This window comes from Akebia trifoliata, chromosome 12, assembly GCF_017979445.1.
Source record: "Akebia trifoliata isolate Shusen 1 chromosome 12, ASM1797944v1, whole genome shotgun sequence".
NCBI lineage: Eukaryota > Viridiplantae > Streptophyta > Magnoliopsida > Ranunculales > Lardizabalaceae > Akebia > Akebia trifoliata.
In genome coordinates this window covers 14,506,557-14,578,645 of record NC_141386.1, presented here as the reverse complement: position 1 = coordinate 14,578,645, position 72,089 = coordinate 14,506,557, and the positions used below count along the sequence as shown (strand labels likewise).

At 38.9% G+C, this 72,089-nt stretch overlaps 1 protein-coding gene across 2 annotated transcripts; it reads left to right on the top strand.

Annotated features, from left to right (window-relative positions):
• The first annotated feature begins 16,519 nt into the window (after positions 1 to 16,519).
• Positions 16,520 to 58,302, top strand: PRMT10 (protein arginine methyltransferase 10). 2 transcript variants are annotated; one of them, XM_086419353.1, is made up of 9 exons: positions 16,520 to 16,930; positions 17,175 to 17,367; positions 17,487 to 17,592; positions 33,794 to 33,848; positions 34,008 to 34,214; positions 53,636 to 53,821; positions 53,929 to 54,012; positions 54,642 to 54,854; positions 58,025 to 58,302. In XM_086419353.1, the coding sequence occupies exons 1-8, from the start codon at positions 16,730 to 16,732 to the stop codon at positions 54,816 to 54,818; spliced, it is 1,209 nt and encodes a 402-aa protein (XP_086275479.1). In that variant the 5' UTR covers positions 16,520 to 16,729; the 3' UTR covers positions 54,819 to 54,854; positions 58,025 to 58,302. The 2 variants fall into 2 exon arrangements, with proteins under 2 accessions (XP_086275479.1, XP_086275480.1); XM_086419354.1 differs by lacking the exon at positions 33,794 to 33,848 and having other exon boundaries at positions 16,534 to 16,930; positions 34,025 to 34,214.
• The last annotated feature ends 13,787 nt before the right edge of the window (positions 58,303 to 72,089 follow it).

Here is a 72,089-nt window from a genome sequence, read left to right as displayed (position 1 = left end):
TCCGAAAAGAAGATGCAGAAAAAGATTGCTCGACTGATATCTGCCCTTGCCCAGTCCGGAAGTAGTGATGGTAATGAAGTGGTTAGGCTTCGAGCTGAGGTTGATGAGTTGAGGGATCGGCTTGCCCAGTGTCCTTATTTTGAGGACTTTGCGGCATACTTGGTGAGTCGTGATGCTTCAGATGCCGAGAAAGTGATGGTGAGTCAGGCTGCCCGGATCCGTGTTTTGGAGGAACGCCTTGACTCCTTTTTCATTTCTCACCATGACATTTGATTGACTGCGTTGTATTCGCTTTTTTTTTTTTTGTTTTTCTCTTCCTTATACGAATAATGCAAAATGTTGAAGGATTAATGCAAAGAAAATAGGTTTTTCTACTTACTTGGCCTCAGGTATATCTATTGTTCTTGAAAACTCGAGGTTTTGTTGAATACATCCTAGATTTGTCGTCATTGGCAAAAATAGTAGTTTTGAAATATAATTTTGTGAAATGTTTTTATCAAATGAGTACGATAAATTCAGAGTTTGTAAAATCTTTGGTTGTGACGATTTTGGTGTTTTTGCCCAGCACGGGTGATGCAGATGTCAATTATTCTTTTGGTTCCTTTAGAATCATTCCCAGTGCCCTGGTATCGGAAGGTCGTTATCCGTTTGGGGTCTCGGAGTTTTGGATGGATTTTGCCGTTCACAGTTTATACTCTTGCGGGCCAGGAGTTTTTGTTTTTGTTTTTTTTTATTTTTTGTTTTTTTTTATTTTTGTTTACCCTTATTGCCCCCGGTGCCAGTTACGATTTTCACCAGACCCGGTTTCCACATTTTTGCGCATCGACGTCCTTTTTGGGATTTTCATCGTGCCGGTGGCTTTGATCTTGCCATAGTCTGATTCTTTTACTCATAGCGCCCTTTCGGGTTTTCACTATGCCCTTTCAGACTATGCTTGTATCTTTAGATTTTTACATTACAATTCTGCTCGAAGTCTCTGTGTCTCTGTGGCTTGGTGACTCAAGTTGAGCTGCGAGATCGACGATTCTACTCTTGTAGTGGCACTCTTTCTCGAGTAGTAGATCTGGATTCCCCTCTCGAGTTTGCTGACGACTATTCGTGGTTTGGCAACTCAAGTTGAGCTGCAAGATCGGCTACTCTACACTTTAGGTACTATTTTTTTCGAATATCCGACCTGGATTCCCCTCTCGAGTCTTCCAACGACTAATAAGACTTTGGAGGTCCGGACCAAGTCGCAAGATCATTGATGCTGCCATTGTCGTTGGGTTGCCCTAGAACATTCCCTGATCAAAAAGGACTTTTGTTGGGACGAAACGTTGGCTTAGGCTAATGGTAGTGGAAGGTTAAAAAGATTAAGGTCTGGATGGATTTAGAGTGTTTTAGACATGGGGTTTGTCTATTTTTGTTTCGAAAAAGTGATCTGCGTCTCCTCCCAGCGTCTCTCGAACTTGTTTAGGCTGGAGATTTGGGTCGAGCTCAGATCAAGTGTCCGAGTTTTTTGACTTTTTTGATTTTTTTGTATATTTTTAGCCGTTCACAGTTTATCCTCATGCGGGCCAGGAGTTTTTGTTTTTGTTTTTTTTTTTGATTTTTTTTTTCTTTGTTTTTTTCCTTGTAGTTGTTGACTTACCCCAGTCTTAAGTTAGAAAATGAACGTGATGGCTCAAAAAGGGTTGACTAAGGTTAGATTTGTTGGTTTAGAATAGCAAAGATGGCCTTTCGTCATCTCAGGGTCAATTTTTTAGGCGTAGTATTTTTTGACAGTGTCAGCATTGATCGGTTGCGGGAAGACTTGTCCGTCCATCTCCGTAAGGATCAGAGCTCCTCCCGTCATCACCTTCTTCACGATGAATGGTCCCTCATAGTTCGGTCTGAATTTTCCTCTGGCGTCCTCTTGGATCGGCAGAATCTTCTTCAATACAAGGTCTCCTGGCGAGAAATCCCTAGGCTTGATTTTCTTGTTGTAGGCACGAGCTATTCGTCTCTGATAAATTTGCCCATGGCAGATGGCTGCTAGCCGCTTTTCTTCGATTAGATTTAACTGGTCGAACCGAGCTTGAATCCATTCGGTTTCATCTAATTCTGCTTCTTTTAAAATTCGGAGGGAGGGAATCTTAACTTCTACGGGTAAGACTGCTTCCATTCTGTAGACCAATGAATATGGAGTTGCCCCAATCGAGGTTCTGAACGAAGTTCGATAGGCATGGAGTGCAAAAGGCAACATGTCGTGCCAGTCTTTGTATGTAATTGCCATCTTCTCGATAATTTTCTTAATATTCTTGTTGGCTGCCTCGACTGCTCCGTTCATTTTAGGTCTGTATGGTACAGAGTTGTGATGAGTGATCTGGAAATCTTCGCACATCTTGACCATATCCCTGTTCTTGAAGTTCTTAGCATTATCAGTCACTAACCCGCTGGGAAGCCCATATCTGCAGACAATGTTGTTCTTGACAAACTTCAGGACATTGCTTTTGGTGACGTTGGCGTATGAAGCAGCTTCTACCCATTTGGTGAAGTAATCGATAGTCACTAGGATGAAGCGATGTCCATTTGCAGCTTTTGGTGAGATTGGCCCGATGACATCCATTCCCCAAAGGGAGAAAGGCTAAGGCGTAGTCATGTTATGCAGCTCTGAAGGCGGAGCATTGATTTTGTTGGCGTAGATTTGGCATAGATGGCATTTGCGAACATGCTGATAACAGTCACTTTCCATTATCGACCAATAGTACCCCATCCGCATGATCTTCTTTGCTAGCATATGGCCATTCATGTGAGGTCCACAGACTCCACCATGTACAGTCTCGATTAATCGCTTTGCTTCGGCTTCTGCAACGCATCGGAGTAAGACCTCGTGGTGTGACTTTTTGTACAGGATGCCATTGCTGATAAAAAATTGCCCTGCCAATCTCTGAATGGTTCTGCGATCGTTAGGCGTTGCATCTGAGGGAAGGGTTCGATCTTCGAGATATGCTTTGAGGTCTGAGTACCAAGACTTTTCTTCAGGTTCTTCTACTTCGACGAGTAGACAATAGGCTGGCTCGTCCTGAATTCCAATCTCAATCGGGTCGATGACCAGATCTTCTGAAATACTAATCATGGAAGCAAGGGTAGCTAGTGCATCGGCGAACTGGTTCTTAGCTCTAGGCATGTAGGTGAATGAGATTCTGTCGAAGTGTGAGCTTAGTTCCTCTAGATACTCGTGGTAAGGGACCAGTCTCTGTTATCGAGTTTTCCATTCTCCAGTCGTCTGATAGACCACCAGGCTTGAATCTCCGAAAACATCAATCTCGTCTACCTCGAGATCTAATGCTGCTTTTAACCCTGCTATGCATGCTTCGTATTCGGCTTCGTTGTTAGAGCATTGAAATTTCAATCTGATTGCGATCGGTACATGGGACCCGTCTGGTTTAATCAAGACTGCCCCTATTCCATTTCCTTTCTGATTAGCTGCTCCGTCGAAGTACATTTTCCAACCAGGTTCTTCGTCATCATCGTTTTCAATCTCGGCAAATAGTATGGCTTCATCCGGGAAGTTTGTCTTTAACGGCTCATAATCAGGCAACGGGTGCTCGGCGAGGTGGTCAGCGATGGCTTGCCCTTTGATGGCTTTTTGGGTGACATAGGTGATGTCGAATTCTGATAACAATAACTGCCATTTCGTTGTGCGGCCTGTTAGTGCTGGTTTTTCGAATAGGTACTTTAGGGGGTCCATCCTGGCGATAAGCATAGTCGAGTAGCTGAGCAAAAAATGACGTAGTCGTTGAGATGCCCAAACCAATGCACAGCAAGTCTTTTCGAGTGTCGAGTATTTTGCTTCGTAATCAGTGAATTTCTTGCTGAGATAGTAGATGGCATGTTCCTTCCGTCCTGATTCATCATGTTGCCCTAGCACACACCCCATAGATGTTTCTTGCACTGAGATGTACATCAGCAGAGGTCGTCCTGGCGTAGGGGGGACTAAGACTGGTGGATTGAGCAGATATTGCTTGATTTTGTCGAATGCTTCTTGACAGTCTTTGTTCCACTTCTTTGGCGTATCTTTCCTTAATAGCTTGAAGACTGGCTCACAGATAGGCGTGAGCTGAGCAATGAAACGACTAATGTATTGTATTCTTCCCAGAAAGCCCCGAATGTCTTTTTCTGTACCGGGTGCCTTCATTTCCAGGATATATTTAGTCTTTGCCGAATCTATTTCAATGCCCCTTCTGCTGACAACGAATCCCAGTAGCTTGCCCGATGTTGCCCCGAACACGCATTTTGCCGGATTTAGCCTTAAGCTATACTTCCTCAGCCTGTCGAACAACTTCTTTAAATTGATCAGATGATTTTCCTCAATGCCAGACTTAGCGATCATGTCATCTACGTAGACCTCCATTTCTTTATGGATCATGTCATGGAATAATGCAGTCATCGCCCGTTGGTAAGTTGCCCCCGCGTTCTTTAACCCGAACGGCATGACTTTGTAGTGAAAAGTACCCCATGGTGTGATGAACGCTGTCTTTTCTTGGTCTTCTTCTGCCATTTTTATCTGGTTATAGCCTGAGAAGCCATCCATGAATGAGAACATGCCGTGCCCTGCTGTACTATCGACTAGAGTGTCGATGTGTGGAAGTGAAAAATCATCCTTAGGACTGGCCTTGTTCAAGTCTCGATAGTCGACACACATGCGTACTTTTCCGTCCTTCTTGGGTACTGGTACAATGTTAGCTAGCCATTCCGGGTATGTGGAGACTGCAAGAAACCCTGCTTCGAATTGCTTCATGACCTCATCCTTGACCTTGAGGGTCCATTCAGGCTTCAGCCTTCTCAGTTTTTGCTTGATCGACTTACTTCCGGAAGCAATGGGTAGCTTGTGTACAACGAGATCTGTATCTAACCCCGGCATATCTCTGTATGACCATGCGAAGACGTCCTGATAATTTCGTAGGAACTCGACCATTTCTTTTTTCTGTTGTGACGTTAGTAAAGCTCCAATCTTGACAATTCGTGGGTCCTCTTCGGTACCGAGATTAATTGAGTCTGTATCCTCGATGTTTGGCTGAACACCTCTTTCGTGGCGTTCTACCAAGTCTTTGATTTCTTTTGGTGGGTATTCCATTTCGTCCTCAGACTCTTCTTCTATCCCCATGAGGTCGAAGTCGAGTTCAAGATCGAAATCATACTCGTCCATTTCAAATTCTGTTTTATCTGAGTACTCATTTGATGGAGACAGATCCCTTGAAAACTCTTTTTTTGGTTTTTGAAAAATATCTATTTTTTTGTAATTTTGAAAGCTTTTTTATTTTTTTGATTTTTGAAAAAATTTTGATTTTTTTGCCTTTTGAGAAGTATTTATTTTTTTGTGATTTTCTGGATACCTGAAATAAGAAGAACAATCATGCAAACTTGTTAATAAAGATAGGGAGCCCCCAAAATAGTTTTTACCCGAGGACGAGGGCTCATTATGATCCTCGGGCAAATTGATGTCGCCTAATGGCATTTTTTTTTAGGCCTCGACAGCCTCAAGAGTTAATGGGAATTCTTCTCAGTTGTGCAATGTCTCCCCTTCTCTGAAGGGGCGGATGAGATGAGCAAGTGATTCGTTGAATGATTTGGTTGGTGGTTCGGAGATGACCGATCTCCGATTGATTGTTGTCAGATTGGGGCATAGTCCCTCCCAAACTTGGTGGGATGATGACTGATGCCCAGTCGATACCTGATGGATATGGTGAGTTGTTCTCTTGGTTGGTAATGGCCTTCGCTTTAGTGGGTTTTGGAGCAGTCTCTGATGGACTTTCATCGGAATCCCCATTGAATAAAACATCAATGCCTTTTCAAAGGATGATTGGGACTCTACGATTGAATCTTCTTGAACGTGCAGTGGTGCGATGTTTACCATTTTTGGCCTCTTTAAGGATGGCAGTTCTGATAAGTCGTCAGGTCTGATATGGGACTTTGGGAAGCTGACACTAATGTGAGGGACTCGGCCCAGATTCCAGATGTTCGGTTCACGATTTTGCTTTCTGGCTAGCCGAAGTTCTTTTTTCTTGTCATTCATTTCTGCAATATCCCTCTTTGTGGGTCTAAACCCTAGCCCAAAGTAAGGAATATGCTTCCTGGCTTCGACCGGTGTAGCTCTTCCTCTTCCTCCCGGCCCCAACCCTTGCTTGGGTCGGTATCCCGATCTTTTCATGACCCGACCAACCATAAGGTTTGCTCTTGATAGCTTTGCCCTTACCTTTTCCTTCCCCTTCTCGATGTGATTGACAGCCGCGAATTGGTACGAATGGTAGAGTGTTTTATCCTTCGTCATCTCTATATCAATGAATGGCACATCTGGAGCTCTCCCAGCTGGAATAAGGTTCTCCGCCAATACCGATATCATCCTCTGCCCCATGATAAATTTGACTCTTTGGTGCAACGAGGAAGGTACAGCTCCGGCAATGTGGATCCAAGGTCTGCCCAGTAACAGGTTGAATGTCGTTGGTATTTCCATGACTTCAAATGTTATTTCAAAGGTGCAAGGACCTATTGTGATAGGTAAATCCACCTCTCCCAGGGAATCCCTTCTCGAACTGTCGAAGCCTCGGACAACCTTATTATTGGGTTTCACATATGACCAGTCAGCGTTGAGTTTCCGGAATGTTTCAAGTGGACAGACGTTAAGCGCTGAGCCATTATCAATCAATACTCTGGCGACCATCATGCCCTTGCATATGACCATGACGTTCAGTGGTTCGACATGCCCCGTCCCCTCAGGCGTGAATTCATTCTCTGTGAAAATAATAGGATTGGGGGCCATGATCTGGCCGACTGTTTGTTCCAACTGTGATGGTGTCGTGGTTGAAGGTACATGTGATTTTCTCAGAACTCTCAGCAGTGCCTCCTGATGTTCTTCTGATTTTTGCATTAGTCCCAGGATACTAATCTGAGCTGGCTGTTTGTTCAACCTGTCCACTGCATTATGCTCACTCTTGAGGATGAGCTTAACGAAGTCTGCAGCTTCCTTGTCGGTGACCTTCACCTTTTCTTCTGTCTTCTCCTCTTTATATAGCTTACCCTTCCCCTTTGCTTTTCTTTTTTCTTCATCTGTCCCCTCTTCCCTTGTCTCTTCGGTTTCTGTCCCGATGTTTTCCCCATTTTCTGGCAAATTTTGGCATTTTCCTGCCCTTGTCATATGGTCGATATCTGCCACTACTGTTTTTTTCATTGTTTCGACCCCCGTGGTGGTGGTGATAGTGGTCTCATAGCTCCAGGGAACTGCCTGTTTGGAGCTATAGGGGAACGGTTTAGGTGAGCGTATGATTATGGGGGGTGGATCGGGTTTCATGTTGAGGATGAGGGGTGGCGGTGATGGTTTGGAGGCAGTGGTGGTGTATGGAATGACAAGTGGTGGACGTGGGGATGGAGCGTATGGTACGTGAAGGGGGGTCGAGTTGATCCTTGAGAATATGGTGGTGTGCATGGTATAATAAGGGGAGGTCGAGTTGAACTTTGATGGTTGGATGATCCGCAAGGTATGGCTAGAGGTGGTTGAGTAGCAGCGTTTTGATGAGTGGGATGGATGGTAAGGTCGGCCATTCTGAGAGGCAATTGTGGATTTGGAGGTGGATTGTTTGTGTAGTGGTTGACTGTGTTAACTGACGATATCTTTGGCTCCTGGGTTAAGTGGACCCTAATTTTTGCCCCTACTGGTGCTATCAGATCAGAAGGTTTGAAGTTGAGCTCTCCGCAGATGACATTTACCCTATGCCCACTCCCTTCTCCATTGTGAGTGGGTAGAGGGTTTTGATTGACATTTTGTTGCTGGGGCAGGTTGGCAGGCCCATCCAGGATGAGGGCCTTTTTATTAATTAGGTTTTGTACCTGATGCTTGAGCTGCCAGCATTGGTCCGTAGAGTGCCCTAGTGCACCCATGTGGAATTCGCAGAATAAATTGGGGTTGTATCCTGGTCCTTTGGCAGCCTCCGGATTTGGTGGGCGTTTTGTAAGATACTCACCCCTGAGTAAGAGTGGCAGTAGTTCTGATAATGTCATGGGTAACCTGGTAAACACTCTATTCACTCTGTTGGGTCGTGCCTACTGGTTCTGCCCGTATAGTGGTGCTTGCTGTGCAACGGGTGGAGGGTTTGCCCTGAATTGATCTTGAGGGGGAGGATTCCATGTTGGCGATGCTGGTGCCCATGAAGTTGTCGGCGTTGGTGGTTTTGGTGCCGGTGAGGGAATGAAGAGGGGTCGGTTCGGCTGTACGTTATTGACCTGAGTCTCTTCCCTCTTCTTTCCTGGAGGTACTGGCTTTCTCTGAAAGGGATTCCCGTTGCTGCCCCTAGACTCGTGAAATCGAAGATCAGACCGGTTCGGATTCCGTCCTCGACCCTATCTGCCACTTGTACTAGATTCGAGAATGTGCCTGTGGTGTGTCCCACCAGATGAGTGTAGAAGGCATGCCCTAGTGTTGAGATGAACGTAGTATTCATCTCTTGCTCTGTCATTGCGGGTCTTACTTGTGAGGTAGATTCTGGCCATCTCTGGGCATATTCCTTCACTGTCTCCCTCTACTTCTTTGTCATTTTGGCCATGTCATTTCGATCTAGCCCTACATCAGTATTGAACCGGTAATTTTGCCAGAACATTTCGGCTAAGTCTTGCCAGTTCTTAATGAGTGAGTGATCTAGTCCAGAAAACCATTTGAGCGCCGGTCCGGTTAAGCTCCTTTGAAACAACTGTACCAACAACCTATCATCCTCGCCGTACTGGCACATGGAACCACAATACAACTTCAGATGCGACAGCGGACACCCTACTCCGTTATATTTTTCAAACTCCGGGCATTTGAACTTGGTCGGTAGTTGAGCATTAGGGTAGAAGCACAAATCCTTGAATCGGGTTCCGCTCATAGTGTTGAGGCCCTTCATCCTCCTCATCTCTTCCTGTAGAGATTCGATCTGCTGAGCCAGTTTTTCGTCTGTTACGCTTTTGGCTTCCGTAGCTCTGTATTCGCATTCATCGTCGGGAATGACTACTGGGGGCGGTCGATTCTGTGGAATATAGAGCGGGGGCCCTTGGTATTCGGGTACTGCAGGTGGCATGGTAGTCTAGGGTCCCTGCGGAGGTTATTCAGGTAACTCTTGATTCGACCCGGATGCGTGCTGCTGTATCGTTTGCGCTTATAGGATGCTGGCGTTGGCTAACACAGTACTGACTATTTTTTCTTGTCTTTCGATTATCTTTAGTAGTGCTGTTATCTGCGGGTCGATACCTGATGCTTCGGTCATTGGAGGTTGTGTTGGCTTGGAAGAACTCATGGTGACGGTAGATGACCAGAGAAAATAGGGAGGCACTTCTGGCTGCTTGTATTTCTTTCGTTTGGCCACCTGTGGGTACAGACAACCAAGTGTTACTATCTTATTTACAAAAATGAGGATGCATGATGTTTTATTAGATCAGGTAAAGTTGTTTATTATGAGTTTTGACGAAAAAGTAATTTCTCGGCGCAGAGCCGGTATCAACATGGAGTTGGTAAAATGTTTTATAAAAGAATTACATTAGCACGGAGCTGGCATCGACGCGGAGTCGGTAACATGTTTTTTTTTTTAACGGAATTAACTCAGTGCGGAGCTGGCATCGACACAGAGTCGGCATCAACACGGAGTTGGCATCAGCACGGAGCCGGCATCGACACGGAGTCGGAAAAAACATTTTGAAAAACGATTTCATCAGCACGGAGCTGGCATCGACACGGAGTCGGGAAGATATTTTGAAAAGGTAATTTCCTCAGCACGGAGCTGGCATCGACACGGAGTCGGGAAAACATTTTGAAAGCGAAATTATCTCAACACGGAGCTGGCATCGACACGGAGTCGGGAAGACATTTTGAAAAAGTAATTTCATCAGCACGGAGCTGGCATCGACGTGGAGTCGGGAATATTATATATTAAAGGTGAAATTATCTCAGCACGGAGCTGGCATCGACACGGAGTCGGCATCAACACGGAGCTGGCATCAGCACGGAGCTGGCATCGACACGGAGTCGGGAAAACATTTTGAAAAGTAATTTCATCAGCCTGGAGCTGGCATCGACACGGAGTCGGGAAACTATTTTGAAAAGTAATTTATGAGATTAATCGAGTTGGAACAACCCATGTTTTTGGTAGCTTCCAATTCAGTTCTCTGAAATCACCGTCGGCCAGACAGATCTCCAAGGAAGAGGCGGCGCACAATGGCAATCTTAAATCACCTTGTTCCCTGAATAGACGTAATCTATCCTCCTCGTATCAACAAGGTAAGATCTTTCTAGGCACCGACTTTGATCAAGAACTGCAATTGGTGCCTTTTGAAATCTGTGTTTTTTTTTTTTTTGAATTCCCTTGGATTTGATTGATTGGTTGTTATCTTTGCTAGATCGTGAACTTGATTCGAAATTGGATCTAGATCCGGGTCTTAGGCCTAGTCAAAACGGATCTAGGTTGTGGTCCTAATTGAAAAGGATTTGGATCTGGGTCGTGGACCCAGTTAGTATGGATATGGATCTGGGTTGTGAACCCAGTTGAAAGTGGATCTGGGTCGTGAACCCAGTTGGATTGGATCTGGGTCGTGAACCCAGTTGGCAATGGATTTGGGTCATGGACCCAGTTGGATTGGATCTGGGTCGTGAACCCAGTTGGAAATGGGTCTGGGTCATGGACCTAGTTGAGAATGGATCTGGGTCGCAACCGAGTTGAAAATGGATCTGGGTCACAAACCAGTTGGATAAATCTGGGTCGTGGACCCCGTTGGATTGGATCTGGGTCGCAACCCAGTTGGATTGGGCCTAAGTCGTGGACCCAGTTGAAAATGGATCTGGGTCGCAACCCAGTTGGATAAATCTGGGTCGTGGACCCAGTTGGATTGGATCTGGGTCGCAACCCAGTTGGATAGATTCGGGTCGTCGACCCTGGTCCAAATGGGTACAAGTGGGGGCCCGGTTCACAAGATTGTTTTGAGTTGGAAAATTCGCAAATTCTATCCTTCCCTTTTTTCTTTGTTTTTTTTTTTTTTGCTTTTTTTTTTTTGCTTTGTATATTTTTCTTTCGAAAACATTAATTGATAAAACCCACCTTACTTAATTTGCCCCCAAAACCTAGGATTCTCCTAGGGGTACCATTACCGTTTGATTGATTGTGAGTGGGACCCTTCGAACATGGACTGTCGAGTCAACGTCGAGTTCACTCTGGTCCGTGTTAGTGGCACGGATGTAATTCTTGTTCTGTCATCCGTGTTTTGGGCACGGATGAGACATTTATAGTTTCAACCGTGCTCAAAACACGGGTAAAGTAGTCACTGTTTCAACCGTGTTCCCAACACGGATGATGCTCATTTTTGTCCATCCGTGTCACAGACACGGACCAGAAAGAAATCCAGTTTCTGGAAATTCACAGAACTGTTTTCTTTGCCCTTGTTTTTCCATGTCTCCCTGTTTTAAGTCCCTTGCTCACTATTTTTCTTTTCTTTTTTGAACATGATGCAACAAGCATTCCCTCTCCTTTACCTAAGGGGAGATGAGAAAGAAACAAAGATAAATCCTACGGTCTACGTGTGCCTCTTTGGGCTTACAACTTGGGCTTCGAGGCCTGAATACATCAAACACGTACAACTTTGCCTTGGGGGTCGATGTAACATTACAATTTTGTGTCCTAGCTCATCTAGCCGGGCATATGCATGAGTTTAATAGGTGGCTTCACGGCTACCCGATCTTCAAACCTCGATGCATACCGTAATACACACGTCGTTGGTTGGTGATCGGGTTTGATGTGTTCGTTCCCGACACTTGAAATAACGATCTCAAGCCGTAGAACTACTAAGCATCGGGGCTATGTACATGGGGGGTAGGGTGGCTTGGAAGTGAGGCTATGCTCGCAAGTGCACATGTGCATTCTTTTTTCATTTCTTTTCATCGACCCCCTTACAAATATGTAACAAAAGGAACGAAAGTAAATAGATATTACAATCTTGATCAAGCAAAGAAAACAACTAACACATAAGCAACCAACAAATAATGTTAGTGAATAATAAAAATAAAAATCTATTTTTTTTTTTTTAACAACCGATTTGTCACGAGGGATGAACCAAAGTCCCCAGCGGAGTCACCAGCTGTAGCTACGTGATTTTCGTCATTACGACGGCCACAACTATTAAAGATTGGAGTCGCCACCATTCAAGTTGGAAGTGGGTGTGAATGGTCACCCGAGGTACATTTTTCAAAAAATGGTATTTTTGGCATTTTAGTGACTCACAATGGTCAAACCTTGAGATTTGGGTAAGCGGCTCGATTGGAGAAAAGGGAAGGTGTTAGGCACCCTTTTCTCCCCGCCACGTGGCGGTAACCTCTACACAACTCGGCTACTTTGATTTTTAAAAGAAAGTGAAAATTGTACCACGTGGGTGCATTTATTTCCTAAGTAGGGATTTAATTTTGGCTTGATCATAGGGTCATTTCATTAATGAAAATGACCCTTATGAACCTTAGCCTTGGGGTCCAATCATCAAAAGGGGTAAAATAAAATAGAAGAAGGGGGTGTTAGAAGAGGGAAGAGTAGAAGGTTAGAGAGAGAGAGGGGGGTTTAAGACCCACCTTGTAGCTTCAAGGTTCTCCTTTCTTTTCTTTCCTTCCTTCTTCTTCTATGCTTCTTAAACCCTTAGTGTAATATGAGAATGGAATTTCCTTTTTTAGAAGATAGTATGAGAGAGTGATAGAGAGGAGTAGAGAAAATATTTTTCTTGTGAGACTTTGTGTAACCCTTTTTGGGATGAGAGGAGAGGTATTTATAGGTGTTTGGAGGAGGTTTGGGGGTATAATGGGGTGAAGGGTTGAGAGGATAGAGAATGACATGATTTTTAGAAGATGGGGGTATGAAATTTGAAGTGAATTTAGGGGTAATTTTGTAAAATGAGAATGGATTGTATTTTAACCCAAATGGTTTGGATCCATTTGGGTAGAGTGTTGGGTGGGATGAGATGAGTGATGATTGATGAGAGGAGTGGGGGTGTAAGAGAGTTGTTTAGAGAATGAGTGTTAGGTTGATGAAAAGGGTAAGATGGAGGGATGGGTAGTGTAAGAGATTGGTTGGTTGATTTTTGGGATAATAAAAGAGATGATGCCATGTGGCAATCATGATGAGAGAGTGAGGAATGAGATTGGTTGATTGGTTGATGGGGGTTATTTTGATTAGAGAGAGAGAAATGGGTTAGTTGATTGATGATGAATGAAGTATGGGTTGAGTTGATTTTATTAGAGTGTTTTAAGGAAGATGATGGGTAGAGGTATGGGTGGTGATGTGGGTGGTTGATGATGTTAGATAATGGTGATGGATTAGGGTATGGGTGGAGGTGTGGGTGGTTGATGATGTTAGATGATGGTAATAAGTTAGGTTAGGGTAGGGTATGGGTTGAGGTCATTTTGGAGAGAGGTGAGATTGGTTAGATGAGTTGTTTAGAGAATGGTGATGGGAGTGGGTGATTGGATGAGGAGGTGAAGGGTTGTGATGACACGTGTCATCTTTTATGTTGAGGGGTTGATTGGTTGATGTGGGTAATGGGTTGTTATGGGTTGGATAGTGAATTGCGTATGGCCGTGGTTTATGGGCTTTTACCTGTATTGGGCTTGGGTTTCGAAGGGTTGTGGATTGTTTTTGGTTGGCTTTTGATAAGGTAGGTTGGCTTTAGGGTTTAGATGATGTAGGATTGATTTTTAGCTTGGGGGTAAGGTGAAAATTTTTTAAAAAAGTTAATGGTTTGTGGGCCTCGAGTGGGTTTAAGGTGTTTGCGGATTTGGAGATGGAACAGTGAAGGTTGGGTGAAAGGTAGGCATCCCAAGTCTCACATTTTTATTTTTTGATTTTTTTGATTTTTTTGAACTCATGGATTTAATCAAAATGCCACGTGTTGGCGAATCGGGCTTTTGGGCCCATTGGGGAATTTATCGATTTTTGTATGTAAGCGGGAAGCGACGATGTTGAACATCTGTAGGATGGGTCACAACCCTTCTTGTGGGTCCTCGAGACCACGGGGTGGTCTTAGGAGCATTGATTTAACCAAAGTTACCACTTTTGATGTTTTGGGCCCTAGGGACCTATTGGCCCATTTTGTTGGAAAATCGGTATTTTGCATGGAGTGGGGTAGATGGGAGTGTGCCGAATCCTTTTGGTGGACCTACTAACCCATTGAGAGGTGTTAGAGGCTTTGGATTTTGGCAAAAACGTCATGTTCCGATGATTCGGGCCATCGAGGCCCTTTTGCCAATTCTTTATTGGAGCCTTGCTATTTTTGGGCCCTTTCGAGTGAGGGCCCGTTCAAATCGAGGTGTCTACACGTTGATTACCTCATCTTTCTCGTGTCCAATCTAATTTAAAACATCTGTTATTACGGTTGTAATCATTATGGGTTTGACTAGTGTCATGTACAGCTAAGCTTTAATATCGTTCTTTGGATTTGTAGCATTAGATGTGAGGAGTGAAATGGATTTGGAATCGTAAGTGTATCCGAGTCCTGAATTATATGAGTTGCGCCTTGTAGCGTGTATCTCTTGTTGGTCATCTCGACCTCTGTTTACTTGATAAATGAGTTTTACTTATTAAAAAAAAATGCTTTGCATTGTTTGAGCATTATTGCTCAATTAGGTAAATCTGATCTAGTTTCGTTAATCTTACTAAGGTATTCTTCTATCTATTAATAACTATTGTTAGGGACGGCATACAGAAGCTTTTCATAGCTATTGCATTCAAGGGCTTTTATGCTTTCTTGGTTCTGTTTTGTGAGTTGAGCTTGAAATGCTACAAATGTGGGTTCTCTATACTCACTAATTTCATTAGCTTGTTAGAACAGTGAATGAACCATGAGAAATCATAATACTCTGTTAAGGTTGTAGAACTCCCACACCTGGATTGTATCTTTTACCTTGTTAAGCATTTCATATAGTAGGGGAAAAAAGAGAAAATCTTATGTATTAATAATGGCCGTTTGAGCAGAGTTCGAGGTTTATTTTAGTCAAGGAAACTAGCCCATCATCAGATTTTCAGACTAGGGACCTTAATTGAGATCCATCCATAAATTCGAAGCTTCTTAACAACACTTACATAATTCTTCAAACCTTTCCAAATATTTTGAAACTTTCGGCAAATAAGGAGTCACCTTATTAATTCATTGCCGATAAATCAATTTAAAAAAAAAAACTCTAATCGACTAAATTTGCCTGAACTTGAAACATTTAACTCGTTAATGCATCTATTATATTACTTAAAACATCGTTTTAATAATCCTCATTTTTTTGCAATCTTTTTTATAAAAATCTTTCCCAAATTATATTGAACGTCATCAGAAATTGGGAAAGTTACACTTTTATTTATTTATTTTTATTTCAATAATTTGAATCCATCTCAATTATTCATGAATGTAACGTTTTATAATTGGATTAGGATCTGGTGACCCATGAAAAAAACACATGATCAAAACCATTTAAATATAAAATCCAATGGTTGAAATTTATCCTCAAGATAAGTGTCTTTGTTATGTGTGTTAGTGAGATACTTATAAACCTTAAGTGTTGGATTTCACATTTAAATGATCAGGATCATATGTTCCCTCATGAGTCATTCGAAAGTGTAACTAGAAATCCATCTCTAGTATAAGGGATTTCTATGTGTTCCCTTAGGACACTTGTTAACAAAATCCTTAAATTAGAGAGATTCTATTGCCACACCAACTTTTGCTAAGGATGTTCTTAGTAAAAGTGGGCGTGGCAATAGAAACTCTCATTTATACGCATTCAAACGAAAGGTACCCTTCAAATTGATCTTGAACATTTGGTTGTTTATTTTTGTTTCATTGTACAAGTAGAATTTTGTTTTTTAGACTATGAAGGATATAATTGTCATTTGACAGTAATAATTTCTCTTCTCTTCTCTTATGAATCCTAGCCAAACAGGAGAAACTTGATTTTTTCTCTTCTTTTCTCTTTCAATCCAAACAGGGTGAAGAGAAACTTCCCTTCCCTTCCCTTCCCTTCCCTTCCCTTCCCTTCCCTCAATCCAAACACAGCCTTAATGAATTATAATGATAAAAAAGTAGAAAAGGAATATCTAAACATTATGCTGAAGATGATAAACATACAAAAACCTAAAATTTTTGCTCAAGATTTAAATGCTCTACAATAAAATAAAACCTTGATTTTTACACCAAACACAAATGCATTACAAGGATGAACAATTGAAAAATAACCTACCTTTGAGTTCCTTTGATGAGGAAGTTGAAGTGGAGGATGTTTCAGCCAAAAATTAGGATGGCTTGTGTGTGAGATGACGAGTCTAACTGATGAAAACTTCTTTCGTTAGTGCATATACCAAGTTGGTATGCTAACACATTCGTTTTAAATTCTACGGGTGCAAATGCTAAGTGGGTGTAGATGTCTCTTTCCCAAATTTTATTGACTTTTTGCCCATTTTATTCCAAAGCTTTCGCTCGCCGAATTGTTTCCAAACCTCGACTCTTTATTATGGATACAAGCCGAGGGAGGAAAGTCGAGCCCAAGTTCAACAATAGACTCGGGTTGGGCCCACTCAAGTTGAGCCTTTATTACCACCCTCTTTCGTAAGTACTCCCTTCCCATTTCCCAATCCCACGCTCCCGCCCTCAGTAGTTAGACCCTGCATTAGTGGTAGTCAGCCCTAAAAAGAATCCAAGCATCTACTAACGTACGCACACCACACCAAAGTGTGACATGGGAAGCTCTGTCAATGGCGTTGGTGGCGGCCGCGAGTCTAGTAGTAATAATGGTGGTGTCGACAAAGGCGTCGATTTCGCAAACTATTTCTGCACATACTCCTTTCTCTATCACCAGAAAGAGATGCTCTGTGATCGAGTCCGTATGGACGCTTATTTCAACTCCATCTTCCAGAACAAAGAACACTTTCATGGAAAGGTGAACCTCAAATCTCTCTCTCTCTAAAAAAAAAAAAATCCTTCTTGTAGGCCTGGTAGTAGGATCACATTAATTCTGGATTTTTTTTTTTCAAGAAATCGACGAATTCATGGTTTATTTTCGGGTTTTTTAGGAGTAAATCCAACATTTTTATCGTAATTTTTATTTATAAACGTAAGTGTGTGTGTGGTAGAATAAACGAATTAGGTTGAAACTGATTTTGGGGAATCCACAAAAAAAAAAGACTGTTTTGGATGTAGGAACAGGGAGTGGCATTCTCGCAATATGGTCTGCGCAAGCGGGGGCGAAGAAGGTTTATGCTGTCGAAGCTACTAAAATGTCTGAACATGCTCGCGAACTCGTCAAAGCAAACAACCTTGAAAACGTGGTTGAAGTAATTGAGGGTTCTGTGGAGGATATTACCCTTCCAGAGAAAGGTTAGTAGTAGTACATTGCTGGTTTCAAGGCCTTAAACATTGTTTTACGAAATTTATTTTCTGGGTTTGTTTTGGTTTTGTGGTATGGCATCTATAACGAGAGATTAATATATGGGCAGTTGATGTAATTATCTCGGAGTGGATGGGGTATTTTCTTCTTCGCGAATCTATGTTTGATTCGGTGATCTGTGCCCGTGATCGCTGGTTAAAGCCAACTGGAGCAATGTAAGTTTTTTGTGTTGTTTATTCTTGATAGCTTTGTGAACTTTGTTTTTATTTACAGTTGGAAAAGAAAGTATTTGATGCAGGATGGTGATGCCTAACTTAAAATGATGTGTATGAGACCAAGATTAAATCAAATAAACAATTCAAACATAAATCTCAGTTCATGCAATCATATATGATAAAGAAAGTCTAACAGGTAATTGAAATCCAAATCCTAAAAGCAATCAGAATCCCACAAATAAAATCCCTTGAGTGTTAGAAGATTGAACTTCTGCTAGCTTAGGGCTTCAATCCAATATTGAATGAGATTTCCTATTTCAGTTCCAAAGACCAAATCAACAATAAAAGTCAGCAACTCATTAGGGTCAAACATAAAAAGAAATAGAACCAGATTGAGCTATGGTTTTCGGGCTTCTTTATGGTGTAGGTTAGGGAGTTGGAAAATAAGATAGGTTAGGAAAATTGAGAAATAATTTCAGCAGGGTGTCTAGGGTTGATAATCGGAATAGGATATGCATTATGGGAGGTTTAAAATGGTTTGCAAACAGGACTGGCAGGGTTGTAGCAGGCTGAAATAAGGGTTGAATGATTTGGTTATGGGTTGGAAAATGTGGCTGCAGGCCTGCAGTGCTATTTAGCATATCTGAAATTTTCTGCTTTAGTATGATTTCTTAAAAAGGTAGTTTGGGTTCGGTTTTGGAGGATTAATGGGGCTGTAGCAATGGTGCAACTCTGTTAAAAGCTGATGTAATAGTTTTTACAGCAGCTTCTGTGTAGGGATGGGTTTTAGAAAAGAGTTCTAGGGTTCAAACTCAGATCGTTTGGGCGGGGTGATGGGGGCAGCAAGGTGTAATTTTAAGATAGACATAAAAATAAAGAAAATAGAAGAAGCAGATGGGGAAGAGAGAGAGATAGAGAAGAGATAGGAGGTCTCTTACCTTGGAATCACACCGAAGGTCGTTGATTGAGTTCTTGGCTTCACACCAAGACAATCATGGCTTCACACCATGGAGAGTTCTCTTAAGAGAAACTTGTAAATTTTTATTCAAAAGCTCATGATCATTAAAAATTTGGAATAAGGTCTTTACAACTATTTATATAAAACTCAAATCCCTAATCCAATTTCAGTCATTCAATTAATATGACAAAAGAAAAAAAATACCATCTAAGTTCCTTGAATTTTCATACAGTCTGTGAAAACTCATTAGAAAGACATGATAAAGTTATTGAATTGCCCCCAAATATATTTATCTATGACTAAAGACTAAGAAACCATAAAAATAAGCCTAAGTAGTAAGTACCAACCCTCATCATTAAAATAGAATCTCCTAAACATAAAACAAAATAAAAATAAAATTTAACTAATATCCAATGGAAAAGGTCCATGATTTGAGATGTCCCCATCAATATGTGGATGGTCAAACAGGATTTGGTCATAAAATGGCGACGTGGCATGGCCCTCATGCTATGGAGAAATAGGATACGACCAAACAAGGCCCTGGTAAAGGTAGGAGTGGCATGGCCCTTGGAGGGTAAATAGATATTACTTGGAGGAGTTAAGGATATTATTGGAAATCCTGGTAAGAAAAAGAGAAGGACAGGTGGCACAAGGTAATTCCCTCCTTTTGTCTGGAAAGAAGTATAAATAGTGGGAGCAATAATGAAGAAGGGGTCTTTTCTCCACATTTTCACACTGCCCAAGAGAATCATAGTCTGGGTCTTTAGGCCATCCCTAAAGTAAAAAGGGGAACGATTTTCCACGAACCTGACATTGCATTAGCGTCTGGTATTTCAGGATCTGGAAAACTACCATTGATCAGCTGCTGACATGGCTTAGGCATTCGTAGGGGACTATTGTGCATGCAAATCTATAATACCTATATGTCCTAATCCACCGTGTACATTTTACATTTACTGTCATCGACACAATTTTAGTATCATGTTCTGAAGTTTATTTTGTTTAGGTGCCCTGTTCTATATTGTTTGTCAAGTAAGTTAGTCTTGAGTGAGAAAATGTATTTATGTATTGCAAGTGTTCTTACGCAAGTTTTTTTTGTAATTTATGTTTGTGACTAAACTATCAAAGTGAAACATTACATGACTTGTGAGTTTCTCAACTAAAGATATAAGACTCCAAAAGGCATGCATCCTTTTTGTAGAACATGTGTACTGTTCCTTCCTTTATTTTATCTTTAATTGGTTGCCCAAAATTTGTATGTGTCTATGTGTGTGTGTGTGTGTGTGTGTGTGTTGAGGGGAGGAATTTTGACACTTTTAAAAGCTTTTCATCATTTCTCTTGGCCAAAAATGGAAATCCCTGCTGCCACTTTTGTTTCATATGTTAACATGCCTGATTTACTCTCTGATCCCGTCCGATTTGTCGTTTTCCAACTGCTTATGTATTTCTGTATTGAATTTTGCTGTGTTTTTTTATTGAATGTTTGTCACTATGGTATTCAAAAATCATTTCAGGGGCTTCCATTGCCCTTATTGTGATTCTCCTTTTACATGTAGGAGTTGGTGTTTTTTGTAGTTATAAAATCAAGACTCAAATTTCCTTCCAATGTATAGATGCAGGGCCATAAAATGCTTGGATATAATTCTATGGGTGAAGCGAGCATGACATAATTATACACCTTAGAAAGTACCTACTCGATGACATAATCATACACCTTAGAAGGTGCCAAATCATACGGCCAAAAGTGAATTCATTATTGGATTTTTTTATAACTATTTAAGTTTCAATAAATCCCCTATTCAAATGTTTTTGTTTATATTTCTCATAGAGATGCAGAAGTTATTCTTTTCTCTAGTGAATTGACTAATCTCTATTTTTCCAATACTCCTAAGGGAGGAGGATTAGAGAGTGTGGGCGGAGAATCGGGATGGAAAGTTCTCTGTTAAATCCTTCTATGAATCTATTATACTAGTTTCATCATCTTCTTTTTTAGCTCCTGCATTTTAGGTTCCTAAGGTTCCCTCAATGGTAACAGTGGGGGTAAAATCCGGTATGCTGCCAATTCCTCATGATTTCCCCCCAACAAACACTTTCCATTCATACATACACAAGAATACCCAAATGCATACAAAATATATGAAAGAAGAAAAAAAAGAGAAACATCACGCAAATGATTTGTTGACGGGGTTCTTCGCAAATCCGAACTCGTCCCTAGGCCCCGAAGAGCCATTCCACTATCACCTTATTGTTACATTATTATTCTTATTCTTTTTTTTTTAATAAACGATTGTTGCATTATTATCTTGTTACAAAGTAGCCCCAGGGCTATTCTTTATCTTCTCCTTCAATCTCTCTTTTTCTCCCTTTTTTCATAGTAAGTCTCCCAAATAGAAAAATATAAACCCCAAAAAGGAAAGCAGTTAATCCCCTCCCCAAATCCAAGAATCCTCCATATCAAATTGATGATTATCTAGATATAGGAACTCCCCAATCAATTAAGAGACTTTCTATTTTAGGCTAAGATTCCATTCTTATCTAGATAACATTGAATTTAAAATATACCAATTGATGCCTCAGGATGCATGTCAAACATTTGCTTCGAGATACACGTTGAATCTTCCCTTATTATCAATCATCAAGATGCGCATTGTTTGTGTCATGTGTTTGACAAGCCCACACAATAACTTTTTTCATTTGTTTGGCAACTTTGAATAAATTTCTAACCATTGTACATATCATGGCTTGGGGCATCACAATAGTTAAATTTTGACCAATTTGGTGAATTCACAAATCATGTGTACTCTTTTGTTGTTCCTTTGCGTGCGAAACCAAACCTCATTTCTTATAATTTTTTTTGTGTGTTTCATAGTGTTTTTCATTGTTTGTTTTGTCCCTCTTTCGATATTAGAAATTCAAGATCTATATATATATATATATATATATATATGGGAGTTATATATATATATATATATATATATGGGAGCGGTTCAGCTGCCCCATAATGGTGCCCCATATGGTGCCACACATTTTTCAAAACATGGGTTACAAACTTTGGAATGAGCTGATTTTTTGTGAGGATGATCTCTATGATGAGGAGATCATCCTCACCAAAAATCAGCCTATTCCAAAACTTCTAACCCCATCAAAAGTGATTTACAAAAATTGGATGATCCACGATTCTTCAACTTGTAAACTTGGGTTAGAAGTTTCAAAATGAGCTGATTTTTGGTGAGGATGATCTCTTCACCGTAGAGATCATCCTCACAAAAAATCAGCCTATTCCAAAACTTGTAACCCCATCAAAAGTAATTTAAAAAAAATGCATGGCACCATGTGTGGCACCATAAGGGGCTGCTGAACCGCTCCCTATATATATATAGGGGGCGGTTCAAGGGACATATGTAAAAACAATGGTTTTTCAAAATATGGGTTAGAGATTTTGGATTGAGCTGATTTTTTGCTAGGATGGTCACTATGATGAGAAGATCATCCTCACAAAAAATTAGCTCAATCTGAAACTTCTAAATCCATCAAAAGTGATTTACAAATTATTGGCAAAAATTGGCAAAAAATTGACGGTCCACATTCTAAATCACTTTTAATGGGATTAGAAGTTTCATATTGGACTGATTTTTTTTTTCGGATGATCTTCCCATCATAGAGATCATCATCACAAAAAATCAGCTCAATCCGAAACTTCTAACCCATATTTTGAAAATTTATTAATGTTACATTGTTTTTACATATGTTTTTTCATGTCCCTTGATCCGTTCCCATATATATATAAAGAGAGAGAGAGAGAGAGAGAGAGAGAGAGAGAGAGAGAGAGAGAGAAGAGAGAGGATTTTTTGATCTATTACTCCTTTTATATTGTTTTTGGGGATCTGGATCGAAATAACTCTAGAGTATTCAAAGAGGTTCTGATTAGTATTATGGGTTTCATGTTCTTTTGTTGAAAGATGTTTTGGATTTTAGTTCAACCTTTGAAGATCCTCCATTTCGACTATAGTTTATAGTAGGGGTTTTCGTCATTTTTTCTTGTATGTAGGTAGACCTCTAACCCTAATGTTTTTTTTTCAAAATATAAAATATTTGCCTATCAGGAAAAAACTAGTTCGTAAATAGTTGGATATGGCACTTTTGGTTTTTGGCTTCATCAATAAAAATTCACTAGATTGAAAAATGGAAACAACAAACAATTGTATTCAATGTTGGGTAGTAACTGTCATAAATAATGGAAGCATGAATTCAAGTCTTGGAATTGGAGCTTGTTTCGTTTGACACATTACAAAATTGACTAAGATGATTTAGATTTGAGTCAATGCAAGATTGAAAGGAGACCAATGACAAATGGGAGGAAGAAGAGAGAGAGAGAGAGAGTGGAGGGCCTCCATGCAAACTAGAAAGTGAGGCTCCCATGTGAGGGATAGAATGAGACAAGATCAACCCCCTTTTTTGGCTTTATTTTATAAACCAACACACTTTAAACTTGTGGATGCATTTTTTTTTTTTGGCATCCACCTCAAGATCCCATACACAAATCATAGAAATAACTCAAAAAAAGAAGGAATACGTTATATTTTTACGTGGTTTGACAAAGGTGCCTACATCCACAGGTTCTAGGCGCCATTCCACTATAATTCATATTTGAAAATTACATGATTGTATAATAGCTCTTTGGCTTTCCATTCTCCATCTCTTATTCTCCCAAATTATTCTTTTCCCCACCTCTCCTTACAATGGCTTTTAACCCTTTAAATATATAAAAACCCTAAACCTAGAAAAGAAGGCCTAATCCTAATTAGATTACAACTGTCAATTCCATCATAATCCAAATATAGTAATTATCCAAAAGGGAAAAATCCTCCCATATTGAGATTCTTTCCTAGTTAGATAGGATTCAATATTGATAATGCCACATGGCATGATAATATGCCTCAGGCTATGCATTGATTGGTGTGATATGAATAGTTTAGATAGAATGAGGTTTGGCCAGAAATTGATTAGTTGGGTGATGAAGTGTGTCTCAACCCCTTCTTTCTCGATTTTGGTGAGCGGTTCCCTGATTGGTTTCTTCCTGAGCACAAGAGATTTGAGACAAGTGAATCCCCCTTCTCCTTTTCTGTTTATCATCGTGGTAGAGGCTTTGGGAAGAATAGTTACAAAGGCGGTGGAGAATAGAGATATTTTTGGCTTCCAGGTGGCGGAAGGGAGTCCAGTGATGTAGTGTTGAGTGGTATTTTGGTTTGATTCATTTTCTGGAATTCCTTTGAATTGTAGAAAAAGCAAGGTGTTTGCTATGGGATAGATGGAAAACATCAAGTTCCTTGGGGCTTCTTTGGGCTGTGAGGTGGGTCCTTTCCCTACTTCTTATCTTCGGTTGCCCTTGGGTACCCCTTATTTTTGTCAATCAACGTGGGACCTGGTCTTGGAAAGATTGGGGAGAAGGTTGTCTTCTTGGAAGGCTTGTTATCTATCCAAAGGGGGAAGTTGACCTTGATCAAGTGTATATTTTCTATTGGCAAGTTGTTTAGGGATTTCTTGTGGCATGATAAGAGAGGAAGAGGAAGTTTCATTTGGTAAGTTGGAAATGAATTTGTTGCCCAAATAACAATAAGGGGTAGGAATAAAAAATTTCATATACATGAACAAGGCGCTTCTTGGGAAGTGGCTATGGAGATTCAGGTGTGAGAGGCAAAGTTTGTGGACAAAAGTGATTGAGGCTAAGCATGGAGAAAAAGCTCTTGGTTGGGAGAGTGGTACGGTCCGAGGGCCGTATGGTTGTGGAGTTTGGAAAGGAATTCAACAATGTTGTTAAATAGCATATGTGACCATGTGCTACCAACACGTGCTGTTCGCATATGCAATTTCATCGCATATGTGGTGGTATATGCTACAAAAAAAACTTTCTGATCGTTGGATAGTTTGACATCACATATGCTACAAAAATAAAATAAAGTTTAAGACCGTTGGATAGTATGCCATCGCATATTTGTCAAATAACATATTTTTGGATATGCAATGGTAGCATATGCGATTTTTGTTTTTGAAATAGCATATGCGACCGCATTTGACAACATTGGAATTCAACATTTTCTTCTTCTTTTCCAAGGTAATATTTCTTTTAGAGTTGGGAGTGGCTATTTGGCCCCTTTTTGGGAAGATGTGTGGTGTGGTCTTATAAGCCTTAAGGATTGGTTCCTTATTTTGTACTCTATTTCTACGAAGAAAGGGGGAATTGTGGCTGATTTTGTTGTTTATTCTTTAAGGGGGGCAAGTTGGGACTTGGGTCTTAGGCAAACACTTAATAATTGGGAAATGGAGGAGATCTTGGCCATTTTGGGAGCTCTTCAACTAGTTTGCATTATCGATAGGGAGGATGCTTGTCTTTGGAAGCTCAAAAAGAGGGTTTTTTTTCTCGACTCGTTCATTCTATCTTGCTTTGTCAACTCCTTTCAACAATTTCCCCTTCAAAGGAGTTTGGGGGGTTCAAGTTCCTTCTAAGGCGACTTTCTTTATTTGGATGGGAGTGCAGGGAAAGTTACTCACTTTGGATAACGTGATGAAGATGGGCATAACTTTTATTAACTTTTGATGTTTTTGTATGACAAAGAATTTGTGTGCGACATTCTTCTTCACTATGCACTGCTTCGAAGATTTGGTGTCACTTCTTAAGTTTGTTTGGGGTCTTGGGTTAACACTTTGGAATATCTTTGAGGGTTGTTCCCAATGGGGTGTGGGCTTTAAAACTTTCAAGAAAAAGTTGTGGACTCTCCTCCCTTTTGCCATTTGTCGGGGGCTGTGGCGTCAAAGTAATGCTAGGGTTTTTTAGGGCAAGGAACCATAAATTTATGAGATCATCATATTGATCTTTTGGGTCTTTTGTTCCATGTGAGTTCCGTATTTTCAGAAGTTAAAGGGATCTTTTTTGAAGACCTTTTGGTGAGATGGAATTGGGTTTGTAGTCGTTTGAGTAGTTCTTGTCAGGTTTCTTGTATTCGCTTATTTTTGTTGTTTTCTCTTTGGGGTTTTAGGTCTCCTCGACCGCCCCCATTAATAAAGTTTCTTTTATTCATAAAAAAATATTAGAGGAAAAACAAAACCTTATTTTGGGGTATTTTGGAAATAAATCTTGCATTAATTGGGGAAGAATTATTATGCCAGCCGTACGTCATTGGAAAGCTCTATGAGTCAAGATTCTAACACATTTTACATTGCTTAATTTGGAGTTTTCTAGAGAGAGATGACCAATTTACCACAAGAGGTTAAGTTGGATTGTTATACCTGAAAATTGATTAGTTGTACTATTTTCTTGCTTCTTTCAATTCCTAGGTGTCTTTTGAGTTATCCAATGAGTCTTATGAGTTGTGCTTTGCTTCTTAGTCAAATTAACTATGAGTTTTCATCAATTTATCATCTTGAAAAAGGTCATTATAAAAGCACCCCATGAATCAATAAGGGCAACCCACACCATAGCCATTTTTTTTGTTTTATATGGATTAAAAGGTTCTGAATGAGCTGTTTTTTGGTGAGGATAATCTCTATGATCTAGAGATGATCCCCACCAAAAATCAGCCCATTTCGAAACTTCCAACCCCATCAAAATTGGTTTACAAAAAAATTGACGATTTACGGTCCTTGAACTTGTTTTGATGGGGTTAGAACTTTCGGAATTGGCTGATTTTTGGTGAGGATGATCTCCTCATCATAGAGATCGTCCTCACCAAAAATCAGCTCATTCTGAAACTTTGAAGCCATAAAAGACAAAACAATTCGGCTATGGTGTGGGTTTCCCTTATTAATTTGTGGGGGTGCTTTTATAATTACCCTCTTGAAAATATAAGTTTGATGTCTTAGGAATTAGCTATGCTTGGTGGGTTGTGTCAAGTTTAATAGCATAAAAGTCTCCAGTCTTCCAAGGGTCAAACAAAGTGTGTTTTTGAGAATACTTTTAGTTCAAAGAGATTTTTCTCTATCTAAACTCTGTATCTCTTTGGCTGGTTCCATAAAGTGGCGAGTTCCTAAGTCCTGTATCCCTTGTTGGACTCCTTCATATGGTGATAATCTGAATCCCTTTGGTGTTTCCTCTTGGGTGGTTAGCTTTTCTACTTTCTTTGTGTATGTGTGGGTGTTCTATCTTATTTCCCCAGTATCAATTTTGGTATTAGAGCTTTAGTTCTCATGGTTGGTCGTTGTCGTCGTTGCATGCAAAACAATCAAGAACGTCTTGCTCGTGAGAGTGATCTTCGTGACATTGAGATGCATAATGAGAATGTAGAACATAATGGTTCACATCATAATTCATATGATGAAGTTTCCAGAAGTGAAAGAGAGTATTAATCCTTTCCATCAAGATCGAGGACATCAATCAAGTGACGATGCCTCCAATTTTTGTGCTTGAAGGAATCTTGATTTCCAACGAGATTTTGACATTACAATTGACATCCCTGAGTTTGAAGGTAAAATGCAATCAGATTAATTTCTTGACTGGTTGCACATAGTTGAACAGGTGTTCGATTACAAGGAGGTGTCATATCATCGTAGGGTGAAGCTTGTTGTTGTAAAATTGAGAAAGTATGCTTCTTTATGGTGGGAAAATCTTAAGAAGCAATGGGATCGAGAAGGAAGGGGAAGGATTGTGACTTGGAAAGAAATGAAAAGAGAACTTAAGAGAAAATATTTGTCGGAGAATTATTGGCAAGATGTTTTTCTTAAGTTTCACAACTTCAAACAAAAGGAGTTGTCAATGGAAGAATATACAATGGAGTTTGATCCGGAAGAGTAGACTATAGCTTGACATCTTGGGGGTTTAAGGCAGGAGATTGGTAATGTGGTGCAATTGCAGCCTTATTGGACTTACAATGATGTTTGTAAGCTTACCCTTAAGGTGGAAAAGCAACAAAAAGAGGCACAAGCACGTGGTTTTCGATTTTTAACTTGAGATGGCTTCTTTAGTTGTGGAAGTGCCTCTACTTCTAAGTCCAATCCAACTATAAAGTCCACTTCTAAGGAATCTTCAAGGGGGGATGGTGGGTCTGGTAATAAGCAGTAGCCAAATTCTTCTAATGCTAATTCTCGTCGATGTTTCAAGTGCCAAGGCTATGGGCGTATTGTTGTTAGACAAAAATAGAAAGAAAAGAGATTCATTTACATTAGAAATCCCTATATAAGAATACCCAAAAGAAATGAAAAGACAGAAATACCCTTAAACTCTAATATACTTTTTTTAACATCCCTTCTCAAACTCACAATGTCTAGAAGCATAGAGAGTTTGTCAAGAAGAAAACAAAAATGTTGAATGGTGTGAGATTTCGTAAAGAAATCGACCAACTGCAAGGATGAAGAAATGAAAGGCAAGGTGATGGTGCGATGTTGAAGATGATGACGGGTGAGATGGCAGTCAATTTCTATATGTTTGGCGCGCTCATGAAACACAGAGTTGTGGGCAATTTGGATTGCACTCCTGTTATGACAATACATAGGAGTGGGGTCGGAGAGAGTTATACCCATATCGAAAAGCAACTAATGTAGCCAAACCATTTCAGCAGTGGTGGAGGCCATAACACGATACTTAGCCTCTTTGGAGGAATGAGAAACGACAGACTGCTTCTTACTCTTCCAAGAAATGAGAGAGTCATCTAGAAAAATACAGAAGCCAGTGGTGGACCTGTGATCAGAGCGATCAGCAACCCAGTTAGCATTAGAGTAAGCTCGAAGCTCTAGAGCAGATGTGGAGGAAAATAATAAAATCTTAATGTAGAGACCCCCGAAGATAGTGAAGAATGTGAACAACTGATGCCTAATGAATAGAGGTAAGAGATGAAATAAATTGACTAACAATATGGACAACCTATGCAATATTTGGTCGAGTGATGGTAAGATAGACCAAGTGATAACTATGGTGCGGTGGAGACTTGGATCAAGTAGAGGAGGACCATCAGAAGGAGTATGTTGTGTATTTAGCTCAATAATCAGTCATGTGAGCGAGCTCAATGATGTCAACAATGTGAGTGAGCTCAATGATGTCAACAATGTACTTGGATTGAGAGAGGAGATAGCCTTTAGGAGAGGTGGCTATCTCGATGCCAAGAAAGTAGCGAATGGGCCCCAAATCCTTCATTTCAAACTGATGACTCATCTAAGTTTCAACTGAGCAATCCCATTAGTACATTACCAGTTAGGATAATATCGACGTAGAGAAGGATGTGGTTAGCAGAGGAACGAACAAATAGAGCAAAATCATGATCACTAGAGTGGAAGCCAAGAGGTCCCACAATGGTAGAAAATTTCTCAAACCAAGCTCGAGAAGCTGGTTTGAGACCATATAATGCCTTCCTGAGCTTACATACCGCACCAGGATTATGGAACACACCAGGAGGGGGGGTCATGTAAACTTCCTCAGTGAGATCCCCATTCAAAAATGTATTCTTGACATCAAGCTGTGAGAGATCTCACCAATGGACAAATGCAACTACAATGAGAGTACGAACAATGGTCATTTTTGCTATTGGAGCAAATGTCTTTTCATAATCAAACCCATACTATTGTTGAGTGAAGCCCTTTGCAACTAGACAAGCATTGTACCTTTCGACAGAATCATTAGATTTAGTCTTGATTTTGTAAATCCAACAAGAACCAACAGTACGCTTGCCGACTGGAAGCGACACTAAATCCCAAGTACTTGTCTGATGCAAAGCAGAGAGTTCCTCGTCTATAGGTTATTGCTAAAGGGGATAAAAAACCTCCTTATAGGAGGTTGGCTCAAAAAGATTGTGAACATATACTAAAAAAGAATAGAATGCATCAGAGTAACAAGAATTAGAGAATCCCAATTTCTGGGGAGGCTTACAAACACGCTAAGGATATCTTGGAGGGGGCAGGAGCTTCAGTCTCAGGAGTTGCATGGTAGCCCGAGGAGGGAAGAAGACCATCAAGATTTGCACAAGGAACAAGTGTAGAAATAGGTGGTGTTGGAGTGGAATATTCAGTGGGTAACATATCATCATCGTTAGGAAAATGATCAAGGTAAAGAAGATAAGATTTAGTGAGACTATGGGAACTGTTAGGAATAGAGAAGCGAAGATGTTCCAAAAACACAACATGACGAGATACATGTAGCTTATGGGTAATAGGATCATAACAATGATATCCCTTCTAACCCTCACCATAGCCAAGAAAGACACAAATAGTAGATCGAGCTGAGAGTTTAGTAAGTTCAGCATGAGGTCTGAGAACAAAACAAGTGCAACAAAAACTTTCAAACACGAGTAATCGGGAACTATACCATACGAGCTCTCAAAAGGAGAAATGCCAGATGTGAGCGCAATAGGAATCCTATTGGTCAAGTGCACAACGGTAAGAATTGCTTCACCCCAAAACATACTTGGAACACTGGTAGAGAGAAGGAAAACGAGTAGTCTCAATAATGTGTCTGTCTTTGCATTCAACAACACCTATCTGCTAGAGAGTATCATTGCAAGAAGATTGGTGGATTGTTCCATCAGAGTCAAGAAGATTAGAAAAGTCACCAGAATTGTATTCCCCTCCCAAGTCACATCTAAAGCATTTAATAGTAGTTGTGTGTTATGTTTTAACAAAAACACGCAAATTATTAAAAATATGAATAAAATTATAATAATTCTTCATAAGATACATTCAACAATAACGAGTATAATCATCAATGAAAGAAATATAATATTTGGACCCCCCTTTAATAGCAATAGGGGCGGGTCCCCAAACATCAAAGTGAACTAAATCAAATGGAGTAGGAGAAATTGAAGTACTTTTGTTAAAAGGTAAAATAGGAAAACTTAGCAAGTTTGCAACCACTACAGTCTGAAATATCGTGAATTTGTAAAATTCCCAATACATCAGTAAAAGCTAAATATTTTAACCTAGAACTAGAAATATAACCAAGATGAGAATGCCATAAGTAAAAATTCCCAATACATTAGTAGAAGCTAAATATTTCAACCTAGAACTAGAAATATAACCAAGATGAGAATGCCATAGGTAAAAATTAGAAGAAGAACTAAGACGGAAAGACTACAGATCAACACTAAAAGCATCAACGACTGGAACATAAAGTTCCTCGAACAAGTATAAGTCTCCCTCTTTACGTCTTGTCCCAATCAGCCTCTGTGAGTGAAGTGCACATAACAAGAAGTAAGATGTGAAATGAATCGAAAATCTAGAATCACATAATTGACCAACAAAAATAACACTCAAAGTAAGTTGACGAGTGTAATAAACATCTGAAAGAGTCAAATGTGAGTAAACAATGGAACCAACACCTTCTAATGACATAGAAATGCCGTCAACAGTCATAATTGGAACATAAGATGAGGATGAAAATAATGAAGTAAACAAGGAGGAATCATATGTCATGTGGTGAGAAGAGTTAAAGACCCAGGTAAATCGAGGTATACCTGAGGAGGTTGAGGTTGACAGACCTACAGGCGAAGAAGAGGTGAAAGCCAGAGGTTGTATAGATACAAACCTCTAGAACTGTTTTGCAAGTCCAGGCAACCTTCGATTTATGTTGACTTTGATTGCAAAAGCTACACTCATCTATGCCAACAACCTTCAATCTATGTTGACTTTGATTCTGCGATTGAATGTGCTTTGCTTCTTAGTCAAATTAGTTATGAGTTTTTATTAATTTATCATGTTGGAAATATAAGTTTGGTGTCTTAGGAATTACCTGTGCTTAAAGGGTTGTCCCAAGTTTAGTAGCATAAAAGTCCCTAGTCTTCCAAGGGTCAAACAAAATGTGTTTTTAAGAATACAATTTCAGCTCAAAGAGAATTTTCTCTCAGTAAACTCTGTATCTCTTTGGTTGGTTCCATAGAGTGGTGAGTTCCTAAGCTTCGTATCCCTTGTTGGACCTTTTGGATTGTGGTGATAATTTGAATCCCTTTCCTGTTTTCCCTTGGGTAGTGAGCTTTTCTACTTTCTTTGTGTGCGTGTGAGTGTTTCATCTTATTTCCCCAGTATCACATCCAATGACCCATAATGATTTAGATAGGCTTGCTGACACTCATCTTAATGCCTATGATCGAGTTAAGATGCGTTGAATAAATCAGCAACTGTTCTCCCAAGGATGAGCAAGGGGCTTTTATCAAGGGTAGACAAATTTTAGATGGCGTTTTGATGGCTAATGAGTGTCTTGATTCTAGGATAAAAAACAAGAAAGAGGGGTTGATAGGAAAAATCGATTTACAAAAGGCTTATGACCATGTGAGCTGGGAGTTCTTAGAGTATATGATGGGGAGGATGGGTTTTGGTTCGAGGTGGATAAATTGGATAATGAAATGTGTCACTACGGTATCTTACTCGATTCTTGTTAACGGGAGTCCGGCCGGTTTTTTTAGGTGGTCGAGAGGATTGAGGCAAGGGGATCCTTTATCTCTCTTTTTGTTTTTTATTGTAGCTGAAGCTCTAGGGAGATTTTTTAGAAAAGCGGTCGATATAGGTAAGCTTTCGGGGTTTAGGGTGAATGACGGACCTTTGATCTCTCACCACAATTTGCGGATGACACCCTAGTTTTTTTGGAGCATTCGAGGGATCAATTGAGGGTGTTTCGGGTGTTATTGTGTTATTTCGTGGCTATGTCAGGATTACATACTAACTTGCAGAAAAGTAAATTTTTTGGGGTAGGAGAGGATAATGATATTCAATTGATGGCCACCACTTTGGGTTGTGGGTATGATACCTTGCCCACCTCCTATTTGGGCTTTACTGCTGGGAGCACCCTACAATAGTACCAAAATTTGGGATGGCATGATTGAGAGATTGGAAAAAAGGTTGAGTAAGTGGAAGGCTAATTATCCATTGAATGCTTGGAACTTATTTGGTCGCAGACATAATTGGTGGGATGAGAATATTCGTTCATTTTCTTATTGTATAGGGGCGCGTCGAGTCATGTCCCTGATCTACCAGTCCTTTAGTGATGGTAATTTGCCTAAGGTTTGCACATACAATTCTTCGTGCCGCAGTAGTGTCATTTGGGTTGCTTTCCTTTATTTATGCCATTTAGAAACTGAAAGGAGCTTGGGATTGTCAAGGAACTGGGATCAGGGCGATCCATTAAATTTGAGCTAAATTAAGTTATTTTCATTGAAAGCTAAGCCCAAGCCTGATCCGTTTATATAACAGGCCTATATATTAGTCCAAACCTGGGTCCATGCAGGTTGGACATTAGAGCCCATCAGCCAGACTGGCCTATTAACACCCTGGAGGAGCTCTTGATGGAGGTTGTACGGTTAAGAGAGTGAGAATGTCTCTTGGGACCTTGGCTTGGAGAGGAACATCAATGATTGATAGGTCAATACGTTGGCCACCCTTCTTAGTTAGCTAGGTGGGCTTTCTCTACCTCAAAGAAAGATGGTGGAGTCTGGAAATGAAGTCCCAATGGTTTACTGTTTGATTTTTTTGTCATGTCGTTTCTTCCTTGAGATTACATTTGTTCATTCAAGCTTGTGTGAGGATCCCTTTCCTTCTAATGTGTTTTTTTTTATAGTTTGAATGGTGATATATTATAAGATTCTTATGATGGATCATTTGATCGGTACTTGGTAGGGGGTTTTCATGTCCAATATGTGCTTTCTGTGCAGATCAAATTGTGAATTGGTGGACCACTTGTTGCACCATTGTTGGGTTTTCAAGAAACTTTAGGGTGTTTTCTTTCGGTTATTCGGGATGGCATGTATGGTTCCTAAAAGCATGTATGAAATGATAGAAGGTTCATCGAGAGATGCTTTTTCTTTTTGACGGTGAATTCTCTGGAGGCTCAATTCCTTCCGCTTTTTGTTTGGCAGTATGGAAGGGAAAAATAGTTGTCTTTGAGGGTAAAGTGTCCAATATTGTACTCAGTTAGAGTTAGGTCCTTTAATTTGTCCTCCATGTATTTAGTGACACTTTCCACACCAACTTTGTCTTTGTTTTTGTTTTTTAATTATTATTTTATTTATATTTATATATATTGTGCAATATTCTTGCTCTCTACCTTGATATATGTCACATTAACTGATCAACGAAGTATTGATGAAATGGTAAAGAGTTCGATATTGTAGTCAGTCAGACTTAGTTCTGTTAATTTGTCTATGTATTATTTTATTATTTTTAATTTTTTTTGTATTGTGCAGTTTTCTTGCTCTCTACCTTCTTGATATATTTCACCATTACTGATCAATGAAGTATTGATGAAATTTAATTTTTTTTTAAAAAATGCTTTTGCTGCAGTGAGCATTTTTCTTACTTGTCTAAATTTGCTGCCCTTTCAAATTCTCTGATCCAGGTACACAGTTATAAAATACGGAATATGCAGTCTAATTAGTGCAAGTAGCATATCTTTTTTTTAATATAGAAGTAGTATATCATGGGATGCAGCCTGGGTTCTTTATATCTTTTAAGTATTTCTATACCTAACCTAATCAATTGTATGACATTTTCAAAGAATGTTGATTTTGCCAGGTACCCTAGTCATGCCCGCATGTGGGTGGCACCTATCAGGTCTGGATTGGGAGATCAAAAGATGAGTGACTATGAATCATCTATGGATGACTGGCATAAATTTCTGGATGAGACTAAAGCTTATTATGGTGTTGATATGGATGTTCTGACAAAACCTTTCTGTGAAGAGCAGAAGAAATACTATTTGGAGGTGAGTGTTAGATTTTGGTAGTGCTTTGAGCTCATTGGTGTATATCATCGTGGATTTAAGATTGACTGAAATATGTTTGTTCCCTCATTTCAACATGGTTGAATCAGGATTGTTCTCTGTTTGAATTTTTACCTACTTCTCTGTTATTGTATACATGAATACTACCATAACTAATATATATATATATATATATAGGGGACGGTTCGGCAGCCCTAAAGTTTGCCAAGTTTGGTGCCAAACATTTTTTGTAAATCACTTTTGATGGGGTTAGAAGTTTTGGAATAGGCTGATTTTTTGTGAGGATGATCTCTACGGTGAAGAGATCATCCTCACAAAAAATCAACTCATTTTGAAACTTCTAACCTTAGTTTACAAGTTGAAGAATCGTGGACCATCCAATTTTTATAAATCACTTTTGATGGGGTTAGAAGTTTTGGAATAGGCTGATTTTTGGTGAGGATGATCTCCTCATCATAGAAATCATCCTCACAAAAATCAGCTCATTCCAAGTTTCTAACCCATATTTTGAAAAATGTTGGCACCAAACTTGGCAAACTTTAGGGCTGCCGAACCGCTCCCATATATATATATATATATATATATATATATATATATATATGTTCGGCAACCAACGTTAGGGAGTCAACACGTTTGTCCTATGTGGCTTAAAAGTTTCAGATTGTGCCGATTTTTTGTGAGGATGATCTCTATGGTGAGGAGATCATTCTCACCAAAAATCAGCCAAATCTGAAATTTCTAAGTCCATCAAAAGTGGTTTACAAATTTTCGGTAAAAATTTGACGGTTCACAATTCTAAACCACTTTTGATGGACGTAGAAGTTTTAGATTCGGCTGATTTTTGGTGAGGAGGATCTCCTCAACAAAAATCAGCCCAATCTGAAACTTTTAAGCCACATAGGACAAACGTGTTGGCTCCATGTTGGCTGTTGAACCTGACCCATATCTATCAGCCCAATCTGAAACTTTTAAGCCACATAGGACAAACGTGTTGGCTCCCTAACGTTGGCCACTGAACCTGACCCATATCTATATATATATATATATATATATATGGGTCCCATTCGGCAGCCAATGCTAGGCAGCCAACACGGAGCCAATGCCTTTGTCCTATATGGGTTAGAAGTTTTGGAATGGGCTGATTTTTTGTGAGTGAGGAATAAATTGTTCTAAATCCAGACCTTCACAAAAACTTCTCGTTGACAGGAATAAATTGTTCTAAATTTACTGCTTAAACTTCAATTATATCATTGTTTCCTGAGGGATGATATTGAAGACATAATCCAAGTTTATACTCTTCAGTTACTTGTGGTCTGTCATACCATTTTTGGGTTTGTTCGATCTAGTTGCCCAATCAGACAGAATATGGGCAGCTAGATTAACTTCCCTTCTTTTTGGCATAATGCACTGTGATTTCAAAAAGATCGCTGCAACTGTTTCATATCCTATGAAATTGGAGGAATTTTCCAAGATGCTATGTCCTCTTCATAGGAAAAGTATGTTACTGATTGATTTTTGTGCCTCGCCTCCAAGAGATTGACACATTGCTTTGCTGATTTGACTCCTTCATAAGCACCATGGTCTCAACTTCTTTGCTTGTTATCCTCCGTCTGAGCACCATGTTATTGGTAATAAAACCCAAGCCAACACAATCAGACTTTGTTTTAGCTTCCACATCAACGTTTAGTTGGGTCAGCTTTCATGGAATGGGGCCCATCTAGGTTTTGGTTATAGGGTGCTGATTAATAAAGAATGGACTTGCTTTTTCAGATTGCAAAAACAATTCAGTTTTAAGCTTTTGAGATCTTTTCAATATCTGTTGGGTTTGGATCTTTATTTCAAATATACACCTGTTTTTTCATTTTTCAAATAAACATCTTTTGGGATACAATGATGAAATCTGAGTCGCTTCGTTCGACTTGAATGCTCTGTTGAGGATTGTTGAACTTGGGTGGGTAATTCCAATGGGCTCTTTTCTGTTAGATCTTTCTTTGCCCTCCTTGAGACGGGTGTGGAGTTTCCTTTCCCCATTGCCTTGATTTGGTTGTCGGGTTTTCCTTCGAAAGGTGCCTTTTTTCTTTGACTTGCGGCTTTGGATAAGCTTCTTACAATTGACCCATCTTAGAACGGCCGGTTTGGTTATTGCAGAGTTCTGTTCCCTTTATAAGTCTAATGGTATTCTTTTTTGTCCTTGTTCAATCTTTCTTGGTGTACCCCTTTTTTGGTCAGGTCCTTTCTAGCCTGTTGGAGATCCATTGATTTTGTTGGAAGGGAGAGGATTCTTGGGAAATTTATTCCTCCAGCCATCTGTTGGGGTTTGTGGAAAGAAAGAAATGGGTGAATTTTTGATGGGATGGAGAATTCTTTACTGGAGATCTTTTTTAGCATTGTGGGGCTGCTGTTTTACTGGTGTAAGCAATTCCATGAGTTCAGGGGATACTGGTTTGAGGATTTGTTGTTTAGATGGGAGCTTGGTTGTAGAGGGTGACCACGCCTCAGTTGGTGGAGGCGTTTTGTTTGTTTTTGTCGTAGTTTTGTTGCTTTTTTTTTTTTTGCTTTGTTTGCTTATGTTGTTGTGTTTTCCCTTGAGGACTTCTTGTCCTCTTTCAATAAAATTTTGGTTATAAAAAAAAAAAACTGAGTTGCATGGCTGGGCGCTTGAGTTTATTATGAGCTGAAATCTGAGATTTTACTAACATTTGCCAAATTGTCTGCTCCCACTAATTATTTGGAGAATCTACTTGATATATGTTTTGGCGTCTAAGCCAAAACAAGTACTCGCAAGTGTATCTGGTCTTGTTCCTAGTTGTACATAAAGACAAAAGAAATTATTATACCAATCATTGTCCTCTAGTTGCTGCTATGTGGCGCCCCGTCAAATGCTAACAGAAATCCCCATGTCAGATCTCGAGGTACTAGGTGGCACCTCGAAATTTCGGCATGGTCTCTTCTGTTTATATTAGCATTCCAAGGCGTTCAACCTGCACCTGATAAACGACATACAATCCTGCATATAACAAACAAAATATAATACTAGCGGAAGCCTATATACGTCTAATAATGTACGATAGATCAGAGTGTGGAAGAAGAAAAATTATATACAGGATTATACAGAGACTCCTCACTGTAACAAAATTCCTAACGCTCAAAACAAAAATCTATATTACTCTTGGACGAATCGACACCACTAGGAATAATAACCCCAATACTCACCAAGTGACAGACTCTGGCTGTCTACCTGATTCACCAGATGATTCTCACTCGTTTTCTACACTTGTTTCTTCAAGCTTCGAATCTGAAACTAAAAAAATGGAGAAGGAAAGGGTGAGTAACAATGGTTATCCAGTAAGGAAGAACACAATTTCTGCCAATGACCTTTTCTAACATGAACGAATAAGCATACTAAATCATTTTAAAATATGTAAAATTTTACAAAAGAATTACGATGAACTGGTACATATAGCTAGGGATGAGCAACTAAACATTTTAGAACTCACATTACATCGATCATCATTACTCACTATAACATTATCTTTCTATACAAATCTAATTGATCAAATGGAAACATTAAACATCCATTTTATTTTATATATCAAAATAAGACAACAGATACATAATACACAATGGTGGAGTACTGGAATTAGAGTGTTGGGATTTACGACTAGATCGTTCCCAGTCGGGACATGATGTTACCATTCTTCTCTGGCTTTTAGTTCCTGATTTTGTAACTGGTCGCTGCATTTATCACGTTTGGTTGACCATTTATCTGGCTCAGGCTGGCCGTTTGACGTGACCGTAATCAATGGGTCTCTTTTCGATGTGTCAGAACGTTCGACTACTATATATTGTTAGTGATCACTGACTAATCATCTTCGTCTATGCCTATCAAGTGTACATGTGATTCCCAAATATACAAACCATTCGTATACGTCACCTTTACATTACAAGTTCACTGGTAAAAATAGAGAGGAATATCCCGGATTCCAGTTGTGACTCCACTCTCATACGCGTCCCATACCACGTATGAGCTTGGTGGCCCCTACCGTACATCCCAGGATAGTACACCACTCCGGATTATATGACGCACTATCCCTTCAGGCATTCACACTCTTTAACAGCTCACAAAATAGCTACATATATATATTACTTTCATTTGAAAACAAAAGAGAAATTAACAATACAAGGTTGAGAATAGATATCCAGTTTCCTACCATGCAAGTGTGGCCACCCGGCCTAAAATAAATAACATAACGGAAAAGTAAACAGCGCCTCGCGCTAACAGAAAGTAAATAAACATGCAACCAGTAATATTATCCCTGGATACCCGTTCACCAACTTACACACAACACAACAATGTAAAATGCAAACATCACCCCTCGTGTGTGATTCTGATATTTTACAGTTTTCATACCCTTTTTCCCCTTTTTCCGATTTTTTTTACAGTTTTCAATCTCTTCAATAAAATATCCATTTTCTGATATTCATCAACTCAATATGAGTTCATTGAATATTAAATCACATTTTCCAACTATAGAATTTATTTTTATCAATAATATTGAAAAAGAATACAAATTTTATATCAAAACGGGGTCAGAGCAGTGCACAAGACCCAATTGATGGAAATAACCTGTTAAAATACCCTACCCACGTATAATTTGTTAAAAAATACAATTAAACATATCAAACATGCAATTTCAGGCGTGAATTTTTAAATAACAAAAGAATATTATATTTTGGAAATACATTAAAATTTTTCCGATAAAATCCTAAATGCAATTTTCACAATCTACGATTACTAATAGAAATTGAGAGTTCCTTACAATCTCTATGCGAAGGAATTGAAACACGTGCGCGGAAATCGAGACGAACGGCGCAGAAATCGAGGTAACTCTTACTTCGATATGGCTGATTTTCGAAACCGGCCTGGTGATTTTGAAGATTTCGATGTCGTCGTCCTTTCTCCCTTCTGCGGCGGAGGACGGTTTGACCCCGAAACGGATGAAATCCGAGGTCGAAGTTTCGAAATCTCCGTATATAAATACAGTTGATTTTTGACGATATCGGGTGAAAAAGAAAGTGAAACGAAAAAAGGTTGGGTGGGTTTTGTAGATGTCGAGGCTGCGGACGTTTCTTCCTTCTGCGTCGGTCATCGACGGCTAGCTGTTTGCGAGAGATTTGAGGTGGAAGTTTTAAAAAAAAATATTTTTTTTTATATAACGCGTTGGCTGTTGGATGGTTGGAGAAGACGAAGTGTAAAAAAATTATTAAAATTTTATTTATATAAAATTTGGGACGAAATCGGTATTTCGCCTATTGTTTTGATCGACAATAACTTGACCGTCCAGACTCCAAAAATGTCGAATGAATACTCTATTTCGCCTAATTTTTCGTTCCGGATCTAATGGTGTGGTCAATTTCTACAAATTTTATCTCTAACAAAAATTTACTTTTTTGGCATGAGGTGACCCTTAAAATTGGTGTCGTTTTCGTTTTTGATGATAATTAGACTTTCTGGTCTCCAAAAATGACAAATAAATAGTCCACGTTTAATAATTTTTCGTTACGAATCCAATGGTGTAATCGAATCTTAATAATTCTTGCTCTAGCTAAAAGTCACTATTTTAGCCTGGTCCGACTCGGTAATCGAGGATTTTGTAATTTTTATATTCGGACTCGCATTTGAGCGTGCTTACAGGCTAAAGTATGTTTTTCGATCATTTTGAATCCAATGGTGAGATCAGATTCCATTAAAAATGATCAGAAACATCCTAAAGTTTTACCCCTAAGTCTTACTTTCAAGATTTTCTTAAAATTCCACTATTTTTTTTCTCGAGATACGAATTGAAAATTCAGGGTTTTACATTCTCCCTCCTTGATAAAAATTTCGTCCTCGAAATTGAAATCATACTTTATCGAGCTTGTCGCGATTCCACTAACACGACATGTATAATAAACAACACCTATTTTCGATTACCATCTATTTTTAGTCCCAAGTCAATCTCATTTATAACTCGTAGACTTATGTCTCCCATATTCCGTCAACCCGACACATTCATTAATTAATCACTCTAATTCAAACTCATACTCTAACCAAACCATTATTTGTACAACCCTAAGATAACAATCAATTCACCTTATATCACTTCCTTACTAATATCTATCAACAACAATTCCTTCAAATCTTCTTTATTCTTTATATTTACTTCTCTCACCAATTACACCATCTATTATGTTTTACCCCTACTTGCATGAATTTTACTCCTTAATGCATAGTCTTACCGTATAACTAATGGCCTTTTATGACTCGCCTAGGAAAAACCAATATTTAACCGGACCACGCGTATGTTTTTTTTTTTCTTCTCATCTAAAAATTGCTCATATAAACAAGTGGACCTTACCTTATAAGAAGGGTATGTCTTGATTGCAGACCTTCTCTCTTTAGGATGGATGTGGGCACAAGCAGGTGGTAGCCGTTGCTTCTACGAAGTTATAATTTTTACTTATAGCGCTTTCGTTTCGAGGAGTGAAAAGGAGCCACGATCGAAGTTTTGAATTGAGCGCTTGTCTGTAGAAGGCATTGATCACGTAACGAGAACGATAATAATGAATTCCTTTACTGGAAGGTGATCGTGAAAGGAGAAGGCAAAAGAAGAGTTAGAGCCGACACCGATGATAGAAAGATGAAAGGAAAAGGATGATCTATCTTTTTAAAGGAGGAGAATCGATTCAAGAAGTCGTAAAGTAAGAGCTGCTTCATCTAATAGTTCAGTCGTTAGGCCTCCCAAAGTTAAACCATCTTCAATCGAAAAGAAAGATATGCGACTCCCTATGTTGATATTCGAGAAAGTAGATCTCGACATGAAGGATATACAAGAAACACCTGCTTATCTACTAGTGTCAATACGACTTTCCTTTACGTTGCCTACTTATACTATGCACTAACTAAGCTAATAAGCCTGAGTTATGAGTTCTCGTCTCTTAGGAAGCAGTATTTCTTATTTTATTCTAGTAACTGTATGAGCTGTTTAGATGTTCTTTGTCTTATCTGCACTTTAACCTATTAACTATTAGCTGTAGTTAGCCTTTTTGAGCTGTTGGAGTAAATAATGTGTCCCACCTGCCCACACGCGTACATGTTAATGATCTTGTCTTCGTAGATTTCTCTAGAGTAGGCAGTTGGTAAATTGGAGCGTACATGTTCTGAACCTGCCTGGTTGGTTCCTTTGGCCCTGTTGGCATCATTGGAGCTCCAATTACTCTATAACTCGGCGATTGGGGAACTGTACAACTTGATAGTGGAGGAGTTCTATATTGTGGATACATTGATTTGGAGGAGATTGGCCTCGAATACATCGACCTCTTGCCCGAATCTTATCTGGGAGGAAAAGAAGTTTAAAGTCGACTAATTTACCCTCTAGAGGTCTGTAACTCTATCTTTCGTCGTTCTACCCTCTAAGCTCGATTCATCGTATCTCTATAATTGGTAGTCTCAATCATTGACCTCCTAGCCCTTAGGTAGGGTTATAGTTTTCTGAAAAATCTACAGGCCTTCTGCAAATCTGTCAAAATAAGCTCGGGCGCATATCGTGACAATCTAATGAACATCATATCATAGTTTGTAAGTGATAGATTACCCTGCACTAATCTCAAAAACTCCTAGTACTTGAATTCTTGAGCAGTCTCAAATATAATCTATCAACAAACATCTTCTCGAGGTCTACCCACTCAAACGATCTATCGCTCAATACATTCCTTTCAAAACGTTATGACTAGCCTCCCCGTCCAATTGGAAGGTAGTCACTGTCATCCATTGATTTCTCGGGCACTGCATGGCACTCAAAACCTTTCAGGTCTTTAAAATCCACTCATTGACTTCAACTAGATTGGAAAAGCCCCCAAATCTCAGTGGACGTAATCGTTGGAAATTCTACAACCACATCATTGGATTTACCTGTCCTTTGGGCTGAGGAATTCTCTCATTCTTCTAAGGCATGACCTGTGGTAGTGGTCCTTGAGGTGGAGTAGTGTTTGTCTATTGCGAAGAAGTCCAACGCTCCATAATTTCTTGGATTTAATGGTGCGCCTTGCAATCATGGTAAGTCTTGTACCATCTCTCACTTTCAATCGCTAGTCTTGTCTGTTCGGGATGGCACGAATACGTTATGTATTTCCAAAATTTTTCCGATAAAATCCTAAATGCAATTTTCACAATCTACGATTACTAATAGAAATTGAGAGTTCCTTACAATCTCTATGCGAAGGAATTGAAACACATGCGCGGAAATCAAGGTGAACGCACGGAAATCGAGGTAACTAGTACTTCGATATGGCTGATTTTCGAAATCGGCCCGGTGATTTTGAAGATCTCGATGTCGTCGTCCTTTCTCCCTTCTGCGGCGGAGGACGGTTTGACCTCGAAACGGATGAAATCCGAGGTCGAAGTTTTGAAATCTCTGTATATAAATACGGTTGATTTTTGACGATATTGGGTGAAAAAGAAAGTGAAACGAAAAAAGGTCGGGTGGGTTTTGTAGATGTTGAGGCTGCGGATGTTTCTCCCTTTTGTGTCGGTCATCGACGACGAGCCGCTTGCGAGAGATCTGAGGTGGAAGTTTAAAAAAAAAACAATATTTTTTTTATATAACGCGTTGGCTGTTGGATGGGTTGGAGAAGACGAAGTGTAAAACAATTATTAAAATTTTATTTATATAAAATTTGGGACGAAATCGGTATTTCGCCTATTGGTGTGGTCAATTTCTACAAATTTTATCTATAACAAAAATTTACATTTTTGGCCTGAGCTGACCCCTAAAGTTGATGTCGTTTTCATTTTTGACGATAATTAGACTTTCTGGTCTCCAAAAATGACAAATAAATAGTCCACGTTCAATAATTTTTCGTTACAAATCCAATGGTGTAATCGAATCTTAATAATTCTTGCTCTAGCTAAAAGTCACTATTTTAGCCTGGTCCGACTCAGTAATCGAGGATTTTGCAACTTTTATATTCGGACTCGCATTTGAGCGTGCTTACAGGCTAAAGTATGTTTTTCGATCATTTTGAATTCAATGGTGAGATCAGATTCCATTAAAAATGATCAGAAACATCCTAAAGTTTTACTCCTAAGTCTCACTTTCAAGATTTTTTTAAAATTCCACTATTTATTTTTTCCTCGAGATACGAATTGAAAATTCGGGGTTTTACATGCTACAAGGGCAGTATTAACAGCTAAAGAGAACTAAGCCAAGTAAGGAAGCTATTTAGTTGGTGCTAGTTTTCTAGTCACAAGCAACAAGGTTTAACCTTTTGGGACAAATGCTTGGTCAACAGTATGAATGTTGAGGTGGATCGACATTTTATCCTAAGAAATATTCATTCTCATGGTTGTGAAAGTCAACATTTCAAGCCAGCTTCCTGTTTTGCCTAATGTTTTTAAACAGTAAGGCATGGGATGAGGAACATCGATGAGAGTATACCTTTTTATATTGGTTACTAATATTAAAAAAAATTAATAATGGGATAAATTTATTAAATAAGAGTAGTTTGACAAAAAATATGAAAAAAACTTTGATCAACTTCATATGAGGGCAAGGGATATATCTTTTGTTGATGTTATTTAATGTAATTTGTCTTAGTTGATCAAGTATTAGGATGGGAACCAAAAAATAAAAAAAAAGGAAATTGAGCCATTCATGCTACAAGTTGCCAGTTGCCATACCTTCGTATGCATATAACTGACGCCCTTCCCTTGTGAGGCTTAGAAAGGTGTTGAAGGCATTAGGATAAGCCTCAATAGATGAGTGATACGTCTCACGAGCTTATATGCTTTTTATAAGGTGCAAGGCATTTTGATTAGGCCTCTTTCCGATGCAAGCTTATAAGTTATGTGCATACCATTGTATGCACATAATTGATGCTCTTCCCTTGTGAGGCTTAGAAAGGTGTTGAAGGCATTAGGATTGCCTTAATCAAAGCCTCAATAGATGAGTGATATGTTTGACGAGCTTAAAAGCTTTTTATAAGGTGCAAGGCATTTTGATTAGGCCTCTTTTCGATGCGAGCCTTAAGACATAAGCCTCAAATGCCTTTTAAAACAGAGTATCTTAACTGAATGTGTCATGACCCAAAAACTCAACCTAAATCCCTATGATTCCCAAGTTGAATCTAGAGGCATGATAATCATGTATAAGACACAAAATTCTGACAATTATAATTAAATAACACACTTAAAGTAATTTAAATAACAGAACCATATGTCATACTTGATCACTGCCAAAAAGAATTGAAAACAAACACATGTCCTCAAACATCGTCACATACCTGACATATATACATAAACAATAGCGACACGTATCGTGTCCACATATACAAAGACATCTCTAAAATGTTTCTAACCTAACTCTAGTCTCATGACTTAGCAGTAATACCTATACTTCTCTCCTAGAAGCTTGAACTCCTTATCTATTTTGCCTTTATCCTTGGAAGGTTGGAATTGGGCTTTTTAAGAAGAGTAATCCAAAATAGGTAAGCCTGAAATTGGTGTTCCGTAAGGTGAGTAATAAAGAAGTTATCCAGCAAGAAATCTTACAATTCTAAATAATAGTCTCCTAGTTGTAGGTTAACCATTTTAGGCATTGGTAAATCGTGTGATTTTTTTAATAATCAAAATATAACTAGAAGCGCTTAGATATTGAAATCATAAGGCAGAGTAAATAACTAAAACAATTCTAAAATGTCTGAAAACATCAACGATTCATGGTATAACAAGCATCCAATGACAGAGTACAGTAACAGAGAATTAAGGGTCACGACTGATGTAAACATCTTAGTCAAGATATGATTGATCTAATGCTTCACTGGTGTGGAACCCTATCGTTAGTTCTTGATTCTATGGCTAGTCTCTGTTATCTTTGGGTAATTGATTTCCTGGCTCATTTCAGGTTGGCCATTGACTAACACCTTAAGAAACGGGCCAATTAAGTTGGTCATTCTTTCATTACTACTTTAGACCATTAGTGATTGTTAACTAGCCATCTTCGTTTTTGCCAATTTGGCGTGCGTGTGATCCTTCGTAAACTCTATCATTTATGCAATTATCTTTACATCTTGTTCTTTCTACTAAATATAGAGAGGAATTTCCTAGATTTTTGTTGTGATGTGTTCTTATGCATCCCAGTTACATAAGAAATCAACATCACAATTGTTATCCTTGAATAATGTGTCCCTCTAGAAGTGATGCAAGTTATCTTTGTAGGTAGGCACGATACGTGAGCACGCGACACTTGAGAGCGGAGACGGATAACACAACACTTAACACTCCCCTTCACTCATAAGGGTGGAAATTTCCCTCAAGGAGACTTACACCTGTGATCTATACAAACCTAGCACTTTGATATTGTTATTGGTATGTATAGGACGTGTGGGGGCAAACTGGTCTTTTCCAGTTTCACACGTCCCACTTAATGTAGCTCTAATTCTTTTATATAAATATAAGAGAGGAGGCTCATAGAATAAGTTTTTCTATTGAGTCTCTCTCAATGCTTCTCTTCTAAATTTCTCTTTCTTTTGTAAACAATAACATGGTATCAAAGCAAGGTTTAGATCTTGAAGTTTGAGAACCTACTCTTCTCTTCCTATTTCCTTTTTTTTTTTTTCTTCTTCAATCTACTTGGTATTAAAATCTTAGGCTTCCGAGTACAATCTAGAGTTTTAACTTCTAGTTGGTGAATACTCACAGCATGTGGGTATGTTTGAAGTTGGTGTTTTGTAGTTTAGTGGTGCAAGTTGTGGTTTGGTGGTGTGTTTTTCTCTAGGAGGTTTAGATCTACTTTCTGAATATCCGTGATTTGTCAAAAAAAAAAAAAAAAGACTTTAGCCATTTGTGATTTGATCTGTAAGTACATAGACCATATTCGATCAGATCTAGTTATTGCGATCTGGTTTGTGAATCAGATTTGCTATATATATATATATACATATATATAATCAGATCTAATTGGTATTTCAGATCTGATTTATTTGGTACGATTTATTTATTGTAGAGTGATTTCTGATAAAGATGAAGTCCAACGTTCTATCTCCTCCTAAGTTCTTTAATCTTCAGATAACCTCAATCAAATTAAATGGAGATAATTTTATCCTTTGGTCGAAATCTGTCGAGGTGTTCCTTACTGTCAAGGGAAAATTGAAGTATTTGCAAGATTATCCTCCTAAGATTGATGATCCTCACTACTTTGAGTGGGTTTGGAAAAATGTTTAGATTATGACGTGGTTGTAGAATTGTATAGATTCCACCATTGGTATCAATTTGATGTTCCTATCTTCTGCCAAGGAGATTTGGATTCATGTTAGAAAGATGTATTCTGGAGCGAATAATATTTCTCGGATTTATTAGTTGGCTAAATAATTTTTTTCTGTTCAGCAAGGTGACCAAAGTTTACCAACATATTACTCTCGTCTTCAAAATATACGGAACGAGCTCAGTGTATATCAACCCCTTACTATTGATTTGGTCGTACTACATCGAAAACAAGAAGAGATGGATGTTGTTTGTTTTCTTTCTAGTTTGAAATTTGAGTATAATTATATTGAATCTCAAATTTTGATTAGTAAAGAGTTGCCTTCACTTATTGAAGTTTTTTGTCGCCTTCAAAGAGCTCTGTTGGTGGTTCTGGTGCTACATCATCGGTGTCTAAATCTAACCGATCAACATTGACTGGTTTTGGAAGTACAGATCGTGGTTGTGGTTGGCCGTGGTCTTGGGTTTCGTGGTAACCGTGGTGGAGGCCGTGTAGGGAGTCGTGATTTAGTGGGGGTCGTGGTCATGGTACACCCAAGAAGTGTACCCATTGTGAACTTGATGGTCATTCTGTGATTTTTATTGGGATTTACATGGTCAGCCCACAAACTGGGCCAATCAGGCTATTTCTAGTGACATTAATGGTGGTGGTTTCGCATGCAAATATGATTGCTATCTCTCTCGTGATGAGTATTCCAAGTTATTTTATCCTCCTTAAACTTGGTGCCTCGTCCACCAACACTGCGACTCTAGCTCACTCAGGTATATCCTGTCTTGTTTTATCTTCATCCCCATGGGTCATTGATTCAGAGGCGTTAAATCACATGATTGGGTCATCTGGTGTGTTTTCATCCATTCAACATTCTTCCTCTTCGTCTCAATTTGTCACTCTTGCTGATGGTACTACTTCTAGGGTTTCTTGTATTGGAAATGTCGTTCCCTATTCTACTATTTCTTTATCTTCTGTACCATATGTCCCTAAATTTTCTTTTAGTTTAATGTCCATCAGTAAGTTACTCTTATCTCTTCATTGTTCCGTGACGTTTTAGCTCTCATATTGTGTTTTTCAAAATCTAAAGACAAATAGGACGATTGGTGGGGGATATGAATCTGGAGATCTTTATTATTTGGATGGTAGTGAAGGTTTGCCTGCTCTTCATACCACAATCACTTTGCAATAATGGCATTGTTGACTTGGTCATCCTTTACTCCGCTCTTTAAAAAACATAGTTCCCATTTTGAGTCATATTTCTGTTTTAGATTGTGAGTCATGTTAGTTAGCTAAACATCGTCGTGTTTCTTATTCATCCAGGTTTGTTATTAGAGTATTGAGTCAATTTAATCTAATTCATTATGATATCTGGGTCCTTGTAGGAAGGTTTCCCGTTGTGGGTTTCGGTATTTTGTTACTTTTGTAGATGATTTTTAAGAATGACATGGCTTTATTTAATGAAAGATCGTTCTGAGTTATTTTCTATTGTTAAATTATTTCATACTGAAATTCAAACTAAGTTTGATGTGCAAATCAAGTTGTTTCGTAGTGATAATGCTAAAGAATATGATTATGGACCTTTGAATGACTATCTTTCATCCTTTGGTATTATTCATTAAACTTCTTGTACATGCACCCCTCAACAAAATGGTGTTGTTGTACGTAAAAATCAGCATCTTCTTGAAGTTGCATGTTCTCTGATGTTCCAGATACAAGTTCCCAAACCTTACCGGGGGATGTGATTCTTACATGTTATTTGATTAATCGTATGCCTATGTTTGTTCTTGATGGTCAGTCTCCTCATTCTGTTTTGTTTCCTTTATTTTCCTTACCTCTACGGACCTTTGGTTGTGTCTCGTTTGTTCATCAGTCGTCTCTTGGTTTTGATAAGTTTGATCTACGTTTGGTGAAGTGTGTATTTCTAGGTTACTCTTGTACCCAGAAAGGTTATCGTTGGTATAATCCTTTAGTCCGTCGTGTTTGTGTCAGTACAGATGTTACATTTTTTTATTCTGTGTCATGTTTTACAGATCCAGTACAATATGATGATATTTTGTTTGCTCTTCCTCTTCCTATGACTGATTTATCTCCCACTATTCCATTTCCTCTCACTTATGTTCGCAGAAAGCAATTGACAACTTTAGATCCCCATCCTCCTCCAGATGTAGACACCTTACCATCGTTTTCATAGTCTGCAGATCAAGTATGTAGTACTTCTGATTTTGATCTTTCTATTGTACAAAGGAAAGGTACTCGTCATTGTACTAAGCATCCCATTTCTAAGTTTGTTTCTTTATCTCATTTGTCTTCTTCGTATTGTGGTTTTGTTTCTACTCTTTCTTTTGTGTCTATTCCTAATAGTGTATAGGATGCTTTGTCTCATTCAAGTTGGAGACATGCTATGGAGGTTGAGATGGATACTCTTCATCACAATGGTGTTTGGGAGTTAGTGTCCTTACCTATTGGTATGCGCACTGTTGGTTGTCGTTGGGTGTATGCGGTGAAGTATTTGCTTGATGGGTATGTTGAGCAGTTGAAGACCCTCCTTATGGCCAAAGGCTATACTCAGACTTATGGTGTGGACTACTCAGAAACTTTTTCTCCTGTGGCAAAAATGACTTCTATTCGTATTGTCATCTCCCTTGCTGCCCACTTTTGATGGCCCTAAGGTCAGCTGGATGTTAGATTTGGAGGACGTGTATATGGAGCAACCTCCTGGTTTTGTTGCTTAGGGGGAGTCTGACATGGTGTGTAAGTTGAAAATTGCCATTTATGGCCTAAAACAGTTTAACAGTTTCCACGAGCTTGGTTTGGGAGATTCAGTGAGGTAGTAGTTCAATTTGGGTTGAAACAGTGTCAGACAGATCATTCTGTGTTTGTTCGCTTCAGTTTTTCAGGGACTATCATTCTGGTAGTTTACGTTGATGATATAGTCATCACAGGTGGTGACACTAATCGAATAGAAGAGCTGAAAGCCTTTCTTCAGACAGTTTCAAACAAAAGATCTTGGTAAGTTGCGTTATTTCTTAGGGATCGAAGTTGCAAGATCTAAGAATGGTATTAACCTAGCTCAAAGAAAGTATGTTCTTGATTTGCTTGATGAGACATGTATGTTGGGAAGTAAACCTATGGACACCCCAATGGACCCTAATTCAAAGTTGATAATAGACATTGGAGAGTTGTTTGATGATCAAGGAAAATATAGAAAACTAGTTGGTAAACTCAATTATTTGATTATTACAGAAGAAAATATAGATATTTCTTTTGAAGTGTAGTGAGTCAGTTTATGGAAACGCCAAAGGTTCCACATTGGGACGTTGTTGTTCAGATCCTTTGATTTCTTAAACGATTTCCAAGACGTGGTGAGGTATAAGTCCAAAGATCATTTGAACTTAGAGGGGTATTGTGATGCTGACTGAGCTGGTTCTTCATCTGATGGGAGGTCTACATTTGGGTATTGCACTTTCTTGGGAGGAAATTTGGTTTTCTAGAGAAGTAAGAAGAAAAATGTGGTTGCAAGGTCTAGTGCAAAGGTAGAATATAGAGCAATGACTCTTTTGACATGTAAATTGACATGAGTTAAGAATTTTCTCGGAGAATTGGGTGTTAAGATAACTACTCCTATGCGATTGTATTGTGATAATCAAACTGCAATTCATATTGCTTCCAATCCAGTGTTTCATGAGCGAATAAAGTACATTGAGACAAATTGTCACTTTATTAGAGACAAGGTTTTATGTGGGGAAATTAGTACACCGTTCGTGAAGTCTGAAGATTAGTTGGTAAATATATTCACTAAGGCACTTAACTGTAGTCGCTTCAGTCTTATTTTCTCCAAGCTGGATTTACTTGATATTTATGCTCTAACTTGAGGGGGGAGTGTTATTTTTTTTTCTTTTATTTTCTTTTCTATAGTTGTTTATTTTCTATAGTTTCTTTAGTTTATTTCTTTTAGTTTTTTGTTCCAAGTTGGACTTTCCAACTTGAGGTGGAGTGTTATTGGTATGTATAGGATGTGTGGGGGCAAACTGGTCTTTTCCAGTTTCACACATCCCACTTAGTATAGCCCTAATTCTCTTATATAAATATAAGAGAGGAGGCTCATAGAATAAAATTTTCTATGGAGTCTCTCTTAATGCTTCTCCTCTAAATTTCTCTCTTCTAAACAATAACATATACCATGTTGACAACCATTTACCCCAAAAGACCGATCTGATGGGGAAGGTGCAACTATGAATATAAAAGGTTCATGGGTCGAACTGGGGCACGATATGTGAGCACGTGACACCCATGAGTGGAGGCAGATAACACAACACTCAACAAACACATCCTCTTTCTTTTTTCCTATCGTGTCTTACACGACAACCAGAGCATTTCTCTTCTTCGTGACTTACACAACAACCAGTTGAAGCATTTTTCCTCTTTCACTCGTTTGTGTCTTACACCATCCTTGGATCGAAGCATGTCTAATAGTTCATGCCTTACACGATATTAGTCAAAGCATTCTCACATTCTAATTGGGTATCCTAGCGGCACGCACACAATTGAGAACCCGTTCTCCATCTTTACTCAAATAAATGCCCCGTTGTATATCCAATGCAACTTCCTAATCAAATTTATCCTCTTCTTTATACAACTTAATAATTTCAAAATCTATGAATTTGAAGAAATGACAACTAAAAGAAATTTAACAAACACACTAAACACAACAAAATTTCAACTAAGATTTCATAGATGTAAGGTTCTTACACTAATAAACATTTTCAAAAACCTAACATAATTGAATGTTGAAATAACCTTCAATTTTTTTCTTAAAATTTCCAAAACTAAAGAGATGATGTGAAAGTTGCTCACTAATCTAATTTATTCCAAATCATATGTAAAGAATTTAATATCCATTCGAAATCAGCCATACATATCATATGTAAAACCATTTGAAATCAATTCTAAAAATCATGCATACTTTTAAAGTATTTTTCAACCTAAGAAAATTTGAATTTGTACATTTAAAAGGAATTAGAAAATCTCTATGACTAGAGTAAAGAAGTATGGCACGTACATACTAGAATTTGGGAAAAACATATGCATGCTTTTTGGACCACTAGAAACAACACTACTTTTAGATATTAATAAAACATAAATATTTTTCTTTTAAAAAATTCCTTAGACTATCATATAGAAGTGCCAGCCCCAACCTCTCTTTTTTTTTCTTCTGATTGAGCAAAAGCTAATTCTTTGTTTCTTAACTCCTCACTGATTTAGTAATTCAAATTTCAGCCTTGCTCACTAGTCTTATTGATGCTTTTCTTGCTAGTCTTTCAAATCTCTTGGACTGGTTTGGATCTCACCCTATTTTCCATTTCTCATGAGTTAGATAAAGTGACGAGTGAAGATAATGAGTAGAAGTAGAAAGTAGAAAGGAAGAGATATATTTCATCTGCAGAAAAGCTTTTCAACATCAAGTTTGTTGTTTAGTCTTTGTATTAATATATTTCCTAATTTTTTTTCTTCTAAATTTTAATTTTAAAGATTATAAGAATATTAACATTATATTATATAGATATCCTATGGTTATTTTCTTGACTTGATTCAAATTGACATGTGTCAAATCTCAACCTTTTATTCATTTGCTAATATCTATATATTTATCAATCCGATTTTAGCATTCCCAAATACCATTGTGAATAATTTTTTGATACAGATCAAAAGTATGACCCTTTTATCGAGAACAACTAGCTATCAAAATTTAATGTTTACATATACATTGTGTGCAAATACTTCCTTAAGATACGCAATAATGTTTCGGGTCATTATAAAATGTACTGAGTAAGTTTTGCTCGATCCCCATCATCTGTTACGCTAATCATTAACATTATTATTATAATCATATTTTGTCTTATTTTAAATTTGGGATCGACAACGTTAATCATATTCTGCCACTCAACACTATCTTGAGCCATATCTTCAGCCAATGCATGATCCTTTATGAGTACCCTCCATTCACGACAATTTCAGATTTCCTCTAGCCTTTTTAAAACATTCTTCTTGTGTCAAAACACTTCATTCTCACTAGTGTTTTTGGCCTTGTTTATGCATTCTTCAGCCATTTCAATCACTTTTTTTTTATTATCTTTTTACCTTCTGTTGTTGCTGCATCTAAAATCCTTAGAATATGCTCATTTTTTACTTCCCAACAATCAATTCCATAAAAGCATGGCTGGTCTGATTAAAGTTTTGTATTTGTTCTAAGTTGATTGGTGCATGTCAATCAGTCAATCAAATAAAACTCTAGAAATGCTCATTCTCTTCCAATACTATTTCTATAAGTTACATCCTCATCAATCTCTCTCTCCCTCTCTCTCTCTAGGTATAATAGAACCTAAATAACATAAGTGGTCTCTTTGGGATAATTTTTTTGCTCATCATTCTTAATTAGCGTCTCATTCCTAGGAGTTTCCTTATTAAAGAGTTTTATTTGGTCCTATTTATTTTAGAACCTGTGGTTTCTATGGTATTCCCGCATAGTTCTAGTTTTGAATAATTCCTTCCCAGGAAATGCTCATTGTTTACATTCATGAATAATTGTTTAAACTTTTCAGTGTTTTTGTGCAAATTAGCATTCTTTGTTTGTTATTGTTGTTCATTGCCAATTATCAATACGCTCAATTAAGATTTTTTCTTGTATCACTTAATGTAAGCTTCTTTATCTCCAAGCCTATGAATCCTTTTCAGGTTGATGTGCAAATTCCATTAGTTTCTCATTTTTGTTAAAAGCAGCTCATCACATAATCCAATCTCATTCCATTATTTTTTGTTACCATTCGTTTAAAGGTACCATTTCACAATGCCGTGGATCACGAAAACTCCAAGTTACATCTGCCATTCATTCTATGGACCAACTCTTGGATTATTTTGTAGCCACAAATTTTACCTGTCGGATGATCCTCATCATCCACTAAGTTGTGGTCTTGTGAAAATTTATGCCAACATGACCACAACCCTCCATATTGCTGCATTAAGAAACACCTAATGCTTTTGTTTGTGTCTTACCATTGCGTGCTCCTTTACACTTTTCTTGTATTTGTTAAAGAACTCACTATTAATTTTTTGCAGACATCAATTTGGAACAATCTTCATCCACATCAAATTATAGGGATGCCTGCTATAATCAAAGAAATTGATTGTTTGACAGCCTCTGTTGATGACATCCTTAATATTAAAGCAAACTTTTCATCATCCATTAAAGTAGAGAAGACAAGGCTCTGTGGATTTGCTGGATGGTTTGATGTTCATTTTCGAGTATGTTGGCTTTCAAAATAATATTTGGCATACTGCATCATAGGCATATCTGCCTACAAAATAGAATACCTTTGATTTTTGTTTTTCGTTTTTGGTTGATTCCCCAGGGAAGCTCGGACAATCCAGCTAGACACGAGATTGAGTTAACAACTGCTCCTAGCATGGAAAATGGTACACATTGGGGTCAACAGGTATGCACTTGATGCCAAGCACCAATTTTCTTTCCTGGCCTTGTATGGTTCCACTATGTAAACAGGTTGATGGTCCATCAATGGCATACAGGTGTGCACACACGGCACACTCGCTGTGGGTGGGATCCACATTCAATGAATCTCACTAGAAAGTCTTCTATACCAAATTCCACCTAATTGGATCATTGTATGAATATGATCAATCATCTATTCCTTATAGATAGTCTGAACTATGGTGATCCTAGGAAAGAAATCAATAATGGATGGATATGAATTTATGATCATCCAGTCGGGTATATTTTGGGTATAAGAGATTTTAAATGAGGGAGTTCGGAGTTGTGGCATCCATCAAATGGTGTGTCCCGCATCCCTGTGCACTCAACTCATCTACTGATATGCTGTTCTTGGACCATCCTTAAGGTCAACACAATGAATGCTTAGATTTCCCTTGCATACTCTATAAAGACAAAAATAGTCCACCTATAAAAAGGAGGAAAATAGTCAGAAAGGGCGAAACCCTTTTATGGAAGATGGCTGGTTAAATGTTATCCCCTCTAGAATTGTATGTTGGATATCAAATTGTCCACTATGTAGATCGTTCTTGTTTTCTTATGTTTAGATTTGGACAGGTATTCCTCTTGCATCCCCCTCTTCGGGTTAGAGAAGGGGATGAAATGACTGTATCCTTCTCAATGAGTCGCTCTAAGGAAAACCACCGACTGATGGAAGTTGAGCTCGGATGTGAGATGAGGGAGTCATCTGGGAAGCATCTCCAGCCCTTCGCACAAAAATTCTATATTGAATGAAGGAGTAAATCAAATCTTTTGGACCTTAAAACTAAGGTACATCCATCAGCTCCTCAGGAATAAATGATTGAACATTTTAGATTCTTTCTCTATATAATGCCTAGCATCCATTATGGTGGGATTTGTTTAGCAACGGGCCTCCATTGATTTTTATCCAACAACTGATCTTGTTTGGCAGCTGCAATTCCCCCAGAACTAGAAACGAATTCCATCTTCGAATGCTTCTATGTGTGCATGTATCTGTTCATTTATGACGTTCTTTTTGAGTTGTTTGTTTTTCAGCTACTCACTGATTTTCTTTCTTAGATTTATGTTAGGATATGCTAATATACATTGAACCAAAGTTGTATAGTACTTAGATTTCCAAACATAACAGTTGCATACAGCATAAGGTAAATAAACATGTCGAGGAGCACATATAGTTATGTGATATATCTATCAATACATTGTAGTTCAGCTTTAGGATCATTTGTTTGGGTCTTTCAAGCACAAGTGCATTTGTTGGATGTGGTCATAGTATTCGTCTCAACTAGTGTACTCTACATGTGATGCAACGTGATTAGCTTTATAAATCCCTGGTTTTATGTCCTCTTTCCATCACAAAAGATCTCAACCAATAACATCCAAAGAAAATAACTAATACAAACGCGGTGGTGTATTTGATAAGAGTTATGGGGATCACGATTGAATTATGCCTCAGTCGGGGATTCCAAGGTTTAACCGGTAAGGAATTGCACTGTTGTAACCTGATTCTGTGGTCGGCCTGACCATCCTTGAATAGTCCTTTTCCTGGCTCAAGTTGGCCGTTGACTAGGGTTTCATGATCATATGAACCTTTTTTACGGAGGTCAGTCGGTCGACTATAATAAACTTCCTACGATCACGGGGTTAGTCGTCTTATTCTTGCCTATCAGGCGATAGTGAAATGTGCATCATCTGCAACATTCACAGTTTCGGTTAACGGTAGCTCAATCGATACTTACTGGGAGTTCTTGTGGTTTGAGACAAGGAGATCGCCTATTGACGTATCGGAAGCGTGTTAATCAATAAATTCGAAAGGAATTAAAAGATAGTGTTCAAACCAGTTTGAATCAATAGATTCAATTAATTATCAGGCAATAGCTTGTGAAGAAAATGAGGAAAAGAACTATAAAATTTATAAGAGAAAATTGAATTGATATGTTTTTTAATTGATTGAATTTCGTTTTTGAAGCTCCTTTTATATAGATAACTTCATCATAACAACTTAGAAACCTTCTAAAATATTGAAAAGTAACTTTCTAATCTATATATAACATATTATTAACTTTCTAAAATACCAAAATTTGTGTTTTTTCTTTGTTTGGGTTACTGCTCTCGAGGTAGGTCTTGACTTCATGCGAGCCTCCCATTCTGCCACAAAGGCATCTAAATTCATACAAACAAAAGATCTTTATTCAGAAAAATTAAAATCATATATCACCACTTATCTGTTAAGAAGGAAAACAATAATTGGGTCGATCTTCATTCTTGTCCACATCAGTTCATCGTCAAATCATAGAAGATTCTACTTCTCTTCTTTTGTCTCCATTACACATGGTATTTTTTCATTCAAGGAGATTTTGGGTGAAGGAGAATTAAAAAAAATAAAATTGCAAGAATAGGATTCATATTATCACCCAAAAAATGTGCCACTTGTTTTGATTCAAATTGTATGATTCAAATAGTGAACAGTAAGATTCACAAAGAAGCCATAGGATTTTTATCTAAAGGGATTCCAGACTTATGATTGAAGTTTGGGTTTAGATTCAGTTCGAACCTTGGGATTAAAATTTTAAATAGTATTTGAATGACACTACTCTAGTGTTACCCATTAGCACAGAGTTTTGGTTGAAATTTGAAAACATAATTTTAGCCATATTTCCAGTAATTTTAAAATCGTTAAATAAATGATTAAAAAGTATTGAGCACAAAACAATCCATGTCTGCACAAAAATAAAGAAATGGTTAATGATGCAATCAACCAATGAATTATGACTTATTATTTATTCCATTACTAAGATCCATCCAGTTGAAGTAACTAAGAACTACGAATTGAAGTAATGAGATAATTGAATCATCAAAATTCAAAACTATTACAATACCTTGTTTTTAGTTCCTATTCATGGAGTTTTATCAATCCCTAAGGTTCTAGTTCTTCCATTTCTTTCTTTGATACCATTATTTCAATTCTTTGCTCTTTCTCTTCTATATGCTTGATTTCATTTGTTTATTTGTTCACCACAGACGAAGTGAAAGGACTTATGTTGGAATCCTCATCTAAATTTACAGTGGGATGGTTAAGGAAATTATATACAAGGATAGTTCATATATAACTAGTCGATATCTAGTATATCACATATACATGTATGCATGTGTTTCTTCCATTACATAAACCAACCATTCGCATCTTATATTCTATATTCACGTCTTATTTGAATTTATTAGCTTGTTTGAACAAACCTAAACAAAAATAAAATTAATAATATAGTATTGTACTTAAGACGGGGGCTTTCTTCAATTGGACTCGTGGGGTCAAAATCATATATTATGGATGTGTCGATTTTAGGAGACTTCCCGTTTTGGTCAAATATTAGCGATATCTCGTGTTAGCAAAATGACGTGCCCTTGACCTAGGTTTTTTCTGAGAGACTAACATAAATAACCAAAATGCCCTTGTCCTCAACCTCACCCTCTGACCAAAACCCTTGATTTTTCTTCTAGAAAATCTGCCATCGTCAAGCTGTCAACCCCTTCTCCAAAGAGCCTATCTCGTTCTTTAGGGTTGAAGGTGATTGAACCTAAAGGTTGGAGACGAGGGAAAAAAGCTTGAGCCTAAGGTTGAAGATAACTGGTTTTGTGGAGAAACAGGATTTTTGGCAAGAGGTTGAAGATGAGGGCATTTAGTATGTTGTCTCTCAGAGAAGACCTAGGTCAATAGGAGAGGGGGCATGTTTAAATCACCCTTATACATATCCTCTAGGACGAAGGGCTTCTGGAAGGAGAATTAAAGCAAGGACGGAGCTTTTATGTGCTTGCGATACCCATCAATATATAATGTTTTCGTGGGAATTTCGTTACAAACACGTTACTATAGCAGTGTGTTTATTTTAAGAAACTATATGAATCGATACAGTAAAATATTTTAACTAGTTGTCTCTAATCAGAACCATTTTGTTACTTCCCAGTGTTCTCGAAGAGAGAGGTAACCATGCAACTGTAGGCAGCTATGGTCCTGACTGCTTTTCGGGATGTCCGGGAAATATATATGTATGTTTCAATTGGAGGTCTGAAGCCATTTTTGCCTCCTTGGAATCGGCAAGATAAAGATAAACTGGAAGAAGGCAATTTTGTGTGGATGGTACTACTATGTGTGAACTTAAATTTATATGATAAGCCCAACATTACTATTAGCTTGATTGAAACATGTTGATGATTGAGGTTAAATTGCATCTCTGTTTTTTTATTCTGCTGGGTCCTATGAAACCTCTTTGCATATCCTCCATTGAAGAAGGGGTGCCCCACCCACTTTGTGGGCTCTTCTTACAACTGACGTAAATATGAGTCTTCCTATTCTTTACATGGAACTCTTACTAAAATCAAGAGAAGAAAACTGTCTCACAGTCCCCCACGCGTGGATAACCTCCTAAAAATCTTCGCAAGATTTTCCAATCCTTACCTCCCCCCCCCTTTCAGTTTCTTTCCATCTTTCATCTTGTCCTCACCCCCCTCTTTGATCGGACGTGGGTTCGGTATAGCTAATCAATGTTGAAGAAACACAGTCCAAGCTCTCCTTCCTTTTGAAGGGACATGTGCCTTTGTTTAGACGAATTTCAGGTTGAGTGTTGTTTCTTTTATTGAATTTTTTTTTTTGTCTAGGGGTTGCTAACTGTTCATATAACAGGGAAGGAGTTTTCTTTTCTCTAAAATTAAGGCATTGAGTTGGGAATAATAATCACTAAACGGAGATTGAACCTCCCTTGATCTTCTTCTTCATAACTTGAATGAAAGTAGAATGTTTCTTCAGTTGCACTAACCTTCGTTGCAGGAACAACTAATGCATTCTTGTTTAATGTGGAAAATATGATCTTATTTATTGTGTTATGCCACTAATGAGTCAACTCACTTATTCCCACATTGGCTTCTTGTTGGCAAGCTAAGTTGACTCACAAATTCACCTTGTTTGCATGTTGAGTTGATTCACTGTTTTGGAGTAGCATATTGCACAAAAATTGGTTTTTAAATGAGTTCACTGACTGTTTTGAGGTGTGCATTGAGATTTTATGTGATTCATTGATAAGCGAGTTGACTCACTATTTTGAGATCCCATGGCATATTTTGAAAACTGGTTTTAACAAGTGGCGAGTTAACTCATTGTTTTAAAATGGTTCAAAATTTCATTGCCTTATTATTATTTTTTTTTTAAACATTGAAATGCATTAATTAACTCATAGATTTATTGGATATTAATTCATATATACACCGACTTGATTCGAAATTTAATGAGTACTAATTTTCTTGCACATTGAATTGGCTAGTAGATGTGTAATCCTTTTGATTCACACTAGTGTTGTACCAATTCGGTAATCTTGGTTTTGCCTAAAACAAGGTGTAGGCCATTTGGGTAATTCTTCATTGCCCATGGAAAAATTTAATCGATTTGGTACTTTCCCTCTATGGCAAGATCTGGTGTGATCAATTTCGTAAATTCTTTAGCCTTAGTTAAGGTTTGAACAGATTTGGTAAGTTTCCATACTTCTGGTAAGCAATAGATCATCTCATGAACTAAGCCTAAGATGCCGGTTGGGTAATTCATCTTATTGTGATGATGATTAACCGATTTAGTAATATTTGTGATAGAGTCGTGCTGGAGTGGCACAGGAATTAGTGTGATTCTCACAATTCTGACGTGGAGATGCATACATAATCGTAGATGGTTTTTACTCGTATTGCGAGGAGATACATCTATGGTTATGTGCACATCCCCATCAGAATTGTTAGAATTGCAGTAAATGCCCTGTATAATTCCCGCATTTTCTGTTGTGATAAAATATAGGCAGATTCAGTATTGTTCCTTACCCATGGTTGATCTTGGATTATTTTGGTAATTTACTTTTGATAATTCATCTTGCTAAAACACTGCATCTACACGGTGAGAAAGCATGCCAGGTAAACCTGGTTTTCGAATTTAAAATTTATCAAAATCGTCTTTTTTTTTTTTTTTTCTTTATCTTGTTGGAACATCTAACCTTTCACAGTATTCCTAATTAATTCGCAAAGGTGTGACTAAAATAGAATGGAGAAATTCGAGTTTTCAAGGCCAAAATTCACAAAGAATTTGTTTTTGTTGTGGGCACACCAATATTAAGGCCCATATGTGTTTCAGATATTTACACATTACTTTCTAAGCCTTTCAACATTGATGTGTTTTTTTACCGGGTGTGTAACATTTCTATTTACTATACACCACAACAACAATCCAACAAAATAATTTGTTTTCTACAAAGGATTCAAAGAAATGATTAACATTGAGACTTTGACATAAAATAATGATGATGCAACCACATTTAAAGGGACTCTAGACTTTAGTTTGGACTTAGTCTTCTTTCTTTGACCTCAGGATGTTCTTGGATTGTAGTAGAGACCAACTCTGTAGTTGAGCGGGCGGTGCCTAATGCTTTCCGTAACCTGTAAATTGACTCCTTGCCCATTCTTTTACCTGTGAACCGATCTAATTCCAATTTGGAGTCATCTTTGGTTCTTAAATTTATAACTAGGTGGCGGCTCCCCAATTCCCTAGAAATTCCCCAATATCACATTTCTTTTTTCAAAAAAGTGTTGAGGTACTTAGTTTAGTCACATAAAGTGTAGGTGCATAGGGTATTATGTCCCTACTCATAGGAGACTATTTGCTGTGGGCCAACAAGGTGGAAACATATATTCAGGTAGACCATTCATTTATGTTAAGTGGTGTTTAACCTTGAACATATGAGACCAATTATGGTATTTCTGTTAGAATCTTTTCATATGCTTTGAAATTCACTCATTGAGAGAAATGGGCCTCACGAAGCGGGCCTAAAAACAAAAGAGACGGGTTTTACGACTGAAGTTGAGCAAATAAAAAATAATCTAAGGAAAATTAAAACTCAAGGCTTATTTCCCAAGAAGCGTTAATTTTAACGTCTTCAGCTAGACGCAAGTCCTAGATCATGAAAAATTGGTTCTACGAGGATAATTTCTTCATTTTATGAAGGAGTACACTCGAGAAAAGGTTCAAGTCTTTGACCATTGACTTGAAAAGTTGATCCAACATTTGGATTAAGGACTTTAACAACATCATGTTGATGAACAACCTAGATGATAAATGTTTCAATCCAACGAGACTTAAGTTTCCTGGGAAAAGATGAAGACGAGTGCTATAAACAAACATGTTCATCACTCTCTCTTTCTCTATTCTCTGATGTGTTGTGAAGATGTACGTTGCAATGTAAGGTTACTTCGTGTAAATTAAATTTACCTTACTCAAAGGGCAAGTACGGTTCGAACCACAAGCATATGGGAGGAACTCTAATTCAAATTATAAATTAATCGAACCAGGATTAAAAATAATTATTTTTGTTATTCAATGACCAAAATTAGAAATTAAAATGCTTAGAATTGAAATTAAAACAAGATAGAAAAATCCATTGGAGACATGGATCCACCTAGAGTAGAAACAAATATGATCTACTTAGTTGCAAAACTTTTTTGAAAACTCAACCTATGATCCTTCTAATGTCTCTTAGGTTGAAAGATTTAACTTTAAAACCAAGAAAGGGATATTTAAAATTAGGATTCCTTCACCCATAATGTATAAATCCTTACTACCAATATATAATTCAAGTATAAATCATCTTGAATCTAATTTATGTATGATCTATTTAAGTCTAGCACAAAGGGTGCAAGGGTTCATCTAAGGATTTGATCCACAAGAGTTGGATGAACCTTGAAGTGAACCTATTAAACATTAAACATAGAAAAAACTAGGAAAGCAATTAAGTAAACATAAATGAAACTTGCTTTAGGCTTCTCCACCTCTCCAATAGAAAGAAAACTAGCTTAAGGTCATTGCAAGGCAAATAAAAAGACTAAAAGAGAAGAGGGTTCCTTCCATAGATGAAGTAATTGTTACACACAAACTCTCTCAAATAAATTCAAAAAATTACAGAGAAATTAAACCTAATCTAATTGGGGAAGAAGGCCAAAAGAAAATGAAGATGGAAGAAATTTTTTATAATGGGTTATGAGTTCTATATATAAGCTGTAGATACGTGGTTTTCGTCATTATGACGGCCACATCTACGATGATTTGGAGTCGCCACCATTCAAGTTGTAAGTGGGTGTGAATGGTCACCCGATGTATATTTTTTGTAAAAAAAGTGACATTTTTGACGTTAGTGACTCACAATGGATAAGGATTGATCGAACCTAGAGATTCGGGTAAGCGGTTCGGTTGGAGAAAAGGGAAGGTGTTAGGCACCCCTTTCTCCCCGCCAAGTGGCGGTAACCTCAACATAATTCGGTCATTTTGATTTTAAGAAATATCGAAAAATAAAGTGCCACGTGGAAGTGTTTGTACTCTTGATAGGGGTTCATTTTTGGCTTGATCATAGGGTCATTTCATTAATGGAAATGACCCTCATGATCTTTTAGCCTTGGGGTCCACTCGTCTAACAAATAAAAATAAAAGAGTAGAAATGGGGCATTAGAAGGAGGAAAAGGAGAGGATAGAGAGAGGGGGGTGGGTGCTTTGAACCCACCTTGAAGCTTCAAGTTCTTTTTTTTTTTTTTTCTTCTTTTAACTTCTCTTGAGTCCTTAGTGAGTTGAGAAGGAAACCTTTTTTTTTTAGAATATGATATGAGAGAGTAGTGAGGATGAGTAGAGAGAGTATTTTTTTTTCTTAGGGAGACTTGGTAACCCTTTTTGGGATGAGAGGGGAGGTATTTATAGATGTTTGGAGGAGGTTTAGGGGTATAATGGGGTGAAGGTTGAGAGAATGGGTAATGACATGGTTTTTAGAAGGTGGGAGCATGAAATTTGGAGTGAAATTAGGGGTAGTTTTGTAAAGAATGGAAATGGATTGTATTTCAACCCAAATGGTTTCAATTTAGGCTTAGGGTGAAATGAGAACAATTTTAGGTTAAGGGTAAAGTGGGAAGTTGATTTTTGTAGATTTGAGGGTCTATGGGCCTTGAATAGGTTTAGGGTGTTTTACGAATTCGGAGATGGAACAGTGGAAGGTAGATGAAGGGTAGGTGTCCCAAGTCTCACATTTTCTAATTTATTAATTTTTTTTGGATTTTTGAAATCATTGATTTGATCAAAAATATCACGTGTTGGCAAATCGGGCTTTTTAGGTCCGTTATCGATTTTTGGATGTAAGTGTGAAGGTTGGGACAACGTGAGATGAGTCTAGTCCCTTTGATGGGTCCCTTAGACCATTGGGTGGTCTTAGGGGCATTGATTTAATCAAAATTGTCATTTTTTAATGTTTTGGGCCTTAGAGGCCCGTTGGCCTATTTTGTCGGAAAATCGATATTTCAAATGGAGCGGTGTAGATGGGAGCATGCCGAATCTTTTTGGTGGACCTACTAACCCATTGAGAGGTGTTAGAGGCTTGGATTTTGGCAAAAATGTCAAATTTTAATGTTTCGGGCCTTCAAGGCCCATTGGCCAAATTTATCGAAAAAACATTATTTTTGGGCCCTTTCGAATGAGGGCCCGTTCAAATTGGGGTGTCTACAGCTGCCCTTCTTTACAGGAATTGCGTGCAAAGAATAGACTAAACCCCTATTTGTACGGGCCAGATAAAATTTGCAAAACACGGCTTTGAATTACTGATTGAAGTGGCGACTTTTGTAGAAAATGGTTACTCAAGCACGGAGTCTGACAGAGTTACCTTATTGATTCATTGGTCTCGATGGCGTGGAGCTCGTGTAAGACCTTGGATTTGAAGAAGATTGGATGAGTTTTGAAGTTGGGGTATTTTTCAGTCGTGTTTTAGCAATTCGGCATTGATTGTAACTCGCAAGGATTTTTGAAATTTTCTGATTTTTGATTTTTTAATTTTTTCGATTTTTATTTGACTTTTGGTTTTTTGATTTTTATTTGATTTTTGATTTTTTTGATTTTTTTGATTTGATTTTTTGGATTTTTTTGATTTTTATTTGATTTTTGATTTTTTGATTTTTTGGATTTTTGGATTTTTATTTGATTTTTGATTTTTTGATTTTTATTTGATTTTTGATTTTTTGATTTTTTGGATTTTTATTTGATTTTTGATTTTTTGATTTTTATTTGATTTTTTGGATTTTTGGATTTTTACTGATCTGTGCTTGAGGCACGGATAGCGTTTGGAGCGATTTAACCCGTGTTTAAAACACGGATATCATTACTCTTATCTCATCCGTGTTTGAGGCACGGTTCTAACCAACTTCCCCTTATCCGTGCTAGTGACACGGATGACGCATTCTTTGTCTTATTCGTACTGGTAACACGGACCAGTACGAATTTCAAACGTTTTAAGCCTTGCGCCCTTCCATTTTCGGTTTTCCTTCCGTTTTCTTCGATTTTTCTTCATCTCTGGCGACTTTTGGCGATCCTCCTCCTTACCCCTTCGTTTTCTCACTGATTTAATTGATTTAGACCCTTCGTGGTCATTAGGATTACTCAGAGCACGTGTGCGGCCTTTGGGTGCTTGTGAGAGCGATTTAAAGCTTTGAAAGGCATCTTGGCGTGGGTAGATTACGGTTTTACGCGTTTGAGGTAAGTTTGCCTTCATTTTATTCTTCTTTTTCTTGCTCCTGTTTGCCTATTTTTGTTTTGAAAAGGTGATCTGTGTCTCCTTCCAGCGTCTCTCGAACTTGTTTAGGCTGGAGATTTGGGTCGAGCTCAGATCAAGTGTCCGAGTTTTTGACTTCTTTTTTTTTGTATTTTTAGCCGTTCACAGTTTATCCTCATGTGGGCCAGGAGTACTTCGATGTTTTTTTTTTTTTGTCATTTTTTTTTGGAATTGTTGACTTATCCCAGTCTTAGGTTAAGAAATGAACGTGATGGCTCAAAAGGGTTGACTAGGGTTAGTTTGTTCAGGATATCAAGGATGGCCTTTTGTCATCTAAGGATCAGTTCTTAGGCGTAGTATTTCTTGACAGTGTCAGCATTGATCGGTTGCGGGAAGACTTGTCCGTCCATCTCCGTAAGGATCAGAGCTCCTCCCGTCATCACCTTCTTCACGATGAATGGTCCCTCATAGTTCGGTCTGATTGGATTGGCATAATTTTCTTCAGAACAAGGTTTCCCGGTGAGAAATCTTTAGGCTTGACTTTCTTATTATAGGCACGAGCTATTCGTTGTTGATAGATCTGTCAGTAGCAGATGGCTGCAAGTCATTTTTCTTCAATCAGATTTAGTTGATCAAATCGAGCTTGAATCCATTCAGTTTCATCCAACTCTGCTTCTTTTAAGATCCGGAGAGAAGGGATCTCGACCTCTACAGGTAAGACTGCTTCCATTCCATAGACCAGTGAATATGGAGTTGCCTCAGTCGAGGCTTTGAACGAGGTTCGATAGGCGTGAAGTGCAAAAGGCAACATGTCGTGCCAATCTTTGTACGTGACTGCATCTTCTCGATAATTTTCTTGATATTCTTGTTGGCTGCTTTGACTGTTCCGTTCATCTTAGGTCTGTAGGGTACAGAATTGTGATGAGTAATTTGGAAATCTTCGCACATCTTGATCATATCTCCGTTTTTGAAATTCTTGGCATTATCAGTCACAAGTCCGCTGGGAAGCCCATATCTGCATACAATGTTGTTCTTGACAAACTTCATGACATTACTTTTAGTGACGTTGGCATATGAAGCAGCTTCTACCCACTTGGTGAAGTAATCGATGGCCACTAAGATGAAGCGATGCCCATTTGCAGCTTTAGGTGAGATTGGCCCGATGACGTCCATTCCCCAGAGTGAAAAATGCCAAGACGTAGTCATGTTATGCAATTCTGATGGTGGAGCATTGATCTTGTTGGCATATATTTAGCATAAATGGCATTTACGGACATGCTGATAGCAGTCACTCTCCATTGTCGACCAATAGTACCCCATTTGCATAATCTTTTTTGCCAGCATATGACCATTCATGTGAGGTCCACAGACTCCATTAATCGCTTTGCATATGACCATTAATCGCTTTGCTTCTGTTTCTGTCACGCATCGGAGCAAGACCTCGTGGTGCAACTTCTTGTACAGAATACCATTGCTTAAGAAGAATTGCCCTGCTAATTTCTGAATGGTTCTGCCATCATTTGAGGTTGCATCCGAGGGAAGGGTTCGATCTTCGAGATATGCACTGATGTCCGAGTACCAAGGCTTTTCTTCAGGTTCTTCTACTTCGACGGATAGACAATAGGTTGGCTCGTCTTGAATTCCAATCTCAATTGGGTTGATGACCAGATCTTCTGAAATACTAATCTTGGAAGCAAGTGTAGCTAGTGCATCGGCGAATTGGTTCTTAGCTCTTGACATGTAGGTGAATGAGATTCTGTCAAAGTGTGAGCTTAGTTCCTCTAGATACTCGTGGTAAGGGACCAGTCTCTGTTCCCGAGTCTTCCATTCTCCAGTCGTCTGGTAGACTACTAAGCTTAAATCTCCGAAAACATCAATCTCATCTACCTCGAGATCTAGTGTTGCTTTTAACCCTGCTATGCATGCTTCGTATTCAGCCTTGTTGTTTGAGCATTGGAACTTCAACCTGATTGCGATCGGTACATGGGACCTATCTGGTTTAATCAATACTGCCCCTATTCCATTTCCTTTCTGATTGGCTGCTCCGTCGAAGTACATCTTCCAGCCTGGTTCTTCATCATTATCGTCGTTTTCAATCTCAGTAAATAATATAGCTTCATCCGGGAAGTTTGTTTTTAGCGGCTCGTAGTCTGGCAACGGGTGCTCTGCGAGGTGGTCAGCGATGGCTTGCCCTTTGATGGCTTTTTGAGTGACATAGGTGATGTCGAACTCAGATAACAATAACTGTCATTCTGCTGTGCAGCCTGTTAGTGCTGGTTTTTCGAATAGGTATTTTAGTGGGTCCATCCTGACGATAAGCATAGTCGAATAGCCGAGCAAGTAATGACGCAGTCGTTGGGATGCCTAGACTAATGCACAGCAAGTCTTCTCAAGTGTTGAGTATTTCGCTTCGTAATCGGTGAATTTTTTGTTGAGATAGTAGATGGCCTGTTCCTTCTGTCCCGATTCATCGTGTTGCCCTAGCACACACCCCATAGATGTTTCTTGCACTGAGATGTACATCAGCAGAAGTCGCCCTGGAGTAGGAGGAAGTAGGACTGGTGGATTGAGCAAATATTGCTTGATTTTGTCGAACGCTTCCTGACAGTCCTTGTTCCACCTTTTTGGCGTGTCTTTCCTCAGTAGCTTGAAGACTGGCTCGCAGATAGGCATGAGTTGCGCTATAAACCGACTGATGTATTGTATTCTCCCCAAAAAGCCCTGAACGTCTTTCTCTGTAACGGGTACCTTCATTTCGAGGATATATTTAGTCTTTGCCAGCTCTATTTCAATGTCCCTTCTACTGACGATGAATCCCAGTAGCTTGCCCGATGTTGCCCCGAACACACATTTTGTCGGATTTAGCCTTAAGCCGTACTTCCTCAGCCTGTCGAATAACTTCTTGAGATTTACCAGGTGGTTTTCTTCAATGCCGGATTTAGCGATCATGTCATCTATCTACACCTCCATTTCCTTATGGATCATATCATGGAATAATGCGGTCATTGCCCGTTGGTAAGTCGTCCCTGCGTTTTTCAGCCCGAATGGCATGACTTTGTAGTGGAAAATACCCCACGGTGTGATGTATGCAGTCTTTTCTTGGTCTTCTTTTGCTATTTTTATCTGGTTGTAGCCTGATAAACCATCCATAAACGAAAACATGCCATGCCCTGCTGTACTATCGACTAGAGTGTCGATGTGTGGTAGTGGAAAATCATCCTTAGGACTGGCTTTGTTCAAGTCTCGGTAGTCAACACACATGCGTACTTTTCCGTCCTTCTTGGGTACTGGTACAATGTTAGCTAGCCATTCTGGGTACGTAGAAACTACAAGAAACCCTGCTTCAAACTGCTTCCTAACCTCATCTTTGACCTTAAGGGTCCATTCTGGCTTCAGTCTTCTCAGTTTTTGCTTGATTAGCTTACTTCCAGAAGCAATGGGTAGTTTGTGGACAACCAGATCTGTATCTAAACTCGGCATATCCCTGTACGACCATGTGAAGATGTCTTGATATTTTTGTAGGAATTCGACCATATCTTCTTTTTGCTGTGACGTCAACAAGGTTCCAATCTTGACAATTCGTGGGTCCTCTTCGGTACTAAGATTGATTGAGTCTGTATCCTCGATGTTTGGATGAACACCTCTCTCGTGACGTTCTATCAAATCTTTGATTTCTTTGAGTGGGTATTCCATTTCGTCCTCAGACTCTTCTTCTATCTCCATGAGGTCGAAGTCGAGTTCAAGATCGAAATCATACTCATCCCTTTCAAATTCTGTTTTATCTGGATACTCATTTGATGGAGACAGATCCCTTGAAAACTCCTTTTTTGATTTTTGGAAAATATCTGTTTTTTTTGCAATTTTGAAAACTTTTTGATTTTTTGATTTTTGAGAAATTTTTGATTTTTTTGCTTTTTGAGAAATATTTGTTTTTTTGTGATTTTCTGAATACCTGAAATAAGAAGAACAATCATGCAAATTCGTTAATAAAGATAAGGAGCCCCCAAAATAGTGTTTAGCCGAGGACGAGGGCTCGTTATGATCCTCAGGTAAACTAGATTCGACTAATGGCTTTTTTTTATGAGGCCTCTACAGCCTCAAGTGTCAATGGGAATTCCTCCCAGTTGTGTAATATCTTCCCTTCTCTGAGGGGGCAGATGAGATGAGCAGGTGATTCGTGGGATGACTTGGATGGTGGTTCGGAGATGACCATGATCTCCGCCTGATGGTTGTCAGATTGGGGCATAGTCCCCCCCAAACTTGGTGGGATGACGACTGATACCCAGTCAATCCCCATTGAAAATGGTGAGTTGTTTCCTTGGTTGGTAGTGACCTCCACTTTGGTGGATTCTTGAGCTGTTTCTGATAGACTTCCATCGGAATCCCTACTGAATAGAACATCAATGCCTTCTATGAAGGATGTTTGGGACTCAACGACTTGGTCTTCTTGAATGTGCATTGGTGCAACATTTACCCTTTTCGGCTTCTTCGCTGGTTGTGATTCTGATAAACTGTCGGGTCTGGCATGTGATCTTGGGAAGCTAACACTGATGTGAGGGACTGGGCCTAGATTCCAGATGTTCGATTCACGGTTTTGTCTTCTCTCTAGTCGAAGTTCTTTTTTCTTATCATTTATTTCTGTAATATCCCTTTTTGTGGTCCTAAATCCCATACCAAAATAAGGAGTACGCTTTCTTGCTTTGATCGGTGTAGCTCTCCCTCTCCCTCCTGGTCCCAACCCTTGTTTGGGTCGATAACCTGCCCTTTTCATAACCCGACCAATCATCAGATTTGTTCTTGATAGCCTTGCCCTTATCTTCTCATTTCCTTTCTCGATGTGATTGACAGCAGCGAATTGGTATGAATGGTAGAGTGCCTTGTCCTTCGTCATCTCTATATCAATAAACGGCACGTCCGGAGCTCTGCCAGCCGGGATCAAGTTCTCTGCCAGTACTGATATCATTCTCTATCCCATGATGAATTTGACTCTCTAGTGTAGAGAAGAAGGTACGGCCCCTGCTATATGAATCCACGGCCTGCCTGGTAGCAAATTGAAGGTTGTCGGTATCTCCATAACTTCAAATGTTACCTCAAAGGTGCACGGGCCTATCGTGATAGGTAGGTCTACTTCTCCCAATGAATCCCTTCTTGAGCTATCAAAATCTCGAACAACCTTGTTGTTGGGTTTCACATGCGACCAATCAGCGTTGAGTTTCTGGAAGGTTTCAAGCGGATAGACGTTAAGTAATGCGGCTCGACGTGCCCCGGTCCCTCGGGCGTAAATTCATTCTCTGTGAAAATAATAGGATTGGGGCCATGATCTTACCGATTGGTTGTTCCAACTGCGCCGGCGAGGTGGTTGCGGGTACATGTGATCTCCCCAGAACTCTCAGTAGCGCTCTTCCAATTTTTGCATCAGTCCAAGGATACTGATTTGAGCTGGCTGCTTGTTCAATCTGTCCACTATATTATGCTCACTCTTGAGAACGAGCTTAATAAAGTCTGCAGCTTCCTTGTCTGTCACCTTCACTTTTTCTTCCGTCTTCTCATCCTTATACAGCTTACCCTTTCCCTTCGATTTCTTTTTTTCTTCATCTGTCACCTCTTTTGCTGTCTCTTTTGTTTCTTTCCAACTTTCTGATAATGTTTGACATTTTCCTACCTTTGTCATATGGTCGATATCAGTCACTATCGTTTCCTTCATTATTTTGACCCCCGCTGTTGTGGTGATAGTGGTCTCATAGCTCTAGGGGACTGCCTGATCGGAGCTATAGGGGAATGGTTTAGGTGAGCATATGGTTATGGGAGGTGGATCAGGTTTCATGTTGAGAATGAGGGGTAGTGGTGATGGTTTGGAGGCAGTGGTAGTAGGAGGAGTTACGTGAGTAGCTGATGGAGTATATGGAATGACGAGTGGTGGACGTGGAGACGAAGTGTGTGGTATGTGAAGAGGGGGTCGAGTTGATCCTTGAGAATATGGTAGTGCATAGGGTATGACAAGGGGAAGCCGGGTCGAATTTTGATGATGGGGTGATCCGTAAGGTATGACTAAGGGTGGTCGAGTAGTCATATTCTGATGAGTGGGATGGATGGTGAGGTCGGCCAATCTGAGTGGTGGCAGTGAATTTTGGGATGCGTTGGTTGTGTAGTGGTTGACCGTGTTAACCGTTGACGCCTTGGATTTCTGGGTTAGGTGGACCCTGATTTTTGTCCCAATGGGTGCTATCAAATTTGAAGGGTTGAAATCGAGTTCTCCGCAGATGACATTTACCCTGTGCTCACTCCCCTCTCCATTGTGAGTAGGTAGGGGGTTTTGATTGATGTTCTGTTGTTGGGGTGGGTTGGCAGGCCCATCTAGGATGAGAGCCTTTTTATCGATCAGGTTCTGTACTTGATGCTTGTGCTGCCAGCATTGGTCTGTAGAGTGCCCTGGTGCACCCATGTGGAATTCACAGAATAAATTGGGGTTGTACCCTGGCCCTTTGGCAGCCTCAGGATTTGGCGGACGTTTTGCAAGATACTCACGCCTGAGTAAGATTGGCATTAATTCTGATAGTGTCATGGGTAACCTGGTAAATACTCTATTTACTCTATTGGGTCGTGCCTACTGGTTCTGCCCATATAGTGGTGCCTACTGTGCAACTGGTGGAGGATTTGCCCTGAATTGGTTTTGAGGTGGAGGGTTCCATGTTGGCGGTGTTGGTGCCTATGAAGTTGAATGTGCTTGTGGTCTTGGTGCTAGTGAAGGGATGAAGAGGGGTCGATTCGGCTGTACGTTATTGACCTGAGTTTCTTCCCTTTTCTTTCCCGTAGGCACTGGCTTTCTTTGAGATGGGATTCCAGTAGTTGCCCCTAGGCTCGTGAAATCGAAGATCAGACCGGTTCGGATCCCGTCCTCGACCCGATTCGCCACTTGTACCAGGTTCGAGAATGTGCCTGTGGTGTGCCCCACCAGATGAGTATAGAAGGCGTGTCTTAGTGTCGAGATGAACGTGGTGTTCAACTCTTGTTCGGTCATCGCAGGCCTTACTTGTGAAGCTGACTCTCGCCACCTCTGTGTATACTCTTTCACCGTCTCCTTTTGCTTTCGTGTTATTTTGGCCATGTCGTTCCGATCTAGACCAACATCCGTATTGAATCGGTAATTATGCTAGAATATTTCTGCCAGGTCCTGCCAATTCTTAATAAGAGTGTGGTCCAACCCAGAAAACCATTTGAGTGCTGGCCCCGTTAAACTTCTTTGGAGCAACTGCACTAGTAATCTGTCATCCTCGCCATATTGGCACATAGATCCGCAATATAGTTTCAAGTGTGACAGAGGACATCCCACCCCACTGTACTTCTCAAACTCCGGACATTTGAACTTGACCGGCAACTGTGCATTTGGGTAAAAGCAGAGGTCCTTAAACCGAGTCCCACTCATAGTATTGAG

Coding starts and splice junctions, on each gene's coding strand:
- PRMT10 (XM_086419353.1), top strand. CDS start 16,730: ATGGGAAGCTCTGTCAATGGCGTTGGTGGCGGCCGCGAGTCTAGTAGT. Junction 53,822..53,928: donor GGTTTGATGTTCATTTTCGA/GTATGTTGGCTT, acceptor TTGATTCCCCAG/GGAAGCTCGGACAATCCAGC. Junction 54,013..54,641: donor GTACACATTGGGGTCAACAG/GTATGCACTTGA, acceptor AGATTTGGACAG/GTATTCCTCTTGCATCCCCC.